This window comes from Triticum aestivum, chromosome 4B (genome assembly GCF_018294505.1).
Source record: "Triticum aestivum cultivar Chinese Spring chromosome 4B, IWGSC CS RefSeq v2.1, whole genome shotgun sequence".
Classification (NCBI taxonomy): domain Eukaryota; kingdom Viridiplantae; phylum Streptophyta; class Magnoliopsida; order Poales; family Poaceae; genus Triticum; species Triticum aestivum.
The window spans coordinates 60552952-60625040 of record NC_057804.1 but is presented as its reverse complement, the minus strand read 5'-3'; the positions used below and the strand labels follow the sequence as shown (position 1 = coordinate 60625040).

At 45.0% G+C, this 72089-nt stretch overlaps 1 protein-coding gene across 2 annotated transcripts; it reads right to left on the bottom strand.

Moving 5' to 3' along the window:
• Positions 1-56114: 56114 nt before the first annotated feature.
• Positions 56115-65342, bottom strand: LOC123091010 (uncharacterized). 2 transcript variants are annotated; one of them, XM_044512399.1, is made up of 12 exons: positions 64945-65342; positions 63888-64022; positions 62325-62574; positions 60843-61786; positions 60547-60747; positions 60190-60324; positions 60022-60100; positions 59145-59336; positions 57183-57238; positions 57023-57084; positions 56839-56926; positions 56115-56613 (listed from the first exon to the last, which is right to left on the bottom strand). In XM_044512399.1, exons 4-11 carry the CDS (start codon positions 61008-61010, stop codon positions 56899-56901), a joined length of 921 nt encoding a protein of 306 aa, XP_044368334.1. In that variant the 5' UTR covers positions 61011-61786; positions 62325-62574; positions 63888-64022; positions 64945-65342; the 3' UTR covers positions 56115-56613; positions 56839-56898. The 2 variants fall into 2 exon arrangements, with proteins under 2 accessions (XP_044368334.1, XP_044368335.1); XM_044512400.1 differs by having other exon boundaries at positions 60022-60091.
• Between the last annotated feature and the right edge of the window lie 6747 nt (positions 65343-72089).

The following is a 72089-nucleotide window of genomic DNA, read 5'->3' as shown; positions in this document are numbered from 1 at the left end:
CGTATTAAACAAGATCCAGATACAACGTTCATGCTCAAAGCTGGTACTAAATAACAATTATTGAGGTTTAAAACTAATCCCATAGGTAAATGTAGAGGTAGCGTGCCGACGACGATCACAGCGACCTTGAAACCATTCCCGACGCGCATCGTCACCTCGTCCTTCACTAGTCTCCGCTTATTCTGCAGCTCCTGTTTTGAGTTACAAATATGAGCAACCGCACAGGTATCAAATACCCAGAAGCTACTACGAGTATTGGTAAGGTACACATCAATAACATGTATATCACATATACCTTTGGTGTTGCCGGCCTTCTTGTCTGCTAAGTACTTGGGGCAGTTCCACTTCCAGTGACCGTTTCCCTTGCAATAAAAGCACTCAGTCTTAGGTTTGGGTCCATGCTTTGGCTTCTTCCCGGCAACTGGCTTACCGGGCGTAGCAACTCCCTTGCCGTCCTTCTTGAAGTTCTTCTTACCCTTTCCTTTCTTGAAACTAGTGGTTTTATTGACCATTAACACTTTATGTTCCTTTTTGATCTCCACCTCCGCTAATTTCAGCATTGAAAATACCGCAGGAATGGTTTTCACCATCCCTTGCATATTGTAATTCATCACAAAGATTTTGTAGCTAGGTGGGAGCGACTGAAGGATCCTGTCAATGACCGCGTCATCCGGGAGATTAACTCCCAGCTGCGACAAGTGGTTGCGCAACCCAGACATTTTGAGTATGTGCTCGCTGACAGGACCATTTTCCTCCATCTTACAACTGTAGAACTTGTCGGAGACTTCATATCTCTCGACCCGGGCATGAGCTTGGAAAACCATTTTCATCTCTTGGAACATCTCATATGCTCCGTGCTGCTCAAAACGCTTTTGGAGCCACGGTTCTAAGCAGTAAAGCATGCCGCACTGAACCAGGGAGTAATCATCACTACGCGACTGCCAGGCGTTCATAACGTCTTGAGTTGCTGGGAAAACGGGTGCTTCACCTAGTGGTGCATCTAGGACATATGCTTTCTTGGCAGCTATGAGGATGATCCTCAAGTTCCGGACCTAGTCTGTATAGTTGCTACCATCGTCTTTCAGCTTGGTTTTCTCTAGGAACGCGTTGAAGTTGAGGGCAACATTAGCATGGGCCATTTTATGTACAAGACATATTGCAAAGATTTTAGACTAAGTTCATGATAATTAAGTTCATCTAATCAAATTATTAATGAACTCCCACATATAGTCATCCCCCTAGTCATCTAAGTGATCCATGATCCGAGTCAACTAGGTCGTGTCCGATCATCACGTGAGACGGACTAGTCATCATCGGTGAACATCTTCATGTTGATCGTATCTTCTATACGACTCATGTTCGACCTTTCGGTCTCTTGTGTTCCGAGGCCATGTCTGTACATGCTAGGCTCGTCAAGTCAACCTAAGTGTTTTGCATGTGTAAATCTGGCTTACACCCGTTGTATGCGAATGCTAGAATCTATCACACCCGATCATCACGTGGTGCTTCGAAACAACAAATTTCGCAACGGCGCACAGTTAGGGGGAACACTTTCTTGAAATTTTATGAGGGATCATCTTATTTATGCTACCGTCGTTCTAAGCAAATAAGATGCAAAAACATGATAAACATCACATGCAATCAAATAGTGACATGACATGGCCAATATCATTTTGCTCCTTTTGATCTCCATCTTCGGGGCACCATGATCATCATCGTCACCGGCACGACACCATGATCTCCATCATCGTGTCTTCATGAAGTTGTTTTGCCAACTATTACTTCTACTACTATGGCTAACGGTTTAGCAATAAAGTAAAGTAATTACATGGCATTATTCAATGACACACAGGTCATACAATAAATAAAGACAACTCCTATGGCTCGTGCTGGTTGTCATACTCATCGACATGCAAGTCGTGATTCCTATTACAAGAACATGATCAATCTCATACATCACATATATTTCATTCATCACATCCTTTTTGGCCATATCACATCACACGACATATGCTGCAAAAACAAGTTAGACGTCCTCTAATTGTTGTTGGAAGTTTTTACGTGGCTGCTATAGGTTTGTAGCAAGAACGTTTCTTACCTACGCTAAAAACCAAAACGTGATATGCCAATTGCTATTTACCCTTCATAAGGACCCTTTTCATCGAATCCGATCCGACTAAAGTGGGAGAGACAGACACCCGCTAGCCACCTTATGCAACTAGTGCATGTCAGTCGGTGGAACCTGTCTCACGTAAGCGTACATGTAAGGTCGGTCCGGGCCACTTCATCCCACGATGCCGCCAAAACAAGATAAGACTAGTAGTGGCAAGTAAATTGACAAAATCGACACCCACAACAAACTTGTGTTCTACTCGTGCATAGAAACTACGCATAGACCTAGCTCATGATTCCACTGTTGGGGATCGTTGCAGAAATTAAAAAAATTCTACGCATCACCAAGATCAATCTATGGAGTAACTAGCAACGAGAGAGAGGGGAGTGCATCTCCATACCCTTGAAGATCGCAAGACGGAAGCGTTGCAAGAACGCGGATGAAGGAGTCGTGCTCGTAGCGATTCAGACCGCGGTGGATTCCGATCTTAGCGCCGAACAACGGCACCTCCGTGTTCAACACACGTGCAGCCCGGTGACATCTCCCGCACCTTGATCCAGCAAGGAGGAGGGAGAGGTTGAGGAAGATGGCTCCAGCAGCAGCACGACGGCGTGGTGGTGATGGAGTGGCAGTTCTCCGTCAGGGCTTCGCCAAGCTCATGCGGAGGAGGAGAGGTGTTGGGGAGGGGAGGGGCTGCGCCTTGGATGTGGTGCTGCAACCCTCCCTCCACCCCTCTATTTATAGGGAGATGGGGGAAGGGGGCCGGCCCCTCTAGATGAGATCTAGAGGGGGGCAAGGGGGAGGGGGCTTGCCCCCAAGCAAGGGGGGCGCCCCCTTTAGGGTTCCCCCCAACCCTAGGCGCATGGGCCCTAGGGGGGATGGCGCCCAACCCACTTAGGGGCTGGTTCCCTTCCACCTACAGCCCATAAGGCCCTTCGGGGCAGGTGGACCCTCCCGGTGGACCCTCGGAACCCCTCCGGTGGTCCCGCTACAATACCGGTATACCCACGAATATTTCCGGTGACCGTATGATGACTTCCCATATATAAATCTTCACCTCCGGACCATTCCGGAACTCCTCATGACATCCGGGATCTCATCTGGGACTCTGAACAACATTCAGTAATCACATACAAATCTTCCCTATAACTCTAGCGTCATTGAACCATAAGTGTGTAGACCCTACGGGAATCATGCAGACATGACCGAGACAGCTCTCTGGCCAATAACCAACAGCGGGATCTAGATACCCATGTTGGCTCCCACATGTTCCACGATGATCTCATCGGATGAACCACGATGTTGAGGATTCAAGCAATCCCGTATACAATTCCCTTTGTCAATCGGTATGTTACTTGCCCGAGATTCGATCGTCGGTATCCCAATACGTCGTTCAATCTCGTTACCGGCAAGTCACTTTACTCGTTCCATAATGCATGATCCCGTGACTAACTACTTAGTCACATTGAGCTCATTATGATGATGCATTACCGAGTGGGCCCAGATATACCTCTCTGTCATACGGAGTGACAAATCCCAATCTTGATTCGTGCCAACCCAATAGATACTTTCGGAGATACCTGTAGTGCACCTTTATAGCCACCCAGTTACGTTGTGACGTTTGGTACACCCAAAGCATACCTATGGTATCCGGGAGTTGCACAATCGCATGGTCTAAGGAAATGATACTTGAACTTGAAAAAGCTTTAGCAAACAAACTACACGATCTTGTGCTATGCTTAGGATTGGGTCTTGTCCATCACATCATTCTCCTAATGATGTGATCCCGTTATCAATGACATCCAATGTCCATAGTCAGGAAACCGTGACCATCTGTTGATCAACGAGCTAGTCAACTAGAGGCTCACTAGGGACATGTTGTGGTCTATGTATTCACACATGTATTACGGTTTCCGGTTAATACAATTATAGAATGAACAACAGACAATTATCAAGAACAAGGAAATATAATAATAACCATTTTATTATTTCCTCTAGAGCATATTTCCAACAGCTATCACCTTGTTTCCACCATAGCAACTGTCGGCGAGGCTCCAGAACAGAACCCTAATCCACGAACTCCCTACTCCCAACAACAGGTGCAAGGGAGAGTAGGAGGAGGCAGAGAGGGGTAAGTTTCTGAATTGCGGGATCAACCCGTTGATGATGGGAACTCACGGCAGCGGCACCGTTGGAGGACTGGAGAACCCTAGTCGTAGGACCTAGGGGAAAAACTGCTTTACGTGAGATGTAAGGCACATCTTTGTCTTGAGTATTTTCTTTTTGGTGCAAGATTGTCAGTTTTGCTTTTTGTCTTCTTTTTTCTTAGCTCTACACACACACACACACACACACATGCACACACACACACGCACACGCACATGCACAGGCACACGCACACGCACACACACACACACACACACACACACGCGCGCGCGCGCGCGCGGGGGGGGGGGGATTAGTTTTAGTTTTAAAAAATGTTCATGGCATATTATAAAAATGGTTGGGGAGTGTTAATATTTTTGTTCTCACGGTCATAGAAAAATATTCAACATTTCAAAAAATGTTCTGATATTTTATAAAATGATCCCTTTTTATAAAAAATATGGTATTTAAAAATGTTAATGCAATGTTTAAAAAATGTTGATATAATGTATAAAAAATACACATTTTTCAAAATAATATGTTTGTGATGGTTCAAAAATATGTATGTACAATATTATAAAAAATGCATACTTTAAAAAATCATGACATTAAAAAAATGTTGTGACACTTACAAAATTAGCACATTTGAAACAAATGGTCATGCTATTTATGAATAATGTTCAATGTGTGTCAAAAAAAGTTCACCGGCTTGGCATCCTCTGTGCTCTAGAGGCATACCAAGAAAGGTGTGGAGCTGGGAGTGAGCCTGTGGGCCATGGTGATGTGTAAAATCATCCTACAATCAAGATTCCAGATCAGTATGAAGATGCATTAAGAAGTTAATATCAGATCATTACCAAAGAAGAGTTGGTGTAGATTGTTGATGAAGTCCCTCGAACTATCCATGAACGATCCCTTGAACCGAAGAACGAAACACGACCTTTCTACGGACTGCACGCGTATGGGCTTCACGATCCGACGGTGCTTCACTGTCCAAAGCTAGACGCCGCTTGAGAACTAGAGTGAAGAGAAAATAACCTCACGGGGCTTCTCTATTATAAGGACTAGAGAAAACTTATATCAAGTCTAGAACGAGAACTAGAACTAGAAGAGAGAACTAGAGGAGTCTCCAAAACTTGTGTATTCAAAAGGTCCAAAACCTCTAGTATATATAGGTGGGGGAGAGCGGGAGGGATGGACGACTTGGCGAAGGGGCTCCCCTCCCCTTGCGTCGGCCAAAGAGGAGGTGGAGTTCCTCCACCTCTAGTTCACCCCCTAGGGTCCAACATCCACTAATGGGCCTTAGGGCCCATTATCTTTTTTGCTTATAGGTATTTTCTTATTTTCTTTAGCCCAATGGATTTAAATAAATTTCTGGGACCTCCCAATAATATTGGAGCCCTTTATAACTTATATTGAAGTCTTCAAAAGCAATTTTCATGCATATATTATTTGCTGATATTACCCAGCACTCGGTGAAACACTTCCGATAATATTTTCTTCCTAAAACTTTTCTGATAATATTTTCTCATATTCCAACCTCTTATAGAATTCAAGAGATCCTAATCTTTTAAGTGTGTGACCCTGCAGGTTCGGTAAAATATAGACATGAACGAATACACCTTTCGTTCAATGATCAATAGTGAAACCGTGGATATCCATATTGAACCCTATACTTACACCAATGATATTCGAATGAAACGTTGGTTATCATATGTTGTTCCTTTTGCTTCGCAATACATTACAAAACCCGAGGTGAGATATATTGGTATCCCCGTGAGATCAACACATGCTTATTATACCGGTCTTCCTCGTTATCGATTTTGTTCTCTTTTCTCGTTCCCGTGTTCCGGCATCCCCATAATCAATTCACACTTTGTTTGGCCAGAGGATGATGGAGGCCATCATTACTGAGAGGGTCCTAAGAATATCTCTCCATCATCGGAGGAGCAAATACGAGTCTCAAGCTAGCTAGTCCCTTGTCATACGTTTCTGATAAACCCGTAAGTTACCAGTATGATCACCTATTACGTATGACGTTGGAACAACCCCAAAGTGCAACGTCCGATATGGAGTAACTCGATACTCTCATGGTCTAAGGAATAATACATATGTTAACTCATGTGTTATGAACTAAAGACTTCAGACGATATAATCTCTTAAGTCTAACAAACAACTTTGGCCAATTCAACACGAGTGTTCTACCAACATCGCGCTCTCAAATGTTACTAGCATAAGCTCTTGATTAGGAAAATATAATCATCAAATTAACAATTGAGCTAGTCCTAGAGGCAAGACTAGGAATCTGGTTTTACCATTTATGCTTCTACACTTGCTAATGAGTTTTTCTCTGAATCGCATATTCAATAACCATAACAGTTATAACATAGAATATAAAAGTTAACTATAAACTTGAAAATAAATAATAAAAATATTTCCTCTAGTGCATATTTCCAATAACGTAAAGGTTAGGACAACAGAACCAGCCAAAGTTTCGGATGGAAGCGTGTTGGGGTGGTAGCCGTATAACATGTAGTGAGGGAGGAGGGTATTATAATCAATGTGTCGGGAGAAATGACACCTATGAGATCACGAGGATCCCTTCTACGGTTGGCGCAGAGAGGATTGCACAAAGAGTAGGTCTAGTGATCAGCACGCGGGATTTTAACCCAGGTTCGGGCCACTGAGGAGCGTAAAACCATAGTCTTGCTTTGAGTGTGTATTTGGTGTTCTTGAACCCTAGCTAGCTGCTATGCGTGCCTGGTCCAAAATTCGAATCCTCCTCCAGTACACCTTGGGCCCCCTTTTATACGTCCAAAGGGGTTGCCAGAGTGGCACACAGGAGGTGTAAAGTAGCTACATTGTACATGCTTATCACTGACGTTGTAGGACAAACGCATTAAATGCGCTTCTTACATGCCCTCCAACTTTATCGGGGACGATAAGAGAGCACGTCCTGTCCTCACTGCATCACCCTATCTTGACACGTATCCAGGCTGACGAGGCATGCAACGCCATGCTGACTAGCTAGCCGATGTGCTGGCACGGTGGCAGGATCTTGAAGAAGATCTGCATGCCGCAAGCAGGTGTTTGCTTAGTTGGCAGGCTGGCCGCCGCACTGGAACGACCGTGGGGTGGCGAAACATTGCCGTGTGTGGGCCCAGCTGTGGCCCCATAGTTGTCCCCAACAAGGGTCTTGTCGGGGCCTCGCAGTCGTCCCCGGCAAGGGCCTTGCCGGGGGTCTTCGTCTTTTGGTCTCCACGATGACCTGCATGCCACCAGTCCTCACAAAGATCTGCATGCTACTACGCATGTGCCCCCGAGTCTTGGTCCTGACGTTGTCGATGGTGTCAAAGCTCTCAGACTCAAGGGTTGTGGCCTTGCTGGTGCTTCACAAATTACCTCGACAAGGATCTTGTCGGGGCCTCGCGAGCCATCCCGGCAAGGGTCTTGCCGGGGGCTCAACTCGTCTTATGTTCTCTGTTTACTGGCTTGAGTGCTGCCTTGGTAGTCTTGCATCTTGCCTTCTACTGCCCCGTCAAGCCCTGCCACAGGTGCGGATACAACTGCCCATGCACAAGTAATGGGTACATAAGGGCCCAGACTTATGTACACTGACAGGAGCCCCCGGGCCTGGGCCATACACGAGTGCGAAGCATCATTGGGCCATGCCCAAAACAGTGCGCGGGCACACATGGCAAGGATTAACTGCTATAATTTTTCTCGTCAGTTACGCTTCCCCATGGTCGCGCATTGAGTGTGTGGCGTGGGGGTCGTGCGTGGAACGGTCACAGCACGCCTATGACGCCTCACTGATGTCTACTACACAACCTTCTTCTTGTAGACGTTGTTGGACCTCCAAGTGCAGAGGTTTGTAGGACAGTAGCAAATTTCCCTCAAGTGAATGACCTAAGGTTTATCAATCCATGGGAGGCGTAGGATGAAGATGGTCTCTCTCAAACAACTCTGCAACCAAATAACAAAGAGTCTCTTGTGTCCCCAACACACCCAATACAATGGTAAATTGCATAGGTGCACTAGTTTGGTGAAGAGATGGTGATACAAGTGCAATATGGATGGCAGATATAGGTTTTTTGTAATCTGAAAATATAAAAACAGCAAGGTAACTAATGATAAAAGTGAGCACAAACGGTATTGCAATGCTTAGAAACAAGGCCTAGGGTTCATACTTTCACTAGTGCAAGTTCTCTCAACAATAATAACATAATTGGATCATATAACAATCCCTCAACATGCAACAAAGAGTCACTGCAAAGTCACTAATAGCGGAGAGCAAGCGAAGAGATTATTGTAGGGTATGAAACCACCTCAAAGTTATTCTTTCCGATCAATCCATTGGGCTATTCCTATAAGTGTCACAAACAGCCCTAGAGTTTGTAGTAAAATAACACCTTAAGACACAAATCAACCAAAACCCTAATGTCACCTAGATACTCCAATGTCACCTCAAGTATCCGCGGGTATGATCATACGATATGCATCACACAATCTCAGATTCATCTATTCAACCAACACAAAGAACTTCAAAGAGTGCCCCAAAGTTTCTACCCGAGAGTCAAGACGAAAACGTGTGCCAACCCCTATGCATAGATTGCCAAGGTCACGAAACCCGCAAGTTGATCACCAAAACATACATCAAGTGGATCAATAGATACCCCATTGTCACAGGGTATCCCACGCAAGACATACATCAAGTGTTCTCAAATCCTTAAAGACTCAATCTGATAAGATAACTTCAAAGGGAAAACTCAATTCATTACAAGAGAGTAGAGGGGGATAAACATCATAAGATCCAACTATAATAGCAAAGCTCGCGGTACATCAAGATCGTACCATATCAAGAACACGAGAGAGAGAGAGAGAGAGAGAGAGAGAGAGAGAGAGAGAGAGATCAAACACATAGCTACTGGTACATACCCTCAGCCCCGAGGGTGAACTACTCCCTCCTCGTCATGGAGATCGTCGGGATGATGAATATGGCCACCGGTGATGGATTCCCCCTTCGGCAGGGTGCCGGAACAGGGTCCTGATTGGTTTTTGGTGGCTATAGAGGCTTGCGGTGGCAGAACTCCGATCTAGGTTTCTTTTCGGGGGTTTCTGTATTTATAGGAATTTTTGGCGTCGGTCTCACGTCAGGGGGGGGGGTCTCCGAGTCATCCACGAGGCAGGGGGGCGCGCCCTCCACCCTCGTGGATGGCTCGGGACTCTTCTGGCCCAACTCTTTTACTTCAGGGGCTTCTTTTGGTCCATAAAAAATCATCAAAAATTGGCACATCAATTGGACTTCGTTTGGTATTCCTTTTCTGTAAAACTCAAAATGAAGGAAAAACAGAAACTGGCACTGGGCTCTAAGTTAATAGGTTAGTCCCAAAAATCATATAAAATAGCATATAAAATGCATATAAAACATCCAAGATGGATAATATAATAACATGGAACAATCAAAAACTATAGATATGTTGGAGACATATCAAGCATCCCCAAGCTTAATTCCTGCTCGTCCTCGAGTAGGTAAATGATAAAAATAGAATTTTTGATGTGGAATGCTACTAACATATTTATCCATGTAATTCTCTTTATTGTGGCAAGAATATTTAGATCCATAAGATTCAAAACAAAAGTTAATATTGACATAAAAATAATAATACTTCAAGCATACTAACAAAGCAATCATGTCTTCTCAAAATAACATGGCCAAAGAAAGCTATCCCTATAAAATCATATAGTCTGGCTATGCTCTATCTTCATCACACAAAATATTCAAATAATGCACAACCCCAGTTTCAGCCAAGCAATTGTTTCATACTTTAGTATTCTCAAACTTTTTCAACTTTCACGCAATACATGAGCATGAGCCATGGACATAACACTATAGGTGGAATAGAATGGTGGTTGTGGGGAAGACAAAAAGAAGGAGGATAGTCTCACATCAACTAGGCGTATCAATGGGCTATGGAGATGCCCATCAATAGATATCATTGTGCGTGAGTAGGGATTGCCATGCAATGGATGCACTAGAGCTATAAGTGTATGAAAGCTCAAAAAGAAACTAAGTGGGTCTGCATCCAACTTGCTTGCTCATGAAGTCCTAGGGCATTTTGAGGAAGCCCATCATCTAAATATACAAGCCAAGTTCTATAATGAAAATTCCCACCAGTATATGAAAGTGACAACATAGGAGACTCTCTATCACAAAGATCATGGTGCTACTTTGAAGCACAAATGTGGTAAAAGGATAGTAGCATTGCCCCTTCTCTCTTTTTCTTTTTTTTGTTTTTTTGGGGCCTTTTTTTTACTTTATTTTTTTATTTTTCGTCGGGAGTCTCATCCCGACTTATGCGGGAGTCATAGTCTCCATCATCCTTTCCTCACTAGGACAATGCTCTAATAATGATGATCATCACACTTTTATTTACTTACAACTCAAGAATTACAACTTGATACTTAGAATAAAATATGACTCTACATGAATGCCTCCGGCGATGTACCAGGATGTGCAATGAATCAAGAGTGACATGTATGGAGGAATTATGAATGGTGGCTTTGCCACAAATACGAAGTCAACTAGATGATCATGCAAAGCAATATGACAATGATGGATCGTGTCATAATAAACGGAATGGTGGAAAGTTGCATGGCAATATATCTCGGAATGGCTATGTAAATGCCATAATAGGTAGGTATGGCGGTTGTTTTGAGGAAGGTATATGGTGGGTGTATGGTATTGATGTCTACTACGCAACCTTCTTCTTGTAGACGTTGTTGGGCCTGCAAGTGCATAGGTTTGTAGGACAGTAGAAAATTTCCCTCGAGTGGATGACCTAAGGTTTATCAATCCGTAGGAGGCGTAGGATGAAGATGGTCTCTCTCAAACAACCCTGCAACCAAATAACAAAGAGTCTCTTGTGTCCCCAACACACCCAATACAATGGTAAATTGTATAGGTGCACTAGTTCGGCGAAAGGATGGTGATACAAGTGCAATATGGATGGTAGATAAAGGTATTTGTAATCTGAAATTATAAAAACAGCAAGGTAGCAAGTGACAAAAGTGAGCGTAAACGGTATTGCAATGATAGGAAACAAGGCCTAAGGTTCATACTTTCACTAGTGCAAGTTCTCTTAACAATAATAACATAGATAGATCATATAACAATCCCTCAACATGCAACAAAGAGTCACCCCAAAGCCACTAATAGCGGAGAACAAACGAAGAGATTATGGCAGGGTACGAAACCACCTCAAAGTTATTCTTTCGGATCAATCTATTCAAGAGTTCGTACTAGAATAACACCTTAAGACACAAATCAACCAAAACCCTAATGTCACCTAGATACTCCATTGTCACCTCAAGTATCTGTGGGCACGATTATACGATAAGCATCACACAATCTCAGATTCATCTATTCAACCAACACAAAGTACTTCAAAGAGTGCCCCAAAGTTTCTACTAGAGAGTCAAGAACGTGTGCCAACCCCTATGCATAGGTTCATGGGCAGAACCCACAAGTTGGTCACCAAAACATACATCAAGTGGCACATGATATCCCATTGTCACCACAGATAATCATGGCAAGACATACATCAAGTGTTCTCAAATAAAGACTCAATTCGATAAGATAACTTCAAGAGGAAAACATAATTCATCACAAGAGAGTAGAGGGGGAGAAACATCATAAGATCCAACTACAATAGCAAAGCTCGGGATACATCAAGATCGTGCCATAGAGGGAACACAAGAGAGAACACGAGAGAGAGAGAGAGAGATCAAACACATAGCTACTGTACATACCCTCAGCCTCGAGGGTGAACTACTCCCTCCTCGTCATGGATAGCGCCGGGATGATGAAGATGGCCACCGGTGAAGGATCCCCCCTCCGGCAGGGTGCCGGGAAGGGCTCCCGAGAGGTTTATGGTGGCTACAGAGGCTTGCAGCGGTGGAACTCCCGATCTATCTTGATATTCGATGTTTTTAGGGTACGTAGGCTTATATAGGCGAAAGAAGTCGGTCGGGAGGTGCTCGAGGGGCCCACGAGACAGGGGGGCGCGCCCAGTAGGGGGGGCGCGCCCTCCTATCTCGTGGCCTCCTCGAGGATCTTTTGACGTGAACTCCAAGTCTCCTGGATGATATTCTTCCCAAAAATAACGCTGCCGAAGGTTTCATTCCGTTTGGACTCCGTTTGATATTCCTTTTCTTCGAAATACTGAAACAGGCAATAAAACAGCAATATGGGCTGGGCCTCCGGTTAATAGGTTAGTCCCAAAAGTAATATAAAAGTGTATAATAAAGGCCATAATCATTCAAAACAGATAATAAAATAGCATGAATGCTTCATAAATTATAGATACGTTGGAGACGTATCAGCATCCCCAAGCTTAATTCCTGCTCGTCCTCGAGTAGGTAAATGATAAAAGAAAGAATTTATGAAGTGTGAATGCTAGAGGTGCACAAGTTTGATTCAATGATAATTTCAATCACCTTTTCTAGCATGTTTATATGTCATAACAGTAGTTCATCTCATAAAACTTTTCATAATAAAGTAACAAGCAACTAACATGTTAAAGCATAGACCATAAACTTTCTTGAAAACTAGCAAACTTCATTCTTAGTCATCAAACAATTGCAATTCATCTTACTTTCAGGAAGAGTCTATGTCAGAGCTTTGAGTTAGCAAACTTCACATACTCAACTATCATATAGTCTTCTACACTTGCTAACACTCACGCAATACTTGTGGTTATGAAGTTTTAATCAGACACAGAGAAAGATTGGGGCTTAAAATGTTGCCTCCAAACGTATTCACCTTTGGGTGATGTCAACAATAATAGTTCATGCTAACGTACATCCAATTGGATATATATATCAGGATCACCCTAACACAAAGTGCTTGCCAAAGGATAAAATGAAAAAGGGAAAGGTGAAGAACACCTTGACTCTTGCATAAAGTAAAAGACATAAAGTAAAAGATAGGCCCTTCGCAGAGGGAAGCAGGGATTTGCAGAGGTGCCAGAGCTCGATTTTGAAATAGAGATAAATAATTTTGAGAGGTATGACCTCATTGTCATCATAACAACCAAGAGTTCCCAATATCTTCCATACTACATACATTATAGGCGGTTCCCAAACAGAATGGTTAAAGTTTTTACTCCCCCTCCACCAACAATCATCAATCCATGGCTTGCCCGAAACAACGGGTGCCTCCAACTAACATCAAACCTGGGGGAGTTTTGTTGGCAATTATTTTGATTTGATTTTGATCTTTTTGATCATGGTACTGGGCATCCCGGTTACCGCCACTTTCTCGTGAATGAGGAGCGGAGTCCACTCCTCTTGAGAATAACCCACCTAGCATGGAAGACACTGACAGCCCCTAGTTGCTACATGAGCAATTCGGGCATACAAAACAGATTATAATTTTAAGGTTTAGAGTTTGGCACATGCAAATTTACTTGGAACGGCAGGTAAATACCGCATATAGGTAGGTATGGTGGACACTCATGACAAAGCTGGGTTTAAGGATATTGGATGCACAAGCAGTATTCCCGCTTAGTACAGATATTTAGGCTAGCAAGGGGAGAAAGGCAAGCTCAACATGTTCGAATGATCCATGACAATATACTTTAACTGAGATGTGAGAAAACATAACCCATTACATTGTCTTCCTTGTCAAACATCAACTCTTTAGCATGTCATACTTAATGAGTGCTCACAATTATAAAAGATGTCTATGATAATATATTTATATGTGAAATCTCTCTTCCTTCAGTTTTCTTTCATGAATTGTTGAAATGACCAATACAATGCTTGCTAACCTTTGATAAATTTACTACCTCTACTTCTTAGATGTGAAGTCATTACTCCCCATGGGATAAGCAAATGAAACATATATAATTTCAGATTTATGACATTCAACTCATTCAACCATTTACTCATAGGATATAAGTGAAGCACACGAGTAAATGAAAAACTACTCCAAAAATATATAAGTGAAGATCAATGAGTACCAAAATAATTATGTAGCTATGTGAAGACTCTCTCTCATTAAAGAATTTAAGATCTTGGTATTTTATTCAAACAACAAGAAAAATAAAATAAAATGACATTGCAAGGATAGCACAACTCATGTGAAGAAGCAAAAACTTAGGCTCAACCGATACTAACCGATGATTGTTGAAGAAGAAAGGTGGGATGCCTACCGGGGCATCCCCAAGCTTAGATGCTTGAGACTTCTTGAAATATTATCTTGGAATGCCTTGGGCATCCCCAAGCTTGAGATTTTGTGTCTCCTTAGTTCCTTTCATATCATGGTTTCTCTTTTTATCAAAAGCTTCATTCACAACAAACTCAACAAGAACTTGTGAGATAGGTTAGTATAAACCAATGCAAAACCTTATCATTTTCTACTGTAACAAATTACTAACATTATTATTCAACATTGCATACTAAATGTCTCTGCATATTTAATACTCCTATCCTCAAATAGAATCATTAAACAAGCAAACATATGCAAACAATGCAAACATAACAGCAATCTGCCAAAACAGTACAGTCTGTAAAGAATGCAAGATTCATCATACTTCACTAACTCTAAAAATTATAAGAAAACTACTACGCTGTAAAATATTTATCAGGGCTCATTATGCAAAAAGATTCAACATTATATCACTCTCTAACTTTTCTAGGGAATTTTTGCAACAGCGGTAAACTTTCTGTTTTCAAACAACAACATGCATACTTGCAAAATAAGCATGGTAAAGGCTATCCTTGACATTTTTATTAAAATAAAGATGCAAAACATTATTATAAATAACAGCAAGAAAATATTAACAAAACAAAATGATGCTCCGAGCAAAACACATATCATGTGGCGAATAAAAATATAGCTCCAAGTAAAGTTACCGATGAACGAAGAAGAAAGAGGGGATGCCTTCCGGGGCATCCCCAAGCTTAGGCTCTTGGTTGTCCTTGAATATTACCTTGGTGTGCCTTGGGCATCCCCAAGCTTAGGCTCTTACCACTCCTTATTCCATAGTCCATCGAATCCTTACCCAAAACTTGAAAACTTCAACCACACGAAACTCAAAACAAAACTCGTAAGCTCCGTTAGTATAAGAAAATAAAACACCACTTAGGTACTGTAATGAACTCATTCTAAATTCATATTGGTGTTAAACCTAGTGTATTCCAACTTCTCTATGGTTCATACCCTTACATACTAGCCATAGATTCATCAAAATAAGCAAACAACACAGCGAAAACAGAATCTGTCAAAAACAGAACAGTCTGTAGTAATCTGTATCAAACGTATACTTCTGGAACCCAAATAATTATTAAATAAATTGGTGGACCTGAGGAATTTGTATATTAATCATCTGCAAAAATAATCAACCTAAAAGCACTCTCTTGTAAAACATTGCAGCTAATCTCGTGAGCGCTAAAGTTTCTGTTTTTTACAGCAAGATCATAAAGACTTCACCCAAGTCTTCCCAAAGGCTCTACTTGGCACTTTATTGAAACAAAAACTATAAAACATGATTACTACAGTAGCATAATCATGTGAACACACAAAAACAGTGAGGGTAAATATTGGGTTGTCTCCCAACAAGAGCTTTTCTTTAATGCCTTTCTAGCTAGGCATGATGATGGCAATGATGCTCATATAAAAGATAAGAATTGAAACATAAAGAGAGCATCATGAGGAACATGACTAGCACATTTAAGTATAACCCACTTCTATGCATAGGGAATTTGTGAGCAAACAACTTATGGGAACAATAATCAACTAGCATAGGAAGGTACAACAAGCATAACTTTAAAATTTTAAGCACATAGAGAGGAAACTTGACATTATTGCAATTCCTACAAGCATATGTTTCTCCCTCATAATAATTTTCAGTAGCATCATGAATGAATTCAACAATATAACCAGCACCTAAAGCATTATTTTCATGATCTACAAGCATAGAAAATTTACTATTCTCCATATAAGCAAAATTCTTCTCATGAATAGTAGTGGGAACAAACTCAACAAAATAATTATCATGTGAGGCATAATCCAATTGACAACTAAAATCATGATGAAAATTTTCATGGTTATCATTATTCTTAATAGAATACAAGTCATCACAATAATCATCGTAGATAGCAACTTTCTTCTCATAATCAATTAGAACCTCTTCCGAAATAGTGGAATCATCACTAAATAAAGTTGACACTCTTCCAAACCCACTTTCATCAATATAATCATCATAAATAGGAGGCATGCTTTCATCATAATAAATTTGCTCATCAAAACTTGGGGGACAAAAAAATATCATATTCATCAAATATAGCTTCCCCAAGCTTGTGGCTTTGCATATCATTAGCATCACGGATATTCAAGGAGTTCATACTAACAACATTGCAATCATGCTTATCATTCAAAGATTTATATCAAGCATTCTAATGCATTCTTATTCTAGCACTTGAGCACAATTTTCCTTTCCATCATACTCACGAAGATATTAAAAAGACTAAGCGTATGAGACAAACTCAATTCCATTTTTTTGTACTTTTCTTTTTTAGACTAAACTAGTGATAAAACAAGAAATAAAAAGATTCGATTGCAAGATCTAAAGATATACCTTCAAGCACTCAACTCCCCGGCAACGGTGCCAGAAAAGAGCTTAGTTGACGGGGTGTGAGTGCCATTTACCTAGTCTCCCCGGCAACGGCGCCAGAAAAGAGCTTGATGTCTACTACACGACCTTCTTCTTGTAGACGTTGTTGGGCCTACAAGTGCACAGGTTTGTAGGACAGTAGCAAATTTCCCTCAAGTGGATGACCTAAGGTTTATCAATCCGTAGGAGGCGTAGGATGAAGATGGTCTCTCTCAAACAACCCTGCAACCAAATAACAAAGAGTCTCTTGTGTCCCCAACACACCCAATACAATGGTAAATTGTATAGGTGCACTAGTTCGGCGAAGAGATGGTGATACAAGTGCAATATGGATGGTAGATAAAGGTATTTGTAATCTGAAATTATAAAAACAGCAAGGTAGCAAGTGATAAAAGTGAGCGTAAATGGTATTGCAATGATAGGAAACAAGGCCTAAGGTTCATACTTTCACTAGTGCAAGTTCTCTCAACAATAATAACATAGATAGATCATATAACAATTCCTCAACATGCAACAAAGAGTCACTCCAAAGACGCTAATAGCGGAGAACAAACGAAGAGATTATGGTAGGGTACGAAACCACCTCAAAGTTATTCTTTCGGATCAATCTATTCAAGAGTTCGTACTAGAATAACACCTTAAGACACAAATCAACCAAAATCCTAATGTCACCTAGATACTCCATTGTCACCTCAAGTATCCGTGGGCATGATTATACGATAAGCATCACATAATATCAGATTCATCTATTCAACCAACACAAAGTACTTGAAAGAGTGCCCCAAAGTTTCTACCAGAGAGTCAAGAACGTGTGCCAACCCCTATGCATAGGTTCATGGGCGGAACCCGCAAGTTGGTCACCAAAACATACATCAAGTGGCACATGATATCCCATTGTCACCACAGATAATCACGACAAGACATACATCAAGTGTTCTCAAATAAAGACTCAATCCGATAAGATAACTTCAAGAGGAAAACTCAATTCATCACAAGAGAGTAAAGGGGGAGAAACATCATAAGATCCAACTACAATAGCAAAGCTCGGGATACATCAAGATCGTGCCATAGAGGGAACACGAGAGAGAACACGAGAGAGAGAGATCAAACACATAGCTACTGGTACATACCCTCAGCCTCGAGGGTGAACTACTCCCTCCTCGTCATGGATAGCGTCGGGATAATGAAGATGGCCACCGGTGAAGGATCCCCCCTCCGGCAGGGTGCCGGGAAGGGCTCCCGAGAGGTTTCTAGTGGCTACAGAGGCTTGCAGCGGCGGAACTCCCGATCTATCTTGATATTCGATGTTTTTAGGGTACATAGGCTTATATTGGCGAAAGAAGTTGGTCGGGAGGTGCTCGAGGGGCCCACGAGACAGGGGGGCGCACCCAGTAGGGGGGGCGTGCCCTCCTATCTCGTGGCCTCCTCGAGGCTCTTCCGACATGAACTCCAAGTCTCTTGGATGATATTCTTCCCAAAAATAATGCTGCCGAAGGTTTCATTCCGTTTGGACTCCGTTTGATATTCCTTTTCTTCGAAATACTGAAACAGGCAATAAAACAGCAATATGGGCTGGGCCTCCGGTTAATAGGTTAGTCCCCAAAGTAATATAAAAGTGTATAATAAAGCCCATAATCATTCAAAATAGATAATAAAATAGCATGAATGCTTCATAAATTATAGATACGTTGGAGACGTATCAGGTACCGGCGAAAGTTGCGCGGTACAAGAGAGGCTAGCAACGGTGGAAGGGTGAGAGTGCGTATTTACCATGGACTCAACATTAGTCATAAAGAACTCAGATACTTATTGCAAAAATCTATTAGTTATCGAAACAAAGTACTATGCGCATGCTCCTAGGGGAAGGGTTGGTAGGAGTTAACCATCGCGTGATCCTGACCTCCACACAAAGGATGACAATCAATAAATAAACCATGCTCCGACTTCATCACATAACGGTTCACCATATGTGCATGCTACGGGAATCACAAACCTCAACACAAGTATTTCTCAAATTCACAACTACTCACTAGCATGACTCTAATATCACCATCTTTATATCTGAAAACAATCATAAAGAATCAAACTTCTCATAGTATTCAATGCACTTTATATGAAAGTTTTTATTATATCCCTCTTGGTTGCCCATCATATTAGGACTAAATTAATAACCAAAGTAATTTACCATGCTGTTTAAGAATCTCAAAATAATATAAGTGAAGCATGGTAGTTCATCTATTTCTTCACAATAAAACCACCACCGTGCTCTAAAAAGATATAAGTGAAGCACTAGAGCAAATGACAAACTACTCCAAAAGATATAAGTGAAGATCAATGAGTAGCCGGATAATTGTGCAACTATGTGAAGACTCTATAACATTTAAGAATTTCAGATCTTGGGATATTATTAAAACATCAAGCAAAACAAAATAAAATAAAATGACTCTCCAAGCAAAACACATATCATGTGGTGAATAAAAATATAGCTCCAAGTAAAGTTACCAATGAACGAAGACGAAAGAGGGGATGCCATCCGAGGCATCCCCAAGCTTAGGCTTTTGGTTGTCCTTGAATATTACCTTGGGGTTCCTTGGTCATCCCCAATATTAGGATCTTTCCACTCCTTATTCCATAGTCCATCGAATCTTTACCCAAAACTTGAAAACTTCACAACGCAAAACTCAACAGAAAACTCATAAGCTCCGTTAGTATAAGAAAATAAATCACCACTTTTGGTACTGTTGTGAACTCATTATAAATTCATATTGGTGTAATATCTACTGTATTCCAACTTCTCTATGGTTCATACCCTCCGATAGTACTCATAGATTCATCGAAATAAGAAAACAACACATATAAAAGAGAATTTGTCAAAAACAGAACAGTCTGTAGTAATCTGTAACTCTCGAATACTTCTGTAACTCTCGAATACTTCTGTAACTCCACAAATTCTGAAATAAATTGCGGATGTGAGGAATTTGTATGTTAATCTTCTGCAAAAAGAATCAACTTAAAATCTCTCTTCTGTAAAAAATGACAGCTAATCTCGTGAGTGCAAAGTTTCTGTTTTTTACAGCAAGATCACATTAACTTTCACCCAAGTCTTCCCAAAGGTTCTACTTGGCACTTTATTGAAACAAAAGCTATAAAAATGATTACTACAGTAGCTTAATCATGTGGACACACAAAAATAGTAGGGGTAAATATTGGGTTGTCTCCCAACAAGCACTTTTCTTTAATGCCTTTTTAGCTAGGCATGATGATTTCAATGATGCTCACATAAAAGATAAGAATTGAAACACAAAGAGAGCATCATGAAGAATATGAAAAGCACATTTAAGTCTAACCCACTTCCTGTGCCTAGGGATTTTGTGAGCAAACAACTTATGGGAACAAGAATCAACTAGCATAGGAAGGCAAAACAAGCATAACTTAAAGATTTTCAACACATAGAGAGGAAACTTGATATTATTGCAATTCCTACAAGCATATATTCCACCCTCATAATAATTTTCAGTAGCGTCATGAATGAATTCAACAATATAACTATCACATAAAGCATTATTTTCATGATATACAAGCATAGAAGTTTTATTACTCTCCACATAAGCAAAATTCTTCTCATCTGGAATAGTGGGAGTAATGTAAGAAACTCGAATACTATAAATTGTTTCCACATTAAAAGAGTAATGTTCAGAAAAAGGGTAATCATAATCATGAAAAGTTTTATAAATGTAATCATCACTACTTTTTATAGCATAAGTATCATCACAATAATCATCATACGTAGCAACTTTGTTCTCATCATAATCAATTGAAACCTCTTCCAAGATAGTCGAATCATTACTAAGTAAAGTCATGAACTCTCCAAATCCACTTTTGTAATTATCACAATAAGATTCAACACCCTCCAAAATAGTGGGATCATTACTTCCTAAAGTTGACACTCTTCCAAACCCACTTTCATCAGTATAATCATCATAGGTAGGAGGCATGCTATCATCATAATAAATTTGCATATCAAAACATGGGAGACTAAAAATATCATCTTCATTAAACATAGCATCCCCAAGCTTGGGACAAACATTAATTGCAGCAAATAAATTCTCAAACATGTCATCCTCATCAAACATAGCATCCCCAAGCTTGGGCCTTTGCATATCATAAGCATAATCACTATCATCATTAATAATATGGATAGTGCCAATCGTATAGCAATTATCATCATCACAATGAGTAATAGGAGCAACATCATTTGGAAGGGATACCTTTTTACCATTGCTTCTCCGTCTTTTCTTTTTCTTCTTCGCATCATGTGTGGGTTTAATCCTCTTTCTGGAGCTCCTTATTAATGAGATTGGTTGAATAGAAAGCTCCTCCTCATTACCTGATTCTTCGTAAGAAAGAATAGGAGGATATTGGGAAATCTCTTCCCTTTCATTAGTATTCTCTTCATCTTCTATTTGTTTTCTTGTCTTTATGTAATTGGCAATATAAGGATTTTCAATGCAATTAACCGCACAATACATAAAAATTTCTTCTAGATCAAAATCAAGAACTCTCTCAAGGGCAAATTCCGGAATGTTCTTAGTTATACGTTTCATTTCTTCATAACCCAGAAGCAAACTAAGTTCATTATGATGCACAAGGGAAATCAAGTCATCACAATTTTTGGACACGATTCGATCATGAAACAATTTGCATTGGATATTTAAATGGCCACGTTCATTGCAAAGTTCACAAGTACGGCTAATAAAATTTAAATTTTCAGAACAAACATCTAGCCTCTCTTGTAACGTTCATTCAAGTTTCTAAATACTTATGCCTCTTGCAAAAACTATCTTCCCTATTTGGTGTGTACTTGCAAACTCTATGCACTCCACAAAAGTTGGCATGCTTATAAGAGACATTTTCACCATGACTAGTGCAATCATCATTAGTACTATGGATATTCAAAGAGTTCATACTAACAACATTGCAACCATTCTCGTCATTCAAAGATTTAGTGCCAAACATTTTAATGCATTCTTCTTCTAGTACTTGGGCACAATTTTCCTTTCCATCATTTCACAAAAGATATTAAAAAGATGAAGCATATGAGGCACCTTCAATTCCATTTTTTGTTTTCTTTTATAGACTAAACTAGTGATCAAACAAGAAACAAAAAGATTCAATTGCAAGATCTAACGATATATCTTCAAGCACTAACCTCCCCGGCAACGGCGCCAAAAAAGAGCTTGATGTCTACTACACAACCTTCTTCTTGTAGACATTGTTGGGCCTCCAAGTGCAGAGTTTTGTAGGACAGTAGCAAATTTCCCTCAAGTGGATGACCTAAGGTTTATCAATCCGTGGGAGGCATAGGATGAAGATGGTCTCTCTCAAACAACCCTGCAACCAAATAACAAAGAGTCTCTTGTGTCCCCAACACATCCAATACAATGGTAAATTGTATAGGTGCACTAGTTCGGCGAAGAGATGGTGATACAAATGAAATATGGATGGTAGATATAGGTTTTTGTAATATTAAAATATAAAAACAGCAAGGTAACTAATGATAAAAGTGAGCAGAAATGGTATTGCAATGCTAGGAAACAAGGCCTAGGGTTCATACTTTCACTAGTGCAAGTTCTCTCAACAATAATAACATAATTGGATCACATAACAATCCCTCAACATGCAATAAAGAGTCACTCCAAAGACACTAATAGTGGAGAACAAATGAAGAGATTATTGTACGGTACGAAACCACCTCAAAGTTATTCTTTCCGATCAATCCATTTGGCTATTCCTATAAGTGTCACAAACAGCCCTAGAGTTCGTAGTAAAATAACACCTTAAGACACAAATCAACCAAAACCCTAATGTAACCTCAAGTATTCGCGGGTATGATCATACGATATGCATCACACAATCTCAGATTCATCTATTCAACCAACACAAAGAACTTCAAAGAGTGCCCCCAAAGTTTCTACCGGAGAGTCAAGACGAAAACGTTTGCCAACCCCTATGCACAGATTCCCAAGGTCACGGAACTCGCAAGTTGATCACCAAAACATACATCAAATGGATCAATAGAATACACCATTGTCACCATGGGTATCTCACGCAAGACATACATCAAGTGTCGGGGATATACCAAACGGTGTAACCCGGCCGGAAGTATAACCCGGCCGGACTGGACGACTTAGTGGTAACCCGCCCGGAGCTTGGCGGTTCATGGGTAACTCGCCCGATCTTGGCGGTTCATTAGTAACCCGGCGGGCAGGTCAAATGGATGATGAGGCCCAAGGCCCAGAAGGCCGATTCACGTTTAATGGTGGGCCGGTTTATGAGGAAAGCGTAAGGACTATTCTCCTACAAAAGAAGCAAGACTAGGACTCCACTTGTAATAGAGTAATCCTAATCCAACTAGGACTAGTCATGTAATATGCCCCTTCAACATATATAAGGAGGGGCAGGGCTCCCAAAGGAGGGACGAGCAAGAAACAATCTCTAGGGCTAGACACAACTAGAGGAGAGCCGGTTTACGGCGACTCCCTCGTGATGATAATGAGATCTAGCCTCAAACAACATGTAGGGTTATTACCGGATGGTGTTTCCCGGGGCCCGAAGCTATCTAAACCCTTGTCTTGTGTTGTGACTCTTGATTCCGCTCAACCCCTCTCAAGCTACCACATAGATGCGTTGGCCCGCGACTAAGTCCTCACACTAAGGACATCTGACGTGTTAATTCCACGACAGTTGGCACCCACCGTGGGGCCGCGCGCACGGTGGTGTTGAGTTCTTGGAGGGATCTTTTCCAAGGTTTCAAGAAGATCGCAATTTTTCTGGTGAAAAAATAACCAGTTTAGAAGGATCTACATGATCTCCGTGGCAACCAGCCAGAACAACGTACGAGATCGAGATTAAGAGGTTTTAGGGTTGTAAATTGTACAGCCGGCACAGGCACTGTGGCGATCCGCCGAGTCCAAGACCGTGACAGAGACTTTTTGTGGGGTTGGCCTTGAATGATTCGTCAAGTTGCAAGTTAATGGACACGAGATTTCTGCTGCGGTGCTAATCTCAAGGAAATTCCGTAGCGGCAGCGTCCGGCAAAACCGAAGGAGTTTCATGGCTGTTACTTTCTATGTGAAGGTAAAGTTGACCAGTCAAATCAAAGGAGGGGTAATCCTACATGGAACCATCCAACATCAAAAACTAAATGACCACGACCCGGAATAAGGCAGCAAACCGGACTCTTCCGCCGTACACGCAGCATCGCGACCGCGTTTTTGACTCGCTTTTTCTGCAGTGGCTCGTTTTGGATCCAATGACATGTCCACTTGCAGCAGGGTACAGCTGAATCCATAACTGAAGCTCTATTTCTGTCCGCCTCCGCCTGCCTCAAGTCGCCGTCCCTGTATCGCCTCAAGCTGCCGACCGCCTTCCATGCCAGCAGTCTGCGCCACAAGAACCTTCCGCCTGATGGATTACACCACCGCGGACCTGTGCTGCCCGTCCCTGTGCGATTCCGATCCGCCGCCGGTTGCTGCGGAATACTATTGAGCCACCCGCTCACTGGTACCACTCCGCTCGCCTTGCCGGTTCAAGTTTCCGCCGCGGGCGCCTGCCGGTTTGTGCTTCCACGCGCATCGTATTTTTACCTTTGCACTCACTGCTGGTTCTGCTCCACACTCTAATCCGCGCTCGTCATCGCGGGTTCTCGGCCGTCCGTGACGCCCGCCGTGCCGAGTCTGGCCCCATCCGCGTCGAGAACCCTGCGGCGCCTCTCCACCGTGCGGAGTTGCTATGTCGGTTTTCACACGCGGCCGCTCTCCTCTGCTTCGACCGACTTCGCACCAGGCCGGCTTGCCGCCACCGCATCGCGTGCGCCTCGGCGGTTTCCGAACCATCGCCGTCTTCACACCGCGACCGCCGGCCCTGTTCTCTGCCTTTATCATGTGTGGCTGCGGTCTTGAGCTGTCAGGTCCCCGTCCTCCACGGCACTCTTCCATTTAAACCACCACTACTGAACCGCCGATTCGCCCTGCTCGTCAAGCCGGCCACACCCCACCGTGAATCACCGTTGAGCGCCACAAACCGCCCGCCTCACCTGAGCCAGCCTCGACCTCACTCCATCGCAGACGAGTCGTCACCCCTCGCCCGGATCCGGGTCGCTCACCTCCGAGACGCCGTGGTTTAAGCCGCTCCTCCGGCCTATTTCCTGTATCTGTAGCGTTGAGCCGTTCCGGACATGACTCCGGGTTACCATCGCCTTCTCTGGGATCCGGCTCTATCGAGCTGCCTCCGCTCGACCTCGGGTTGAGCAGCCACCGCGACCCCCGAGTCGCCATCGCCGCCGCAAGCTGCTTCTAAGGCGCCTCGGCCTGGGTGTTTCCTTGATCTGCCGTTTCTGGCCGGAGCCGCTGTGGGCAGACCCGACTGCCTTCAATCTGACCGGCGTTGGATCCATGTACGCCGAACCGCCGAGGCCTCGCTGACAGTTGAGGTAGCACCTCTTCATCTGCCTTGAGCTACCGGTGCCTTTTCCTTGAAGACCGCTGAGGGCGTGACCCGCCGGTGCCTCTCCTTGAACCGCCGCGGTGTAGGTCCGCTTGAATCCTAAACCACCCCGCGCATCTCACTACTCCGGGTTGCCCTCTGCCTCGCTGGTTCACAATCGCAGGTGCAGCCCTGACATTAGCCCGCGACCCTGCTAGAGCAGGTTCCTGCAATTTTACCCGCGCCGCCTCAATCACGCCCGCCTTGTGCCGTCGTGTGCTTCTGCAGCACTAAACCGCCTTGCCTTTCTCAGCCATTGCTGGCCTCATCTCCTGCCTTGACCTGCCTCGGCCTCGCACTACTGGGCAGATGTTAAACCGCCGCCTCCATCGCGGCAGTGTTCCACCGCTTGACGCGCGCGCCGCTCCGACCAAAAGCCGGCCCCGAGTCACCGTCGCTGGCCTCTTGTTCCATCCATACTGGATGCCGCAACCAAGTTGCCTTGCTTTGCTCTCCGCCAGTGCGGTCCTTTGCGAGCTACCGCCCTCACCTGGCCTGACCCGCCACCGGGTCGTCACGCCCCAACACCCGCTTCAGCTGCCGTGGCCTGCCTATGCCTCACTCCTTTGTCGTGGCTGCATTGAATTGCCCCGAGCGAGCGGCCTCGCCTCTGCTTTGGACCGCCATGTCGTCGAGAGTTCTGGAAAACGGCTATGTTAATGACGAAGATAACATTAAAGGGGATTATCCAGTTGGCCTTGCCGAACATCTGCTGGATTTGACTGAGTTGACTCCGATTGCACCTGAGTTGAATAATGGGTGTACCGGGCAACTCCACGGTCATCCGATAAAAATACCAGGTGCTATCCACCCTATTTGTTTCATCATTATACTTTAATTCCTCTGAGAACAGTTATCTGCTTTTACTATTTTGTACACAGGACAAATTGTTCCATGTTCATAGCAGATATGATGAGATCTTCTGTCGTCTGAGTACATCAGGACAACTATTTACTCGAAGGTGGTGGTATGCCGTGGATATGGAGTTCACGACAACATTATTCTGCATGGACGCTTATCCGTGTTGTGCTGTTCAATGGACAAGCTTAAGTTGCTACCCTTATGGACCAAGCTGCATCAGCATATCAGGGTCACACCCGCTTAGGCAAGCTGCCCAATGGATATGTACAGGCCGCCGAACTACGGTCCAATCTATTCCAAACAATTCTGATGCAATGTTATCAGCCACCACCTGCACCAGATGGCTCAGTAGGGCAGGCGCACAAGTTGCCGCCACTGCATTTTGGTTAACTTCAGCAACCAGCTGGGATGAGCCGCTGGCCGGATTACAGACGCAAATCATACAGGGTCATTGGTAACCTGCCGAGCTTCAAAATATTCCAGCGTTCCATTGTTCAACTACATACCGGTTTATATCACGGTCAAATATGGAGAGTCTCAAGCCAACTCCTTGAGTCAACTTGAGACTCAAGGGCTACAATGATATGACTCAGCAAATGTCTGCGGTTTTCGGTGAAGTCAAGAACCCCAGGATGTTGGAGTGAAAGATAACCCGGTCCCGGAGGCTACTACCTTATTGGCGAACATTTAAAAGTCGTCAGAAGAATTTTCCGGTTCAAAAAGAATTAATTTCTCGGAAGTTTGAGTTTAAAGGCCGTCAGAAAATTTCCAGCTTAAAAAGAAGGATTCCGGTTTAAAATCCGGGTCAAGGGAAAGATATCTCCCATAAAGCTTTGAAGCTCTCAATATTCGGTTTAAGAATTTCCAGTTCAAGAAGAATTTATCTCTTGCAAAAAGTTAAAGGTTGCCAAAGAGGACCTGTTGCCATGATGCACGACTCAAACATGGGTATCCCACCTTATTGGCTTATCATATTATTGGTTACATGGGGGCTTCAGCTGACAAAGCGGAGTCCTGTCCATTAATCCGGCTATCACGCCACAACAAAGCTTGGGAGCTTCACACCCAAGGGGCCAAAGAGAGTCTTGTTGCTACGCACAACTCAAACATAGGCACCCATAGAGCACAACTCACAAAGTTACTTGGGGGCTCTTTGTGCAACGCAACAAAGAGTTTGAAAGGACCATCGTAATATGCTATCAAGCACGGCTTGGAAGCCTGGTGTATTCACCTAAAACCCTGGGTTAACCTGCCTTCATCAAGTAAGCCACTCCTATCCAGGTAATCCTGGCATGACCCGTCGAACGTTTGACAAGTCAATCTTATACATACCCTGAACTTGTCAAAGTTAAAACAACGATCGGTTAGTTGGAGGTCCATCTTAAAAGGCTTTGTCAAATGGTTTAACTCAGCGGCCTGGCAGCCCATGAAAAGCCTCGAATTTGGGCCTGGCAGCCCTTGAAAAGCCTCGACTACACGGTCTTATTTGCCTTTGTCAAGATTTTTCTCTTTTGATAAATTTATGTTGAACCGGTGTCTATTGACCCGACATGACTATCAGTCATCAAATTAACCTGGTGTTCATTAACCCGGCTCGAGTTTCAACTACAAAGTTGTCAGTACATAATCACTTATAATCCGGTGTTTATTGACCCGGCCTGGCTTTGGACTATAAGTCGCCAGTATTTATTCGGATTGCGCCATTGGAATTATGCGCTTATAAATCATTGCGTATATTATTCAAATAGCCAGCATGACTGGATTTATATTATGGTTATCAATAACCAATATTATGATTGAGGTTTTCAAAGTCGCTTTAGCGCAATAGATATTATTTTATCGATGGATATGATTTATTCTACAGTGGAAGGAATAGTCCCGAGTCAGTGCAGGCTTACGACCCAGCCCTTGGGGGCTACATTGTTCAAATATGCAAGTCTCATGTCGCTGCAAGCATGCACCATGACACTTGGGGGCTAATGCAAAGTCATTTTTTGGCCCATTTTATCGAAGATCTGACTCATCATATTATAATGAGCCGGCCCTTGGGGGCTACCAATTGCCTCTATCAACAATTTAAGGTACAAAGCTTTTTATCCATTACATTGAAGGGTCCATTGCTCAGTTGGTAAAGCACAAAGCTCTTAACCTTGTGGATGTGAATTCAAGCCCCATGATGGGGGTTACATCATATGATGTTATTTTCATTGAAGTATATATCAAAGTCCCAACTCAATATTATCTTACTGAGCCGGCCCTTGGGGGCTACATGTTGTTGTTCAAAGTTTACAAGATTATATTTACAAAGTCCCTGCTCATTATTGCATAATAACCCGGCCCTTGGGGGCTACACTGGTTGAAGTTTTTATGAGCATAAGACAATTTCAAGTCCCAAGTTGTTGCAAGCATGACAACCCGGCACTTGGGGGCTACATATATGGAGTATTCAATTTTTTGCTAGTGACTGAGATGAACAGCATGGATTTCTTCAAAGTGGCAGTAATTATATGGAAACGAGTCTCAAATCATCACTTTGTTCTATTCAAGACTTGGGGGCTACATGTATTATATTATTATCGAAGAACTATTTTCAAATTCTTTGTTTTGAAGCAAACCAGATTGACCTGGCATCACCAATCATTATGACCCTGTGTCTGCAACCCGGCATCATCAACAATCATGAACCGGCGTTAGGAACAATCATGAACCGGCGTTGGCAACAATCATGACCCGGAATTATCAGTTTTTATAACCCGACAATGGTAGTAATCATAAACCGGCAAGTTCTACATTTTCAAACCGGCTGAATATCAGTTGAATATTTGAAGACCAATATTTTTTCAGAGCATTGAAGGCCGATTCAAATGGATTCTTTATTTATAAAATATCTTCTGCAAGCAAATTGATTGTGAAGATGGTTATTGACTCAGATTTTTCAGAAGGAAGAAATGACAAGGACTTAAGGATGATCAAGTGCTGGTTTATAATAATATTTAAACCGGAGCACAACCCGCCAAATTTGTTCTTGTGTTTATGTTGCAGATCAGTTTAACATGGATAAATCCAAATTAAACTGGGGGCTAATGTCGGGGATATACCCAGCGGCGTAACCCGGTCGGAAGTATAACACGGCCGGACTGGACGACTCAGTGGTAACCCGCCCGGAGCTTGGCGGTTCATGGGTAACCCGCCCGATCTTGGCGGTTCATTAGTAACCCGGCGGGCGGGTCAAATGGATGATGAGGCCCAAGGCCCAGAAGGCTGGTTCACGTTTAATGGTGGGCCGGTTTATGAGGAAAGCATAAGGACTATTCTCCTACAAAGGAAGCAAGACTAGGACTCCACTTGTAATAGAGTAATCCTAATCCAACTAGGACTAGTCATGTAAACCGCCCCTTCAACATATATAAGGAGGGGCAGGGCTCCCAAAGGAGGGACGAGCAAGAAACAATCTCTAGTGCTAGACACAACTAGAGGAGAGTCGGTTTACGGTGACTCCCTCGTGATGATAATGAGATCTAGCCTCAAACAGCGTGTAGGGTTATTACCAGATGATGTTTCCCGGGGCCCAAAGCTGTCTAAACCCTTGTCTTGTGTTGCGTTTCTCGATTCCGCTCAACCCCTCTCAAGCTACCACATAGATGCGTTGGTCCGCGACTAAGTCCTCACACTAAGGACATCTGACGTGTTAATTCCACGACATCAAGTGTTCTCAAATCCTTAAAGACTCAATCCGATAAGATAACTTCAAAGGGAAAACTCAATTCATTACAAGAGAGTAGAGGGGGAGAAACATCATAAGATCCAACTATAATAGCAAAGCTCGCAGTACATCAAGATCGTGCCATATCAAGAAACGAGAGAGAGAGAGAGATCAAACACATAACTATTGGTACATACCCTCAGCCCCGAGGGTGAACTACTCCCTCCTCATCATGGAGAGCGTCGGGATGATGAAGATGGCCACGGGTGATGGATCCCCCTCCGGCAGGGTGTCGGAACAGGGCCCCGATTGGTTTTTGGTGGCTACAGAGGCTTGCGGCGGTGGAACTCCCGGTCTAGGTTTCTTTTCGGGGGTTTCTGTATTTATAGGAATTTTTGACGTGGGTCTTACGTTAGGGGGCGGGGGGTCTCCGGGTCATCCACGAGGCAGGAGGGCGCGCCCTCCACCCTCATGGATGGCTCAGGATTCTTCTGGCCCAACTCTTTTACTTTGGGGGCTTCTTTTGGTCCATAAAAATCATCAAAAATTGGCACATCAATTGGACTCTGTTTGGTATTCCTTTTCTGTAAAACTCAAAAACAAGGAAAAAACAGAAACTGGCACTGGGCTCTAGGTTAATAGGTTAGTCCCAAAAATCATATAAAATAGCATATAAAACATCCAAGATGGATAATATAATAGCATGGAACAATAAAAAATTATAGATACTTTGGAGACTTATCACTCACCTCGAACAGTAAAGAGGCAACCTGCGCCTCCCCCGTAAAAAGAGGAATCTGCAGTGGTGCTGCTCATTTATGAAGAAAACTCGGGTCATGGCTTGCACGGCGCTTGCACCCCACGATCACGGGGTGGAAAACGGCCGTCCCACTTGTCTTTATGCTTCTGGCTCGCCCACCACGTGTCCTTCATGCCTTAGGAAGGGTAGGTGGTGGATGCCGAGGGCACGTGCATTAAGGCTGAGGCGGAAAATCGAGCGTCGCTGGTTGGAGCAGCGGGTCGGTCCTGATTCCCTGTGCCTCTGGAGGCTGCATTGGTCGAGCGGGGCGGCTGCCCTTGGCGTGTGAGGCCAGGCCCCGGCCCTGCCCTTCTATAAAAAAGGGGAGGGACGGTGTCTTTCCACATGCACCTCCTTCTCCTTCTTCGTGCTTGGTAACCTTCCTCCGCTCGCCATGGTGAGAGGGTGTGTTGGCACTCCAATGGCGGGGACGAGGGCTTCTGCTCCACAGCGCATCCCTCCTCCTTTGGAGTTCATGATGGCAGAGCCTGCTGTGAGAGGGAGATGGAGGGGGCAAGGCCGAGGTCGCCGCGGCGCTCGAGGGAGAAGAGGACGGGGCGGCGCATCAGCTGTGTCTCCGCCGGCGGCCCCTCCCCCAATGGAAGGCCATGTCGGAGACTAGCCCCATGAGTTCTTCATCAGGTTGTCCATGCCCGTGTGCGGTCATATCCGCCTCCCTACTCCGTTTGCTTGGGTAATGGAGCTTGACCCACCGCATGCTTTGAGGCTACATATGAGGGGCTGTGGGAACGGCAGCATGTGGGTCGACGTCGACTTCCCCGCTCCTCACGTCATGTACTTCCACCATGGGTGGAAAACCTTTGCCCACGCCCATAGCTTGATAGAGGGGCACGTTCTCCAATTCAAATTAATGGAGAATGGCCTGCTTTCCATCGAGGTCTTTAGTCGCTCGGGAATCCGCTTAGGGTGCTGTGCGGAGAGCTCCACCAATAACAAAAGCTCCTCCTCGAGCGACAATGGCGAGGAGGGCCACGACAGCGATGATGACGATAGAGGGTGGGAGAACGACGACTCTGACTTCGGCTGACCATCAGTGGCAGCACCATCATCTGCACCCCCCGACAACATGCCTTACCGGGGGCCGTGCCTGCTGGCCCTGGTCTCGGTGGTTGACAGGTCGCCTCCGCCATGCTCTCCATTGACACGTCCCCCCGTGTCTCCCTTTTGTCCCTTTTGCCTTCACCTGCCGTGCCTGGGAGGAAAGGGGCAAGAATAGGATTACGGGGCACTTATATTTTTTCAATTTTAAACTTGTAGGCACTTTCCAAATCTTAATTTAAGTAATGTAATCTCTCAAGTCCATGTTTGTGTTCTGTAATGTTTGTACTTGCATCAGCATGTCAATGAAAAAGATGAGCCTTGCTGGGAACTCATGCATGTATATGTCCATGCAGAGGCGAAACGCCTCTTTAATGTAAATAAACTAGTTTTCCTGGCAAGCCATCTTGTTGGTATCCTTTTTGCCTGCTGGAGAATCACATCTGTAGGGTTAGAGACAAAAGGTCCAGCCCCCTGCCAATCTCTTTTTATCAAAGGCTACTATGACCATTCTGACCGAAGTAGCGTTCGAGTCAGGGATGGGAGCACCTCAGTTTAAAATGAGTGATGAGGTTTTATAATGCACAAGTTATAGGTTACAAACATGAATGGACAAGAGGTAAACTTTATCTGTTTGGTTTGCCGAGGACCGCAGTGCCGGGCAGTCTTCTCAACCTCTTGCCAAAGCCAAGTCCATGATAGGAACAGCGGAACCGAGCGTCTTCATTGTGGCTGGAAAGAAGAGAAGATAGGAGCATGGAACCTTGGCGGTTCATCAGTATCTGCTGGAAACAAAGGTAGTAAAATATCCCGGACAACCATGCATATACGTATATACATAAACATGGAAATCAACAGGAACTATACATACTGAAAGTTATTCAACTACGCACAGGGTCTGCGCCTAGCTCTGTACATAGGGTCACATGCCTTGTCGGCAAGGCTAGTATAGAAGGGGGTTGCCGGGGGTCCCGACAACCACGCCTCATGGGTAAAACTTGCGAAGATGTTCGATATTTCAGGAGTTGCTCACCGGAATACCATCTTCGGTCTCCAGGCGGACTGCGTCGGGCCTGGTGACTCATATTACCCGATAAGGGCCTTCCCACTTCGGCGTCAACTTGTTGGATTTCTTGGTAGATTGAACACGCCGAAGAACAAGGTCGCCTTCCTCAAGGCTTCGGGCATGAACCTTGCGGCTATGGTAGCGGCGCAAGGCTTGCTGGTAACACGCGGCTCGCACAGCAGCCTGAAGACGATCTTCCTAAAGGAGCGTAGCATCATCTTGGTGCAACTGCTCTTGCTCAAGCTCATCAAAAGCAAGCACTCGAGGTGACCTGTATGTGAGTTCTATGGGGAGAACTACTTATGCACCATATACCAGGGAGAAGGGCGTCTGGCCAGTGGCTCGATTTGGTGTCGTTCTGATTGACCAAAGAACTGTTGTCAACTCATCAATCCAGCGCCTTCCGCACTTGTGCAGCTTGTCGAAAGTTCTTGTCTTGAGGCCCCGCAACACTTCAGCATTTGCCCTTTCTTCCTGGTTGTTGCTTCTTGGATGAGCAACAGAAGCAAAACAAACTTTGCTGCCAAGGTCTTGGATATACTGCATGAAGGTGCGGCTCGTGAACTATGTGCCATTGTCAGTGATGGCTCTATTTGGCACACCAAAATGGCAAACTAGTCCCTTGAAGAACTTGATGGCTGATTGTGCTGTCACCTTTCTCACTGGCTCCACTTCTGGCCACTTTGTGAACTTGTCGATTGCGACGTACAAGTACTCAAAGCCCTTGCAACACGGGGGAAGGGGCCCAGTATGCCGAGCCCCCAGACCGAAAATGGCCAGGAAAGAGGGATCCTCTGAAGAGCTTGAGCTGGTTGATGAAGCTTCTTTGAATGGAACTGGCACGCTTCACACTTGGTTACTAGCGCAGTTGCATCCTGGAGAGCGGTGGGTCAAAAGAAACCCTGTCGGAATGCTTTGCCAGCAAGGGACATATGCCTCCATGTATCTCTGCCAACAGCTCCAGTCCGTCCTCCTGGAATGCACTTCAATTTCACACTGTTCGGTTTCCTCCTGTATAGGAAATCATCCACAATGCTGGACCGACTGGCTACTTTCTCTGCCTCTTCCTGTTCCATAGGGAGTTCCCCTGTTTGGAGGAAACGAATGGTGTGCGCTACGCCGATGCCGGAGCCTGATGCTCGATGGTAAGGACTAAAGGCACGTATTTTGCCGTGGGGGCAGCTGTCTCCACGAAAAGGGCTTGAGGCCCTGCCGGAGCCTGCTGCTCCCCGACAAGCTTGGGGTTCCTGGCAACTTCCTTGTTGGCGGCTCCTGGGAGCTCAGCGGGGAAGTACTTGCCGGGGCCTGCCTTCCTTCGCTTATTTTGTCCTGTCGGTGGTTCAACGGATGGCTGAGTCAATTGGAGCACAAAGGTTCCTGGTTCCACAGGCAACTTGAGGGAAGCATGTTTTGACAAGTCATCAGCAATGTTGTTCTCTGCTCGAGGGACATGCTCTGCTTGCAGACCATCAAAACGCTCCTCCAACTTCCTCACTTCATCTACATAGGCATCCATCAACAGGCTCTGATAATCTTTGTTAACTTGCTTGACGACAAGCTGTGAATCGCCTCTTATGATGAGCTTCATGATTCCGAGGTCCGCCGCGATCCTGAGACCAGCAAGCAGTCCCTCATACTCTGCAGTGTTGTTCGTTGATCTCTCCCGGGGAAAGTGCATCTGGATTACGTACTTGAGGCGCTCTCCGGTGGGTGTGACAAGTAGCACACCAGCACTGGTGCCTTGCAGTGAGAAATCCCCATCAAAGTACATAATCCAATCACGACTCGTTTCCTTGCCGGGAAGAGTGGTCTCTTGAATTTCTTCATCAGGCGTTGAGGTACATTCTACAATGAACTCTGCCAAGGCTCTGCTCTGAATTGTCGAAGTGCTTTCAAACCTGAGACCAAAGCTTGACAGTTCCAACGCCCACTCCACAATCCCCCCTGTCGCATCTAGATTGTGCAGGATCCATTGCAACGGGAAGCGAGTGACGACGGTGATTTCATGTGCCTGGAAATAGTGACGCAACTTTCTTGAGGCCATAAGAAGGCCGAAGAGCAGCTTCTGCACACCAGAATATCTTGACCTAGCCCCCTGCAAGAGGGAGCTGACAAAGTAGACTGGGTGTTGCATCATTTTCTTCTTCTGTTTCCCTTCGCTTTCTTGCACAGATCCTATCTCGCCAGGACCAAGCTCTGTCGGGGGTCTTGCCTTGTCGGTATCAGGCCCTGTCGAGGAGGGCTCTGACTCATCATCTGACGGCCTCGCCACTGCCGCTGCTTCTTTCTCAACTTCTCTCTGCGCCACTAGTGCAGCATGACCACTTGATTCGTCGCTGCTAGATATAGCAGCAACGACTCTTGATGTTTAGGCGCGGCTAGTATTGGCATAGAGGAGAGGTACCTCTTCAAATCTTGCAGCGCTGCCTCCGCTTCCGGAGTCCATTGCATTGGACCTGCCTTTTCAAAATTTTGAAAAAGGGCAGGGCGCGCTCAGCAGATTTGGAGATGAACCTACTCAGAGCAGCAACACAGCTAGAAAGCCTCCGTACATCCTTGACTCGTCTTGGCACCTCAATCTGCTCAAATCGCCTTGATCTTGTTGGGATTTCTTCGGTTCCGCGTTGAGATACAAAGAACCCTAGAAGTTTGCCGGATGGGACACCGAACACACACTTCCCAGGGTTGAGCTTGAGGTTGATCTTGCACAAATTTGCAAACATTTCTTCCAGATCTTGCACGAGTGTTGCTTTGTCCTTGGTTTTGACCACTATATCATCCATATACGCTTCCATATTCACATGTAGCTTGGGCTCAAAACCAATTTGGACCGCTTACGCAAACGTCGAACCAGCGCTTTTCAATCCGAAAGGCATTCGTACAAAACAGTACGTACCACATGGGGTGATAAACGCGGTCTTCTCTTCGTCTTCCTTTGTCATGAAGATTTCGTGGTATCCTGAGTAGGCGTCAAGGAACGACAGCAGGTCACACCCGGTAGTGGACTCCACTATCTGGTCAATGCGCGGCAAAGGGAAAGGATCTTTTGGATAGGCTTTATTGATATCTGCATAATCAATACACGACCTCCATTTCCCATTTGCCTTGCGCACCACCACTGGATTGGCAACCATGTTGGGTGGAGCACTCCTCTGACCAAGCCTGCCGCTTCCAACTTCCTGATCTCTTCAATGATGAACTCTTGCCGCTCCAAAGCTTACTTCTTGACCTTCTGCTTGACGGGCCACGCATGAGGACAGATAGCAAGGTGGTGCTCAATCACCTCCCTGGGAACACCGGGGATGTTAGATGCTTGCCACGCAAACACATTGACATTCGCCCGCAGGAAGGCGACTACCGCGCTTTCCTATTTGTTGTCAAGGGTGAAGCTTATGGTAAAAGCTCCGCCCATGCCATCCTCCTTCACAGGCACTGTCGTGGAAATATCACGTCAGATGTCCTCGTGAAAGGACTTAGTCGCGGAGCCATCGCGACGGGTTAGCTTAAAGGGGTTAAACCGGACAAAGGACTTGAGGATTTTATACTAGTTCGGCCCCTTCGATGAAGGTAAAGGCCTACGTCTAGTTATGATGGGATTATTGGAGTCTCGATAACCAGGGAGCAAAATACGCTATGCCTGGCTCTCGAGTTGTTGTTTCTTGTCCCTGAACCGCCGCCGGGTCGTCCCCTTATATACACGGGTTGACGCCCGGCCGGTTTACAGAGTCCCGAGGTCGGCTCATACAAGTGTCCGGCTCGGTCTCTCCTTTCCTAACTTACAATACAAGTTACATAACCATGGCGGTTTACCATTATGGGCCCTAATCCGCCTTTGGGCTCCGACCCTCTAAGCTTCATTAGTAAAGCGCCATCTTCTGGGTCTTCGTGGGCTTCAATATAGTTGAGGGTGAACCGGCCCCTCCTGGGCGGTTTACACTCAGTAGTTATATCCCCAACATTAGGTCCCAGATTGATTTGAACCTGTTCATGTTAATCTTCGGTACTTCAAGAAATTCTGTGAATATCTCCTTACATTTCTCGTAAACCACCATGATGTTTTCTCCTGTAAGCTTTGTTAAACCGCCGTGACGTCATCTTCTGGACACAGCAACGGATCATCATGACGTCATCTCTGTATAAAAAGATTAAAAAGATTTCCTTCATAAATGGTATCACAAAGATCGAGGCGACAGGCGCGCCCTCTTTTGCCGCTTCAGGCTCCTCGATTTTCGCGCCTGCCACTTATCCCTCTCTCCTTATAAATAAAGCCGGCGGGCCTTTCCATTCTCTCCCCTTGCCTCTTCGCCTCGTCTTCCTCCTCGTGACCCGACGAACTCAAGCGCCTCCGCCACCGTCGACCTTCATATCTGCACCGACCAGGCCGCTGCATCAACCTGAAAAGCTCCAGAGAACAGTGGCGCCCCTCCGCAACAGATCCACTTGCTGTAAGTTTTCCCTTTTCTGCATCTTTAGATCCATGCTAGGGTTAGCGAGTTCATCTGTACAGTTCCTCGTTCATCTCAGTTCTTCGCATTTGCTTCTGTCGTGGTTTCTTTGATCCAACAGTAGCATAGATCTCGTGCGGTAGTTGCTCCGCATCCATTTTCGGCACTAGTAGATCTTCCTTCTTTGTAAAGAATCCTTAGTAGAACGCACGAACTTTTCTGTTCTGCTTAACACCTTTATAGGTCGTAGAAATTTTTCTTTACTGAAGTATGGTAGATCCAAAATAATTTCATCATTGTGTGAAACCTATTTTCTGCAACACTTAGTGAATTTCATCTCTGTTGCTTTCCTCATAGGCAGTTTAACTTGTAGAAAATCATAAACCGCCTGGTACCATTACCCCGCACCTAAAACCCCATCTAACTTGAATAGCAATAGCCGGTTTAACATGCATAATTACCCGGTTTAACTCTGGTTGGTATACATCAACTTTGAATCGTAAACCGGCCTTCGTGCTTTTTTCAGTTTCCTTTCCAATATGACCAAGCAATTCACCGCATGCAACTGGGTTCCTTCCCGGATCACTAAAACACAGCTCAATGGATATGTATTGACTGGCGCTTTGGCCAAGAAAGATGTCCTCCATTGGCGAGTTCCTGGCCCTGAGTGCCCTCCAGTACCTCAAGCTGGTGAAGTAATTGTATTCATGCAGCATCTAGACCGGGGGTTTAGCCCGCCTGGTTCAAAGTTTTTTCGGGATGTGCTCGCTAGCTTTCAACTCCATCCTCAGGATATTGGACCAAACTCTGTGTCCAACATATGCAACTTTCAAGTGTTCTGCGAAGTTTATCTTCAAGAGGAGCCAACTGTGGAGCTTTTCAGAGACTTTTTCCATTTAAATCGCCGGACCGAATTCTCTGACGGCCCCAACACTGAACTTGGCAGCGTATCAATTCAGAAAAGGAAAGAAGTTGACTTCCCTCATGCAAAACACCACAGCCATCCAAAGAACTGGAATCAAACCTGGTTTTACTGTCTGAATATTGCACCTGTTGATGAAAACCCTCTGCCGGGTTACCGTGCTCAGCGGCTTAGCAATAATCATCCACTGCCTCCACGACTCACCGCTAAAGAGCGGCAAGTTTATGCACCGCAAATCATTAAGCTCCGGGCCCTCCTAGCGAATGGTTTAACCGGCATTGACCTTGTTTGATGCTGGGTTTCATGGGGTATCCTTCCCTTAAGCCTCCGCTCCGGTTTGATGTATGAATATACCGGAGACGTAAAATACCCTCTGCGGTCCAATGCTATAGAAAAGACTGATGAGGAAGTTACTGAAGCCGTGAAGAAAATGTTGGATGAACCGATCGCTCAATGCAGCAAGACCGGATTGGCTCCTTTTTGTACTTCCAACAAACCGCCAGCAGTAAGAATTTTACCCTTTTCCACCTTTATTGACCCGTTTCCGCTTAACTTTATTCTGATACTCCTTTGTTTGTTTTTACAGGCCAACAACTCTTTCTGGAAGAGAAAACCTTTAAACAAACCGGTGAGGACTCAACGCCCGAAAAGCAAAGTCGTAAAGAAGGCGGGCAAGAAGAAAACTGGCGAGTCTTCTGATCCGCCTGAGGATGTCAATGAATCGGAAAACAAGGTAGAACTTGACTCCCTTGGCTCATTCTTCGTACATCTTATTGACAATGATTATTACCAGGATGGTGCGGAAGCCAGTCATGCGGACCATGTTGAGGTAATCATCCTTTCTTCCGATTCAGAACTTGTGCTGGTTCAAAGATTTTGCCGTGCCTTCAGAAAGTAAAACGCTCTCATCCTCTTGCTCATTTGGATCCACAATTTTCTTTGAAGACACAGCAAACTGAAGGTCGTCGCACAACCCGGCACAGCAGCCAATAGGTCACTTCCTCCGGTTTACCAGATACACCAAACCGGAAGCGTCGTCCAGAGGTTTCTTGCTCCCCCGAAAGTCTTTATCCCTTGAAGGGTTGCTTCCATGACCCTCTTAATCCGTCTGACTCGAATTACTAGGTGTCTTCCAATTCTTCATCTGGCGGTTCATCCACCACTCAGATGCCTCCCCTCAAGACCGTCGCTAGGTAAGGATACTGTCTTTAACTTTGTCTTCTTGCACCGGTTTACCAACTGACCTCTTGTTTTAATATCACAGTGCCAAAGCTCGTCTAAGCAAGAAAGCAAAGACCACTGTCCCTACTGAAGAAGTTGAACCGGACGGAATTTCAGAAGGCACTGACAAAGAAGCTGATATTGCCATTGATGACCCTGTACCTCAAAGTCAGGATACATATGTTGAAGCGCCAGAAGTCAATCCGTCAAGTCCACATGCTGATCCTGCAAGCCCAGCCAAGGGTGACGACGTGTCAAGCCCTGCCAGGGATACTGTCACTCCGCCAACCCCCTCAAAAGGTGGCGATGATGATGTTGTTATCACTGGTCATGGTTTCACTGCCCCTGGCAACCTAGTTATTTTGTCAAAGCACACTGCCAAGGAGGAATTTGCAGCTATGGGCAAGGGGAAAGGGAAGACAGATTTGTCTAGCTTCGTTAACCTTAGCACCGAGGAGCTTCATTCCGGATTTTTAAACCGCCTCTTCACAAGCCGGGACTATGAGGCCGGTTTGGCGAACTTAATGAAGGAGCGCTATGAGGTAATCTTCAAAACACTTTAAATTTGCTTGCAACATATATCAACTCCATAGTAGCCCCCAAGGGCCGGTTTATCTCTTGTAGACAAACTGGGTCTTCTAATATTAAGAATACTTCAACTGAGTAGCCCCCAAGGGCCGGTTTACCTTATCAAGATGAATCGGGACTTTCTGTTAACCCTTTGTCTGTATCAACTGCCTTCAGTTTGTCATTTCACTGATCAATGAGGCATTAGCCCCCAAGTGCCAAGTTTAATACTTGTATTGAACCTTGGGACTTTAAAATATCCGGTTTAAGAAGCAATCCGCATTAGCCCCCAAGTGCCAAGTGTATAACTTGTTATGCACTTGGGATTTGAAGAGATACTAACTGCTTTATCATCTGACTTTGTAGGCTGACATAAATACCAAAGAGTCTTGAATCGCCGATCTTCAAGAAAACATCAAGTCCCAGCAGGAAGCAACCTCTAAAGCCAAAGAGGAGCTAAAGGGCGCTTTGACTGCCATGGAACAATTGAAGGATGGCTTCAAAACTGAACGCACCAACTGGGAAACCAAAAAGGCTGATTTGTTGAAGCGGGCTAAAGACGCCGAAGCAGCTCTTAAGCCGGTTGAGGAAGAGCTGACTGGGCTGAAACATCAAGTGAACGCCATGACAGCTGCAGTTTTTGGTAAGTACTTTATAACAGCCTATTCTGAAGTATTTTCAACTCTCCTGGTTTAACATTTAGTTCTGTAAACCGTCGCATGAAATCGTATTGCTCATTTAGGCGCAGATATGCGGATGAAGCTGAAGGCGGCTTACACATTGATTGAGGAACTGTATATCGGTGCACAACGAGTCATCTCTGCATCTTCGTACAACAAACCGGCACCCACCTTGATCAAGGATACCTTGGCTAGGCTTTCAATGACTCCTGCTCAGATAGAGGAGTTGAAGCGATCGGCTGCTAGAGCGGGCGCTTTGCTAGCGCTGACTCGTGCCAAATCATGGATAGCTGACCTGGATCCAGTTGATATCGCCAAGGGCTATCCGGATGAACAAGAAAACGGATCAGCATTCAACAATGAAGCCCTTAAGGCCCTGACTAAGGAGATGCGTCCGGTAGCAGGTCAGTTGGCTGACGAGGTGAATTTGACTTCGCATCGGTCCTTCTATGATGCCAACAACCATCGAGTTGACACTGCTGTGAAGGAAGTGCAGAATCTTATTCCGCCAATTCGTAAGCACACTTATGCTCTTGATATTGAACCGTCCAATCTGATAAGTGACGAGGCTGTCTTTGAAGCTTTAACCCAGATTAACTGGACCATCGTTGACTTACAGCCACTGGGTGGAGAGGAGGAGGTTGAACCGACGCATGAGGATCCGTCAACATCACGTCAACCTGGTGATGAGTCTTGATCTGGTGATATGGTTATTGTCACAGACTTTGATCTGTGTAAAAACAATCATTATCTTCATAAAAAGAATTGTCCTGGTGGTTTACCGCCGGACGGGTCATAATGCCCAAGATAAAGCCTGGCTAATAACCAAAGCTGAATAAATATGAAATAACCCATACCTGTGATATGAAATCACTTAGTTGGTTTACCAACTTTTATTGTAGTAAGGGTGAAGACCCAAATCTTGAGTTTTTATAACTCTCACCATGTAATGATGTTGTGTAATAAGTCATGTTGGGTTATAATGAACACCAGATGATCAAACTGGCGACATGTAGTCAAAGCTAGGCCGGGTTTTCAAACACCGGTTTGATAATATGGTCTGACAACTTGTAGTTGAAAGCCAATCCGGGTGAACAAACATCGGATTGATAATATGGTCTGATAACTTGTAGTTGAAAGCCAAGCCGGGTTAACAAACACCGGGTTAGTATGATGACTGAAAAGCCATACCGGGTCAATAGACACCGGTTCAACATAAAATTCATCCAAAAGAGAAAAATCTTGACAAAGGCAAATAAAATCGTGTAGTCGAGGCTTTTCGAGGGTTGCCAGGCCCAAATACGAGGCTTTTCATGGGCTGCCAGGCCATTGAGTTAAACCATTTTGCAAAGCCTTTTAAGATGGACCTCCAACTAACCAATCGTCGTTTTAACTTTGACAAGTTCAGGGTCTGTATAAGATTGACTTGTCAAATGTTCGGCGGGTCGTGCCAGGATTACCTAGATATGAGTGGCTTACTTGATGAAGGCAGGTTAACCCGGGGTTTTAGGTGAATACACTAGGCTTCCAAGCCATGGGTCCATACCCAATTACAAGGGTCCTTTCAAACTCTTTGTTACTTTACACAAAGAGCCCCAAGTAACTTTGTGAGCTGTGCTCACTGGGTGCCTATGTTTGAGCTGTGCATAGCATCCAGACTCTCTTTGGCCCCTTGGGTGTGAAGCTCCCAAGCTGTACTGTGGCATGATAGCCGGTTTAACAGGTAGTACTCTGCTTTACCACCTGAAGCCCCCATGTAACTCAAAAGATATTTGAGAAAAAACAGTAGAGGCCCTGCTTATAGCAAGGATGCCGGTTTATTATATTGATCATAATATATACATTGTCGAAATATGTACATAAGAGAAGCCTATGGCTCAAGTGTAGTAAGGCCGAAGGAGAGCTATGTTCCACGGCCGCCGGGTCTCCTCCTCCGAACTACGTGAGTTGTCTCGAACGTCAATGAGGTAGTATGATCCATTGTGCAAATTCTTGCTGACCACAAAGGTTCCCTCCCAAGGTGGGGATAACTTGTGCATATCGGTTTGATCCTGGATGAGCCGGAGCACCAAGTCGCCTTCTTGAAAGGTTCTTGTTTTAACCCGGCGGCTGTGATAACGCCGCATGTCTTGCTGATAAACTGCTGAACGAGCCAAAGCCATGTCCCGTTTTTAATCTAACAGGTCCAACGCCTCCTGGCGTGCTTGCTCATTGTCCGCTTTAACATAATTGGCAACCCGGGGCGAATCATGACGAATGTCACTTGGGAGGACCGGCTCTGCCCCGTAAACCATGAAGAAAGGTGTGTAACCCGTTGATCTGTTGGGGGTGGTATTGATGCTCCATAACACAGAAGGCAATTCTTCCACCCAACAACCCAGCGTCCGCTTTAAAGGAACCATGAGCCGGGGCTTGATACCCTTCAAGATTTCTTGATTGGCTCTTTCAGCTTGACCATTGGACTAGGGGTGTGCCACGGATGCTAAGTCAAGCCGGATGTGCTCTCTATGACAGAAGTCCTCCATCTCACCTTTCAAAAGGTTTGTGCCATTATCCGTGATGATGCTATGTGGAAAGCCAAAGCGGAAGATAATCTTTTTGAGAAATTGAACCGCCGTAGCTGCATCACACTTGCTGACGAGCTCCGCTTCAACCCATTTAGTGAACTTGTCAACCGCACCAACAGGTGGGTCTTCTTATCCTTGGAGCGCTTAAAGGGCCCCACCATATCAAGCCCCCAAGTAGCAAACGGCCAAGTGATGGGAATCATCCTTAGCTCTTGAGCCGGAACATGAGCTCGGCGTGAAAATTTCTGACAAGCATCACACCGCTTTACCAGATCCTCAGCATCAGCATGAGCTGTCAACCAATAGAACCCATGACGAAAAGCTTTAGCAACCAGGGACTTTGAACCGGCATGATGACCACAATCCCCTTCATGAATTTCTCGTAGAATCTCTTGGCCTTCTTCAGGAGAAACACAACGCTAAAATACGCCTGAAACGCTACAGCGGTGTAACTCGCCATTGTGAATAACCATGGACTTGGATCGCCGGACTATCTGCCGCGCCAGAACTTCATCGTCTGGTAACTCGCCGCGGTTCATATACGCCAAATATGGAACCGTCCAATCCAGAACAACATGTAAAGCGGCCACCAATTGGGCCTCCGGATCTGGAACAGCTAAATCCTCCTCTGTAGGCAACTTAACAGACGGGTTATGCAAGATATCTAAAAAGGTATTGGGAGGTACCAGTTTACGCTGAGATCCCAGTCGGCTTAAAGCGTATGCCACTTCGTTTTTGCGCCGATCAATATGCTCAACCCGATACCCTTTGAAGTGACCCGCCACAATATCCACCTCGCGTCTGTAAGCCGCCATGAGTGGATCCTTAGAATCCCAAGTGCTAGAAACTTGTTGGGCCACCAGATCAGAGTCTCCAAAGCATCGTACCCGGCTTAAATTCATCTCCTTGGCCACACGGAGCCCGTGGAGTAAAGCCTCGTACTCAGCTGCATTGTTAGTACAGGGGAACATTAAACGGAGAACATAATGAATTTTATCACCTCGAGGGGAAGTAAGGATAACTCCAGCCCCCGAGCCCCCCAATTGCCTGGGTCCATCAAAGTGAATAGTCCAGTATGTGTTATCCGGTTTGTCCTCTGGTGCCTGTAACTCAGTCCAATCAATGATGAAGTCAACAAGCACCTGAGATTTGATGGTTGTTCGAGGCAGATACTTCAACCCATGTGGACCAAGCTCAATTGCCCACTTTGCAACCCGGCCAGTTGCCTCCCTATTTTGAATTATATCGCCCAAAGGAGCTGAACTGACCATTGTAATGGGATGGCCTTGAAAGTATTGCTTGAGCTTCCGACTCGCCATAAAAACCCCATATACTAGCTTCTGCCAATGCGGATATCATTGCTTTGACTCGATGAGCACCTCACTGATATAGTAAACCGGCTGTTGAACCGGATATTCCTTCCCAGCCTCCTTGCTCCCAACCACAATTGCCACACTGACAGCACGGGCATTAGCAGCCACATACAATAACAAGGGCTCCTTGTCAACCAGAGCAGCAAGGACCGGCGGTTCAGCCAACTGCCGCTTCAAGTCTTCAAACGCTGCATCAGCCGCATCACTCCAGACAAAAGTGTCTGTTTTCTTCAACATCTGATATAGAGGGATCGCCTTCTCTCCCAAGCGGCTAATAAACCGGCTCAGGGCTGCAATTCGACCCGCCAGATGCTGAACATCATTAATGCATGCCGGCTTAGCCAAAGACGTAATAGCTTTGATCTTTTCCGGATTAGCTTCAATGCCTGTGTTGGACACCAAAAAACCTAGAAGCTTGCCGGCCAGAACACCAAAAACACACTTGTCCGGATTGAGCATCATCTTATAAACCCGAAGATTTTCAAAGGTCTCCTTGAGATCATCTATCAATGTCTCCTTCTTCCTGGATTTTACTACAATGTCATCCACATATGCATGACATTGCGCCCAATCTGAGTGTGAAGACAATTCTGAACACAACGCTGATAAGTTGCCTGGGCACTCTTGAGCCCAAAGGGCATAGAAACATAGCAGAAGGCTCCAAAGGGAGTGATGAAGGTTGTCTTCTCCTGGTCCTTAACTGCCATTTTGATCTGATGATAACCAGAATAAGCATCCAAGAAACTCAAACGCTCACAATAGCGTCAATGATCTGATCAATATGTGGGAGAGCAAAAGGATCGGACGGACAAGCTTTGTTCAAATCTGTGTAGTCCACACACATGCGCCAAGTGCCGTTTTTCTTAAGAACCAGCACCGGATTAGCCAACCACTCAGGGTGTCGGGGATATACCCTGCGGTATGACCCAGCCGGACTTGGCGCTTCACCCATGACCCGCCGGAGGACTGGCGACTCACGGGTCTGGCGGTTCACAGGTCAGACGACTCGAGGAGCCTGACGACTCACGGATGACCTCGATGGCGGGTCAGATAGAAGACTAGGCCCAAGGCCCAGAAGGCCGGTTCATGTGATGGTGGGCCGACTTAAGAAGAAAGGTGTGAGGAATATTTCCCTTACAAGGAATCAAGACCCGGACTTGTATCCGGCTTGTAGTAGAAGATAGGCTAGTCCTAGTCCTACTAGGACTCCACATGTAACCCGCCCCTCTAACTTATATAAGAGGGGCAGGGTTCCCCAAAGAGGGGGGAAAACAAGAAACAATATCTAGGGCTAGACACAAGGAGGAGAGCCGGCTTACGGCGACTCCCTCATGATCATAATGAGACCTAGCCACAAACAACATGTAGGGTTATTACCGGATGATGTTTCCCGGGGCCCGAAGCTGTCTAAATCCTCGTCTTGTGTGTTGCGTCTCTCGATTCTGCTCAACCCCTTCAAGCTACCACATAGATGCGTTGGCCTCGCGACTAAGTCCTTACATTAGGACATCTGCCATGACAAATCCACGACACAGGGTGAAATACTTCGATGATAAAACCAGCAGCCAACAGTCGGGCTACCTCCTCACCAATGGCCTTGTGTCTTTCCTTGTTAAAGCGGCGAAGAAACTGCTTGACTGGTTTAAACTTGGGATCAATATTGAGAGTGTGCTCAGCGAGTTCCCTCGGTACACTTGGCATGTCAGAAGGCTTCCATGCAAAAATGTCCTGGTTCTCACGGGTGAACCCGATGAGCGTGCTTTCCTATTTCGGATCCAGATTTGTGCTGATGCTAAACTGTTTGGATGAATCACCAGGAACAAAGTCAACAAGTTTAGTCTCATCAGCCGGTTTGAATTTCAGGTTCGGGTCATGCTCAGTGGTGGGCTTCTTCAGAGGGGTCATGTCTGCCGGATCAACATTGTCCCTGTAGTGCTTTAACTCCTCTGTGGCACAAACCGACTCAGCATAAGCCGCATCACCTTCCTCGCAATCCAAAGCGATCTTTCGACTTCCGTGCACCGTGATGGTCCCCTTATGACCCGGCATCTTGAGCTGCAAATAAATATAACAAGGCCTCGCCATGAACTTTGCATAAGCCGGCCATCCGAACAGTGCGTGGTACGGGCTCTGGATCTTCACCACTTCAAAGGTCAATGTTTCAGACAGGGAGTCATGATCATCTCCAAACACAACCTCCAAAATGATCTTGCCAACAGGATATGCTGATTTACCTGGTACTACACCATGAAAAACAGTGTTTGACGGTTTAAGACTCTTGTCTGTCAACCCCATGCGACAAAAGGTCTCGTAATACAGGATGTTGATACTGCTCCCTCCATCCATCAGCACCTTAGTAAACTTATAACCTCCCACCTGAGGCGCCACCACCAAAGCTAGATGATCCGGATTGTCAACCCGGGGCGGATGATCCTCTCTGCTCCACACAATGGGCTGCTTGGACCACCGCAAGTAATGTGACACTACCAGTTCAACAACATTAACTGCTCTTTTGTGAAGCTTCTGATCATGCTTGCACAAACTAGTGGTGAACACATGATACTGCCCACCATTCAACTACTTTGGGTGACTCTGATAACCTGACTACTGTTGATTCCCTTGATTATTCTGTTGGTTATTACCACCTTGGTTGTTCTAGTTGCCCTGATTATTCTGAAATCCAGAGTTTGAACCGCCGCCACCGTGAAAACCTGGACCTGAACCGCCTGATGGACCCTGATCATACTGAAAGAGATCAGAGTTTTTGAACTCCTTCATAATGTGACAATCTTTCCAAAGATGTGTTGCTGGAACCTCCTTTGTTCCGTGCTTTGGGCAGGGCTGGTTTAACAAACACTCCAGATTCATACCGCCGCCGCGCTGGGGTGGTTTACCTTTACGACGCTACACATTAGAGTTAGCCACAAAATCTGAATTATCCGCTTTGTGCTTACCATTATTCCCATGGCCCCCTTGGTTGTGCTATTGTCCCTTTGCACCGTCGTTCTTCTTTCCCTTCTCCGGTTTCTCCTCGTCGAAATCGGGATCCTTGGTATTATCAGAATCGGCATACTTTACCAAGGCTGCCATAAGGGTTCCCATGTCATTGCAGTGGCGCTTGAGTCTCCCAACTTCATCTTCAGTGAATTAAACCGGCAATTACGCTCCAGTGTTATGATTGCTTGGCCAGCGTTAATGCGGTCTGACGAGTGCAAAACTTCTGAAACCCGACGCACCCAATGAGTTGTTGACTCATTCTCTCCTTGAACACAGGCATCCAGATCCACAATGGACATAGGCTGTTTGCATGTATCCTTGAAATTTGCTATGAACCGGGCCTTCAATTGGTCCCATGACTCGATGGAGTTAGCTGGTAGGTTCTTCAACCATGTACGGGTTGTTCCCTCCAACATCATCGTGAAGTACTTTGCACAAGCCGCTTCATCCACATCCAGCATCTCCATTGCCATCTCATAACTTTCTACCCATGCCTCGGGCGGTTGATCAGCGGTGTAATTAGGCACCTTACGTGGACCCTTGAAATCTTTAGGCAGCCGCACATTACGGAGAGCCGGAATGAGACACGGTACTCCCCAGGAACTGAAGGCAAGCCCGGTGCCTCGGTCTACGGACGCTGCTGGCTGAACCAGGGCGGGTTGATAACGACCCACATATTGTGCTGCTAAAGCGGCCTCCCTTCGTGCTCTGCCATTATCCACCACATCCTGAGCATTTACCTCGCCATGCGCCGGATTGGGTCCTTGAGGGGCATCGCGGCGCCGCGCACTGCTGGACACCTTCGGTTCATCTATGTGCCTGTTATAGCTTCTGCTCGAACGGGGGTTCGTGTGAATCCTGTCTCGGCTATATGAATAAGCATGCTGCTGCGTCATAGCAGTTTGAAGAAGATCCCTGGCCCGCCGTGTCTCAACCGCCGCTGGCGATTCACCCTCCATCGGAATAGCTGCTAGCCGGGATGCTGCTGCTATCATGTTATCCAAAGGGGTGGAAAAGTGACTCGGCGGGGGCGTTGTGTACCGTGGCGGGTTGTCTGTCCGTCGAGGTGGACCCATCACCTGAGGCTGATCCGGCACTCCGGTCCTTGGCATGACAGTCCGGTTTACTGCTGCCGGATTGCTGGTCCCAGCCCCCGGCGTATCGAAGAGATTCATCGCATTGTAATCCGCCGGCAAGCGAGATCGATGTCTCCTCCTGAATACTTCATTCGAAGCGTTCTGATCCATCAAAAGTCGATAATTCTCGGCTTGAATCCTCTGCGCCTGGGCATCTAAAGCGGCCCGTTCCTCAGCCATCCTGGTATCTTCTGCCGCCAAGTCCTCCTTGGCTTGTGCTATCTGATCTCATAACTTGGCGACCTCTGCGTTATGTCGATCTTGAGTCTCAGGGGTAATTGCTGTGGCCAATAACGTTGTCCAGGCGTCCATCAATCCGGACAGAATTTGAGCCGGCCGGCGCGCGGAGCCTCCTGCCCCTGCTGCTGGTCCGGATGCCACCGTAGTAGAATTTTGCAAAGTTGGTTGTGTTCCGGCCATGAAGATTCCGACTCGGGTTGGCGGTTCAAGAAATTCCGGAATACTGGTGTCATCGGAATATCCTTCGGACACACCGTCATGAACTTGGTATAAGGACTCGGTTTCGCTGGCGGATGATTCGCTGTCGGAATAAGCGACAGTCTCACCTTCGGACACCGGTTCAGATCTGATCCCGTGGACACATCCTACGAACGCACGCTTCATGGCGGGCTGAATTCGAGCAGGGCTTCCATGTTGAGCCATCTCGACGAGGTTGGCGCAGATGTCCGGCTCAGGTCCCGGTTCACCGATCTTGTCGATGAATACATGAATTCCGCCAAAGGGGACCCGGTACCCGTACTCAATTGAGCCGGCCTCGGGGCCCCATCCTGCATCGTCGATGTAGAGCTTGCCGCGACGACTCTTAGTCATTCGGCCCACTGCGTATCCTTTGAGTCCTTCAAAGCTGCCCTTCAAGAACTCGAAACCATCGTGCGATAGCCCCACGGTGGGCGCCAACTGTCGTGGAAATATCACGTCAGATGTCCTCGTGAAAGGACTTAGTCGCGGAGCCATCACGATGGGTTAGCTTAAAGGGATTAAACCGGACAAAGGACACGAGGATTTTATACTAGTTCGGCCCCTTCGATGAAGGTAAAGGCCTACGTCTAGTTGTGATGGGATTATTGGGGTCTCGATAACCAGGGAGCAAAATACGCTATGCCTGGCTCTCGAGTTGTTGTTTCTTGTCCCTGAACCACCGCCGGGTCGTCCCCTTATATACATGGGTTGAAGCCCAACCGGTTTATAGAGTCCCAAGGCCGGCTCATACAAGTGTCCGGCTCAGTCTCTCCTTTCCTAACTAACAATACAAGTTACATAACCATGGCGGTTTACCACTATGGGCCCTAATCCGCCTTTGGGCTCCGGGCCTCTAAGCTTCATTAGTAAAGCGCCATCTTCTGGGTCTTCGTGGGCTTCAATATAGTTGAGGGTGAACCGGCCCCTCCTGGGTGGTTTACACTCAGTAGTTATATCCCCAATAGGCACCTTCTTGGTTTCTGGTGGCGCTGCCTTGGATTTTTTGCTCTTGCCGGTGGAGCTATCTGGCACGTCCTCATCAGGAACGCAACACTCCGAGGAGGCGCGTTTGCCGGAGTGGGTGCAAGAGGCCTTGCCGAGGGCAGAAGTCTTGCCGATGGTTGAGGTCTTGCCGGTCTTCTTCCCCTCAGGGGCTCCAGTGGCAGGAGCAAGTGTTTTGGCGGTAGGTGCCGCAACTACCTCTCGGTAGAGTTGGTCGGCACAGATGAGCGCATCTCTTTTGTCGCATCCGACCGTGATGATGCTCATCGGGCCAGCCATCTTCAGCTTGTTCTAGGCGTAGTGTGATGCCGCCATAAACTTGGCCAGTGCTGGACAGCCAAGGATCCTGTTATATGGCAACGAGATCTCAGCGACATGAACAACGATCTTCTCCAACCTGTAGTTCAGGTCACCACCAAATGTAACTGGTAGCGTGACGTTTCCTTTAGGCTGGATTCTCCCTGGGTTGATCCCTTGAAACGTACCCGTCTCTTCGAGATCTTCATCAAGAATCTGCAACCTCTTGATCAGTTGGGCGAGATCAAGTTCAAACCAGCCCCACCATCAACTGGCATTTTTGTCACCTTGAGGTTGCGGATTGTTGGTGAAACCAACGACAGCAAGCACCCGACCGCAGTTGTGCGATCAGGGTGATGCTCAGCGTAAAAAATGATAGGTGTGTTGGACCATTTCAGTGGCTTCTGGGCGTCGATCGTCGGCCCCGTCGCATTAATCTCACGTGCCCACTGTTTAAGTTGGCGGTGGGAAGAATGCAACAAAGCGCCTCCATCAATACACATGACCTCCGTAGCTTTCTGAAACTCGTGCTCGCTGGACTCGTCATCATTGTCATGATCGTCATCCCCTCTTTCTTGTCACGGCCTCGAGCAGGCCTCTCTTGTCGCGTATCCTTGCCGCGGCGACCCCCTCGACCGTTGCGCTTCTTTCTAGATCCCTCAGCACCATCCTGGCCCTTCTCTTTGTCTCATCTTTCATACTCAGCCCTCTACTTCTCCACAGCTGCTCAACTTGACGGCAGTTTTGGAGGTCATGGCCTTTGGTGCGATGAATCTTGCAATATTGCTTGTCAGAGCCCTCTGGCTTGTCGGCCAAGGCCCAGCAGGCATTGCACCCGGCAATTTCCTTGTCGGGGTCGTCGACCTTGGCCTTCTTGGTGGTGCCGGGATTGCCGGATTCCTCGATGGTAAGCACGATCTTGCCCCTACGTTTTTTGTTGCGTCATCGTCCCTTCTTTGCCGGGGAGACGACGTCTTCATCTCTAGAGTCTCTTTCCACGCCAGCATTTTCACCGGGGGTACTTTCTTCCTTCTTCAGCTCGAGCACACCTGTCGGCCAGAACATAAAGCTCGACAACATCCGTAATCTTGTTCATTGCTAGCTCTTCACGCATCTTACGATTGTGCACGTTCTGATGGAACACACTGATGACAGCGGCGGGATGAACATTTGGGATGTTGTACTACACACGACTGAACCTTTGTATGTATTTGCGCAAGCATTCACCGTCCTTTTGGGGGATCACATGCAAATCACTTGCCTGGCCAGGAGCTACGTGGCCGCCAGTAAAGGCGCCAACAAACTCGTGGCATAGATCTGACCATGAGGAGATGGAATCTATCGGCAAGTGCATCAACCACGACCTCACGTTGGGCTTGAGCACCAACAGGAAGTAGTTGGCGAGTACCTTGCTGTCCCAAGCTCCGGCAGCTTGCATCGCAATGGTGTAGACGCTCAGGAACTCGGGCGGATGGGTCTTGCCATCGTACTTCTCCGGGACCTCTAGTTTGAACGTGCGGGTAATGGGCACTGGAACTATCGTAGCTGACGGGTAAATGTTGGACAAGTTATTGCATAAGGCAAGTCACCAGAATCCCCTAGCGCAGGCTTGTACGCAGTGGGCCCCCCACGCCTATCAGATTGGTGCCGTGCTTCCCGTCGACGCTCGATGGTGGTTCGAGCGTCCTCCTTAAGCCATTCCCGAAGAACTTGATGTTGCTCGCGACGTGCTCGTGGATCGGACGATACCGTGGATACGTCATACGAGCATCGACCCGACGGACTGGCGACCACCGTTGTCGCGGTGGAGGGGAGTGCACCGTGGTTGCAACGCCTTCAACCCTTCCACTGTCGACATGCGCCGGCTCGGTGGTCCGGCGCCATGAAGGACTCGCCTCCTAGTGGCCATCCCTGTTGGCATGGCCAATAAGGCTTTGGATATCAGCTCTCCACTCTTCTTGCTTCTCTGCAGCAGGAGGAAAGTCGAGGAGTAGCTGCACTCGTGCCAATGCTTCTGCTCGTGTGGGTGGCAGCGATAAGCGTGAGGAGAAGGAGGCGCTCGGACTTCTAACTTCATTAGAAGGAGCCCCATCATGGTTCCCCGGACGAGATTTGCACAACCAGTCTTCCCCTACCTGGCGCGCCAAAGATGTCGGGAGAAATGACACCTATGGAATCACGAGGATCCCTTCTACGGTTGGCAGTGAGAGGATTGCACAAAGAGCAGGTCTGGTGATCATCACGCGGGATTTTTACCAGGTTTGGGCCGCTGAGGAGTGTAAAACCCTAGTCCTACTTTGAGTGTATATTTGGTGTTCTTGAACCCTAGCTACCTGCTATGCGTGCCTGGCCCAAAAGTTCGAATCCTCCTACAGTACGCCTCAGGCCCCCTTTTATACGTCCAAAGGGGTTGCCACAATGGCACACAAGAAGTATAAAGTAGCTACAATGTACATGCTTATCACTGACGTTGTAGAACAAACACATTAAATGCGCTGCTTACGTGCCCTCCAACTTTATCGGGGACGGTAATAGAGCTTGTCCCGTCCGTCGCCGCCTCACCTTATCTTGACACGTATCTAGGCTAACGAGGCATGCAACGCCAAGCTGACTAGCTAGCCGATGTGCTGGCGCGGTGGCAGGTGAAGGAAATATGACCTAGAGGCAATAATAAAGTTGTTATTTTACATTTACTTATTTCATGATAAATGTTTATTATTCATGCTAGAATTGTATTAACCGGAAACTTGATACGTGTGTGGATACATAGACAAAACACTGTGTCCCTAGTAAGCCTCTACTAGACTAGCTCATTAATCAAAGATGTTAAGTTTCCTAACCATAGACATGTGTTGTCATTTGATGAACGGGATCACATCATTAGGAGAATGATGTGATGGACAAGACCCATCCATTAGCATAGCATATTGATCGTTAAGTTCTATTGCTATTGCTTTATTCATGTAAAATACATATTCCTTTGACTATGAGATTACGCAGCTCCCGAATACCGGAGGAATGCCTTGTGGGCTATCAAACGTCACAACGTAATTGGGTGATTATAAAGATGCTCTACAAGTATCTCCGAAGGTGTTTGTTGGGTTGGCATAGATCGAGATTAGGATTTGTCACTCCGAGTATCGGAGAGGTATCTTTGGGCCCTCTCGATAATGCACATCATAAGAAGCCTTGCAAGCAAAGTGACTAATGAGTTAGTTGCAGGATGATGCATTACAAAATGAGTAAAGAGACTTGCCGGTAACAAGATTGAACTAGGTATGAAGATACGGACGATCGAATCTCGGGCAAGTAACATACCGATGGACAAAGGGAATAACGTATGTTGTCATAATGGTTCGACCGATAAAGATCTTCGTAGAATATGTGCGAGCCAATATGAGAATCCAGGTTCCGCTATTGGTTATTGACCGGAGAAGTGTCTCGGTCATGTCTACATAGTTCTCGAACCCATAGGGTCGCACGCTTAACATTCGTTGACGCTAGAGTAGTATTGGGATATTTGATGAGTGGTAACCAAATGTTGTTCGGAGTCCCGGATGAGATCCCGGACGTTATGAGGAGTCTCAGAATGGTCGAGAGGTAAAGATTTATATATGGGAAGTCATATTTTGGGTTTCGAAAAAAGGTGCAGTTTTTTCGATATTGTACCAGGAAGCTTCCAGAAGGTTTCGGAGGATTCCGGAGGGGTCCGGAAGTCCGCAAGTGGTTTCACCACGACCCAAGGGCTAGCACTTATTGGGCTAGGCACACCAAGTCCTCAAAATCCCATGTGTCCAAGGGAGGCAAAAAAGGAAGGAGTCCTAGTAGGAATAGGATTGGACTTGGAGTCCAAGTCCTCTCCCCCTTAGCTGCGCCCTAGGTCTTGGAGGGGTTGTTTGCCACGCCCCTCCACCTACATGTAGAGAGGAGGGGCGCCCCAAGAGGACACACCAAGCCCTTGGTGCCCCTCTCTCCCTCGTTACTCTGTAGTTCCACCGCCTCGTCCCGCCGACGCTTAGCGAAGCGCTGTCGGTGCTCCACCACCACCATCACCACCACGTCGTCTGTTGGTTGTGATACCATCTACTTGTCCTCTCCCGCTTGCTAGATCAAGAAGTAGGAGACTTCATCGAGCGGTACATGTGCTAAACTCGGAGGTGCCGTCCATTTGGCACTAGATCGGTTGGATTGTGATTGGATCGTGAAGAGTACGACTACATCAACCACGTGATAAACGCTTCCGCTTTCGATCTATGAGGGTATGTAGACACACTCTCCCCCTCTCGTTGCTATGAACAGTAGACAACAAAAGGATGTGGTTAGAGATATCCCTGACCAATTTCCTGCCAGTGGCCACAGGAAACATGTCTTCCCATTCATTGGACATAAGAATCCTATCAAGCTTTACAATGGGTAGAATGGTTTTGATTGTTGGTCCAAGTGCACTTACCACCACTAAAGAACAGTTCCCTTAAACCTTGGGTATTAATAACTAAGTTAAACATGTCAATGGCATGTGAATGATTCTCTTTTTTTTGTCCCACTATATCTAGAATGTTGAAGTCACCCCGCATAAAAAAGGAATAGTAATATTGCTACAAAAACTAGCTCAGTTAATTAAGAACTCTAGCTTAGCATAATCCTGATCAGCACCATATACAACCAGGTGGCCCCAACTCTTTTTAATAAACAAATCAATTAGAGTCATCAGCAAAACATGTTTGTCCTTAGAACAGGAAATGATTTCCATTTTCTCCTTTTTAACACCACAAAGGATGCCACCAGCTCTACCCCCCTAGAGGGGATCCATTCCCAAGCAAATAGACTATGAGAGTATACTTTTCTGAAATAACTAGAGGAGAAATTCTTTTTTATAGTTTCTTGTAAACAGATAAAATCAGGGAATGATCATGCATAATATCAGATATGCGAGTAGTCATCCCCTTCTTCCCTCCACCTCTGCAACTCCAAAATAGACCTTTCATTTATATTTACCAGTTTTCCTACACTGTCTGGTAATTCTGCCTCCTAGGAACAGGTTTAGATACAATAACATGAGCTTCCTTTTCCTTTTTCTTTCCCTACATCTAACAACAGTAAACTCCCTTATATCCAACTCTTTTTCAGGACAGCAGGTGTTAACAGGAATTTTGTCCCCTTTTCCATTATTAAGCAAAATGACGCCAAACTCTACAAAGCCATGCACCCCCCAAAAAAAAACTGTAAGCATCAAGGGCTCACAATCTAGTTAGGAGGGGTGGGCAATGGTCTGACAGCCGAGAGGCAGGCAGCACAAGGAGCAACAGTAATGTGCATCTCCTACAATTCGACTATATGTATGTATAGAACACACTCCCCGACTGAGCTTGTTAGACCACCTGTTGAAAAAAAATATGGTCTTGAAATGACAAGATCATCAACAACAAAAAATTGTAACAATGACATAAAATAGGTCTGAGCAACGCAAAACCAAGATTACACACATAGAAATCCGAGCCAGCACAAAGAGCAAAAATATTGCATCCTGATGCTACTAATCAGGTTGCCCTTCTGTTTTTCAACCACAACCACATTCAGAAAAAGGCATGCTTTCTATTGATTTTGTGGATCGCAGACACATGCCATGGAAAAATATAACCTCGGCCAATTTCAGAGGTTTCTTCATACCTGTCAACCAAATTTTCCTCATCTATCTGTATCTGTAACAAGGGTAAATCCCGAGAAAACAAAAACTGGGAAGACTCCTGCGGTCAGTCAGACAGACAGGCAAATGTTTGGGTAGCAGTAACTGTTGAGTTGTCGATTTTGTATCAAGTACATGCTCTGTCACAGTTTCGTTCCTGGCAGGGCAAGGTTTAGATCAGTAGGCCTATTTTCTTTGGTTAACATACACTCTCACAGCTCTTCAGTTACAGAGGCAGCTGGCAGGCAGTGGACTCTCCCCTTTCTTGGTTGCCTGCAAGTACAACTTGTTTCTTTCAGGGTTAAAAGCTTAATAACACTGACTGCTGCTAAAAAATAATGTTGCCGCAACTGTGGATCACCCTGTCTCATAGTTTTCCTTTCGTTTTTTCCCCTTCCAGAAATATGAGATTAATTTCATCAAGTACCAAGAGAAAGAATATGACACGAGCTATTGCATATGTCGGCATGGGCTTGACAATTAAAAAGGGGGTCTTACTGTGAAAAATCTAGAGGAGAATGACGTCCCAGGCAAAGAAGTAGCACCCTCAATAGTTTCCTAGTCAGCAAAAGTAACATATGCAGTCCTAGAAACACCAAAATGGATTATTGTTTTTCTTTCAGAATTAAAACAATATAAGGAGAGCTCAGGTAAACATTGTTCACAGTATGAAAATATATACCCTTCAGGGTCGCACTTCACAAAATGCATCGACATTGCTTTGTTCCTTGCCATGAAATGCACCTAAAACAATCATCCAGACGAAGACATGAATGAAAGGACAAATAAAACGGTGACACCAGGAGAGAAGGAAAATAATTGGATAGTCCCTCTTTACACACATTTGTCAGGATATCAGTGTTAGAGTCAGCCTCGTCCATTGTGCTAGCATGTGAACCTAAAGGAAGACAAAACTTGGTAAGATTTTAACTATATCAGTGATTGATATATAAAGAATATTAGAAGTACAAAGATTGAGCTTGTAAACCAAAATATGAATTTAGTGAACAGATGATAAAAGATCCCCATGTCAAAATAAACAAATAAGTGAAAAGTATATATTACCCCCGTGAACTGATACTCAATTTATTTAGCCCCAAGTACTCCCTCCGTTCCTAAATATAGGTCTTTATAGAGATTCCAATATGAACTACATACGGATGTATATAGACTATTTTAGAGGGTAGGTTCACTCATTTTCCTCTGTATGTAGTTCATATTGAAATCTCTAGAAAGACTTATATTTAGGAATAGAGGGAGTATAAAACAAGTATCCTGCCCCACTGATAAACATATAAAACCAAGCGATGTAGAGTTGACCAAACACTATTGATAACTACCTTAGTATTAACATTGACGCCAAAACTGACTCCTGAAAAGTAAGCATCTGCCAATGCTCTTAAAATGCACTAGGTGCTAGGCAAATGGCAAGTGAGCAGCAGAGCATCATCATAATAACACACATCAGTAAGCTTTAAGACATGCTGACGTAGCACAGCTTTGTGCATCTCAAATGCTGTTTTCAAAGAAACAAGTGCCAAAAAAAATCACTTTTCTATATCTTCAAAAGATGATAAACATTTGCAACGTGCATCATGGCAGATCAATTGTCGGCAGCATTGATGCCAAACAGTGCCATGCTATCAAATGCACCATGATGTTGTGGTAAATTGAGGTAGAAATATTCTTGAGCCAGTTCCCATAAGGCCACCAGCATTTATTCAGATAGGTTCCAAGTGAAAACCATCTGAAACAAGCCCTAGCACTACTGGTCAGAAACAGAGGGGAATTAGCCCGAAACGGACCGGTTTCATAGAACAGTGGAGAGTATTCCAATATAAAAAAGGAACTGGGATTTGACATGATACGGGACGATTCAGTAGGTAAATCCTGGTAAATTAACCAAGTGATGTCTAAACTTCCTAATGGGATGAAGTTAAATTAAAAATCATATATGTCTTTTTCTTTACGTTGTCATCTCAAACCTTTGTTAAAGGCATAGAGGTTTTTGTATTGTGGATCTCATAGAGGTTCAAAAGTAAATGACAAGAGTGTCATCACATCACAAATACAGCTGACCCAATTTCTCAAGGAATAGCGCACCTATGCACCATTATGTAACACTTCGCTTATAACCCCCCCCCCCCCCCCCCCAACCTCCGCTGCAAACTTATAAGGCACGCAAAGAAGCTGTTTTGAGAAATACGAGAATAACCAACCACCAGGCTCTCTCATTGTTTGCAACTACAGAACTGCCGACTTATTAATCAAGATTGAAGGTCTAGTTTCAGAAAAGATTAAGGTTGACTGCAGTACAGAGAGCCAACTTTCCACCCCTGTAACTATGTACAGATACAGGATTTAAGGATAGCTATTTAATGGACACATAACATATGCTTCTCTTAGCTGATATCATTGAACTGAGTAAAGCACAACGGACTTCCTCTATATTTCAACTACGTAGCTATTGCTGCACAGGAAGATCAAGACCATACAAAACCATCAACATAGTAATCACCTTTTCATGACAGGTGGCCAACGAAATTTGACCAAGGGTCATTTCACTATGAGTGGCGTCATTTTCCAGTAAAATAATTTGTCAACATCAACTGATATAGATATTAAGAATTACATGCATATCACAAACACAGCAATGTCATGTTGCACAAACAGTTAGACCAATTTAATCAATAAAGCTAAGGTCTGACATATGTTTCATGAAAAGGAATTTGTTCCTGGTAAGGTAGGGAAGATGCAACAAGACAAGAACCATAGACAAACCTGACGTTTCACCAAATAATTACCTTGTGTACTTGAGTCAACACGGTGTCTTTGTTCATGCTCAGCAACCATTAACTTGGCCTTCTTATTGCGAGCATCCATTCTGTCAGTCTCTCTAGAGATGCCACGCCTTTTCATGATTTCGGGCACTTTGCCATTATCAGTTCCCAAGGCCACAGGCACCCTGCTTCTGGGCTCACCATAACAGAGTTCATCTGTGTTGGGAGTAATAGATTAATTTCAAACAGTTAATTGTGCTTTTGTGCTCTGAGCTTTTGGCTATCCAGAGAACCCAAAAGGTATGATTAGTGGGACCATGTATTGCAAGTAAATCCATTCAAATAGGTGGTACAAGTACTTTTGAGATTTCAGTACAGAAATTGCAGAATCAGGCAAGCTGCAGGAATATGACATGCAGTCCCTGACTCCATGCCATAACATTATGGGGGTATGCTACCATTCACATCTATCAGGCATGCACGCAACCAGGGTTGAAATGACATAGCAAATGATTTTATCATCGTTTCTTATTTGGATCATCATGCAACTTGAAAACGCAACAAGCGAAATAAGAAAACCTTACAATTGGTTCTCTTTTTTGGAAGTTACATCAACCTTGAATTAGAAGCAGGTAAGGAAATTGGTCAAAAAAACGTAGCATGCAATAAAAATATTCAGAAGACAAATATTAGCACACATGTAACATGTAGAAACAACCCACTACTCTGCACCATGTAATCTATGAAGGCATAGAACATAAGATTTGCTTCTTTTATAGGGTGTGATTTAAAATAGTTTAAAGTAGATACAACATAAAAAATATTCTGAGAAGAATACACTGTCAGAGTATTGAGCTGAGATGCTGGTACAATTGCATAAGAGAACTAGAGAAGTGCTTGCCTTCAGTCCTTGAAGCTACACCAGACTTCCTCATGGAGAAACCACTGCCACCTATTGGGCTCTCGTCTTTCTGTTCTAACTTAAAATCATTAAGTTAACTACCTCAGTCTCACAATATACAAACGGAGGTGAAATTAAGATTAAAAGCATACTACAGTGAGTATTGACCTTCTGATGCAACACCTCCCAATACCACAGGTCAGCAGTCGACCTTTCTGGACAAAAGATAAAGGTTGAAGCGGTGTGTTGCTGGGCCACATTTTGTCCTTTAGCTAATTCAAGCCTCTCAAGACCATGATGCTCCTGTGGCATTAAGGTCTTTCAATTAACCTGATCAACATGAGTCTGATCTAGCATTCAAATTACACTAGGCTAAAACTGTTGTTTTTGACATTTTCTTTTATAGGGTATGATATAAAGTAGTTGAGTATTTGGTTGCTAATGTAAGTTTACTTTAGACAGCATAATTAACATATGTCATATGTTGACTAATGAATGCAAGAGAAAATAGAGTGAGATGCTTACACTAGGAGCATTTCTAGGTTGGATTCCAGCAACCAGAAGATTTTTCTTAACATTCAGGTTCAGACTCTCATTAGATAACCCGCGTTGCACACCGGAAGTATCAGATAGTGCTACAGCATTTTTGCTGAGGTGACCCCAGAGCCGGCTTAGCCATATTAAGACCATCATGAGCTCAGGCCTTTCTGGAAAGGATCTCTTATCCTGCAGATAAGAAATATTAGGTGAATAAGCAAAACACATCAACTTCTAAAGGTAAAGTTACCTGTTTGAAACATATCAACTATGTTATATGTTACCTCTTTCAATGGGTCAATAAGCCATTTCTCGGTGTGGTAAATAGAAGATCCATCATGTTTGCCAACTTGATATGTAGTTCCTTTGGCATTAGCAGCTTCCAATTTTTGCTCATCCGTGAGTGCCTTACTCCTCTTCCCCTGATCAGGCTCCTCTCGCTTATATTTCATGGGGGGGGAGCATCCGAAAGCATGAAGTGAGTAGGATACACCACTTTTCTTCTTAGTATCAGAACCGCCAATAAAACTTGATATAAACTCCTTGGCGTCGTTCCCTTAACATGAAGAAATCCCTTGCCATCAAGCACAGCAATAGCACATTTGGAAAGTTTCAAGTAATTCAGCACAAACGGCTCAAGATCAGCAGGAATCTTAACTCCCACATGCACTCCGTTGTCAACAGATAAAGACATATTTGTCCGACCAAATATATAGTTGATCCTCCCAGCTTCTGGACCATAAAGAATCAAGATTTGCCACATCATAGGATCAGGTTCAGACTTACTCTTTCCAGGAACAAAATCTCCTATTCCCTCTATTGCATTACACAGCTGCCATATTCCCATTTTGATTTTCGAAATATTTTCACCCTTTGTATAATTTCCATCATAGGCAAGAGTATATGTTCTTGCACTTCTGATATAATCTGGGGCAGATCCTTTTCTAGCAAATTGCAACACGGACTCAAGGCCATCACGAACATTACGGGTTATGGCACCTTCCACCCAACCACATTGTCCGTCGACGATCAAGCCAACAAGAAAATGCTTGTATCTATAATAGAATACAAATGTTCCCGTTGATCTGGTCACAAACGTGCGTTGTTTTGAACCAAACTCAAAACGTCGGTCGGAACCAACATATTGCCAGGATCTATAATGACCAATTGAAGCAACATAATTTTTCTGAATTTTCTCTGGATCTGTGACATCAAAAATTACACTATCCTACATGACATAAAAAAATTAATTAAGATGCAAAATTCATAATATATCTGACTTTAGTTAGGCAAAACATGCAGCAGATTCAGTTAGCATGGTTCTTAAACACTCAGAAATATTTCTCACTGCTAGCATATCGCCCTCAGAAATGAACATGGTTGCATAACCTTGAACAATCTAGAGTAATAGTTGATGCCAAGTTCATACCATATTTGTCTAACCAACCGAGTATATTATGTGTGCTGAACACTATTGTGTCTTGCTATAGTGCCAGACATAAACACCCAACCAGAAAATACATAAGTGACAAGCATTTGGATAGGTAAAGAATATATACCACATACTATGATGAAGTGAGCAGCACATACTTCACGAAGGAAAAATACTAGATGCCTTTGAGGTAATGCAAAAGATCTCCATTTGTACAAAAATAGTAGACGATCAACATATGATAACGCTAGATCAATTTATTTAACTAAAAAAATCAATAAACTAGCATGCAAGCATTCAAAATGTGCAACAACAAAAAAATCCAGATTCTTACCTGGACTTCCTTGTCTTCAAGATTAGGTGCTTCACTGTATTGTGGAAGATTGAATTCCAACTGCCTCATATAGCTTACCTTTTCCTCATCACTCCAACCTTCAAAAAGATTAGTTGGCTCCTTTTTTTCACGCTCCTCACCGACCATAGTGTCAAACTTGAGGATCAGCTCCTGTTCATGGGCCATCTTCTAATTTTGAGGAATATGAATGAGCGAGGAAGTTGTATTACAATCCTTTTCCGGGCTGTAGCTGTTAGCACACCTGTAGCTATTAGCGCACCCAGTGGATTTAATAGAAGAAAGACATGGTTTAAGAAAACAAAATACAAAGAGTGAAAAGTATGGAAGATTTCATTGCTTCTGATTCAGTTTACATCCAAAAGGTGAAAAATAAGGAAGATTTCATTACTTCTGATTCAGTTTACATCCATAATACACTTACATAGCTCACAACGCAATACATACACAAACATTCGGCCTACTTAAAGCAAATTACATAAACATGAACACCTCAAAACTTGTGGCCTTGTTCGTAACCCTTCCTTGATGATGCTCTATTCTGATATGTCACACCTGATAATTGAGATTATTAGTGCTACTTATAAAATATACCTTTTTATAAATGCCTACTTATAAATTCTGTTATATCAAATTGATCAGAAAGAAAAACAATTTTAACTCGTCTACTCCGTCCGTCCCATAATATAAGAGCATTTTTTACACTACACTAGTGTCAAAAACACTCTTAATATTAATGGACGGAGGGAGTAAGATATATATCTCTTGCATATGTTGTTCATTGACTTGGAGAAGGCCTACGATAAGATACCGCGGAATGTCATGTGGTTAGCCTTGGAGAAACACAAGTCCCAACAAAGTACATTACCCTCATTAAGGACATATATGCCAATGTTGTGACAAGTGTTCGAACAAGCTATGGCGGCACTGATGACTTTCCAATTAAAATAGGACTGCAACAAGGGTCAGATTTGAGCCCTTATCTTTTTTCTTTGGTGATGGATGAGGTCACAAGGGATATACAAGGAGATATCCCATGGTGTATGCTCTTTGTGGATAATGTGGTGCTAGTCGACGATAGTTGGGCAGGGGTTAATAGGAAGTTAGATCTGTGGAGACAGACTTTAGAATCAAAAGGTTTTATGCTCAGTAGAACTCAAACTGACATGAGATGCGGTTTCAGTCCTACTAACCACGAAGAGGAGGAGGTGGGCAGGTGGTACCTTAGGGGGGTGTTAGGTTGGAGTGATGGGCTAGAATGTGATATGTCTGTTCCGCACCTAGGCTCTATTCTTGTGTTTGGTTGTCCAAAGAAATGGAACGCACTGATTTCCAAGAAGAGAATATGCCCTCTATACGCCGAACACAGTGGTTCCTCACAGTGGTTCCAAGAAGAGAAACGGAATGACATGAAACCTCACCGCAAAAAAAGGAGGTTTACTGTTTTGTAGGTTAAGCTTAATTAAGAAGAACAGCATTAAATGATAGCTTGCAAATGAATAATAGTGCAATAAGTCTAAAGAACAATAAATACTAGAAAGTTACCAAGTTCTCGGTCTGGTGTCCAAAGTGCTTGGTAGATAGAAGTTAGAAGTAGCAGTCAGGTTGTTGGAGTCAAGAGAAGAATTCCAGCTCAATCACTTTCAGTTTTCGTAGCAAAACAAATATATTTGGCAAGTTCTGGAAATGAACAATGGCAAGTCAGGGAATAATACTAAAATCACATTCCATGGAAATATATTTGTCTGAACAGATAATTGGATAACAAGTGATCTACTGCTAAACAGTGGGTCAACAAATGTACAGGAAGTCAACAATTACAGCTGCTACAGTACCATTACTACAGTAGGTTCGTTTGGTCTTGCCCTGATCGGGGCATCATCTCGCATCCATTTGGTGTTGGTTCCCCTAGTGTACAGTGCATATATAAAGGGGAAAAGGAAAAGCTAAGACAGACGCACACACTCAGTGATCCTAACTCTGTCCCTAGTCATCGGTCAAGCAAGCAATGAAGCACCAGGAAGGAACAGTACACACATACACATTACAAGCTCCACAAGAAGAGAGGAGACGGCTGAACCTCAGGACCAAGGTAATCAACCTCATCTTCTCCTCTAAGTGGCTGGAACTAGAAAATCCTGCTATCCTGGCAATGGCATCGGAGCCATCTGGCTCTTAAGCTTGAGAGCCCTCTTGTGCTCTAAATCATCTCTGGATAAGCATGTTTGTGCTTAATTGTTCTTCCTGTTAAGCTAAGTTTGCTTATAATTTAGCCCTATTCTTCTGAGTTATAGCCCTAACAGTGCTAAGAGGACCCAGGGCTTGAGATTTGTTGAGAAATGAAAGGGGATTTAGGTAAATTATGCAATTCCTAAGTTAAATCCCCAAAATCTCGAAACCCTAGATGTCAAATTCCTTAAGTTTTCCCCAAATTTGAAGCTATGGCTATCGTATCATGCGCTCAATCAGAGGGGAATAAGATGATTTGAAGTAACCGCAATTTTGCCCTTAAACCCGAAACTCTAATGTGGAGAAATCCCCAAAAAATTCCCCATCTCTTAAGAACCCTAACCATGACTGAGTTATCGGTGGCGGAAGCTACCTTAGGTTGAGGGTCTCGTCGTCGTCGTCGTCGCTAGCCACGACGGCGCCGGAGCAAGCCCCTCAGCTGCGCGGGTGTGCTCGGGTTCGCTGCGCCTCCTCGCTCGCTTGTCGGCGTTGGAGGCCCGTCGCCGTGCCGGTTTTGGACGCTCGTGCGCGTCCGCGTCCGCGCCCGCCTCGCGGACACCGACGAGCACCAGTCGACGGAGCCGCGCGCAACCTTGATTTGCACGCGAATCCGACGAAAGGCGCCCACCGGCGTCGTTCTCTTCCGCCGCTGCTGCTGGCTTCACCGCCGCCTCTCTCTCTCTCTCTCTCTCTCTCTCTCTCTCCCGTTCGTCGCCGTCGCGGATGTGACCGTGCGAGGAAGAGAGAGGAATGAAAGAAAGGGGATGTGGAACGGGCCACACCGCGCCCAACGGGCCACCGGGAACCGCAGTTTCGGCTCAGCTTGAGAAGAATTTCGGGCCGCCGGAAAAAAACAAATTGTGGTAGCGGATAGTAATGGGCCGAAGTCTAATTCTGAAAAACAAACAATTGATTTTTCCATCCCTAAAAAAATTGATTTTTTCCTTTTTTATTTAGATCTATACAAATCTTAGGGCTAATTTTTGCATTTTTTATTTAGATCTATACAAATCAAAAGGGCAGAGGCAATGATCAGTAAACATGTTGGGTACGATGCGCTGACCAAAGCTCACCAGATATTATCCGTGGTCGCTAGGCGCTGCTCCGATTTCATGCCAATATAACGTAGCCTTTTTGCCAACTTTCCCGTGCTTGCGAGTGTCGTTTTCATAGCCCTTTTGTGATGACCTGCCCTCTTAGGCGCCAAGCAGCTGTCGTATTCTTTATCTGATTAGAATACGAGCTCATGTATCTGACAGCATAGTACCATCCTCTGCGTGCCTTCTTTATTGTCTTGTTTGCTGCAACCAGCAACCTTACCCGGTGCGTCACCTCATTTTCCAGCCTTTTAACATGGATGTAGTGATAATCCCTGATTTCCTTGCCACATACATCCTTCATAAACCTAATGGCTGCCATAGCAGCACTGCCTTCTGCTTCATCACAGTTCTTTGAGATCACACCAGATATCGAGATTGGAACAAGTAAACCATCGATCAACTGCATAGATGAATTGAAGGTAACCATCACATGAGACTCGTTGCCCGGATATGTCTTGTGATGGTAAGTCGTAGGAGGCAACTTGAGAGCTTGCAGGATGAGGGCAAAGATGTGGGAATGAGGAATCAGTATTACATAGTCATCTTCCTGCAGAGGAAAGAAAAGGTTCAAATAATTGGGGGACAAAGGCTAATCTCACAAGTTATTGCATTGATTTGTAAATCAGGGAACAATAAGTTTATGTTAAGTTTATCAAACTAAACCAAGCTACTGTAAGCTGAAAAACAAATTGGACCCAGGAAAGAAGGATGTTTAAAAACATGTTGCTCTACTGAGTAAAGTGGCCTTGTGCTGAAACAAAAAGACTCACGAACTAACAATTAGGTGCTGGTGCATTATTTGAGCTGGTCAGGCACAGCCTATCACCAGGATGAAATTATTCATTTAGTGTAGTTCCCTTTTCCTCTTTTATTCCAACCTCAGGTCCTGACTACCAAAAGGAAGGGAGAAGCAAACCTGACTTGGTGCTTTTTGATTATGTACAGGGCATATCACAGTCAGATGCCGTTTATTTATGAACACACCACCACAGCGGAGAGTTAGTGATTGCCGCATCGACGATCTGAGGTCTAGTGCCTCCCTCAACAACCGGCAAGATCTGTCTAAGGTCACCACCCAAGACCATCACTATTCCACCAAACGGTATATCCGCAAGATCTGGATTACTCACGGAAAGAACATCACGGAGAGACCTGTCTACAGCCTCGAAGCACTTCCTGTGTGCCATAAGTGCTTCGTCCCAAATAATAAGCGAAGTGACCATCAACAACTTACAGAGCTGGGAGCCTCTCTTAATATCACACAGTGTATTATCATCAAGAATAATAGGTATCTTAAAGCGAGAATGAGCAGTCCTACCACCATGCAATAGCAACGACGCAATGCCCGAAGATGCAACAGTAAGCATGATTTTTCTCTCACCCCTAAGCTTAGCACATATTGCATTCCACAAGTAAGTTTTCCCAGTACCACCGTACCCAGAGACAAAGAAAAAACCAGGTTCCCCCGCATGCACACAATCCACAATTGCCTTGTAAGCAACCAACTAGTCTTTATTTAGACTATCAAACATGACCAAGGCCTGTTTGGACAAAACAGATGCATCATAACACAACTCCTCACAAATTAAACGATTATCTTCAGATTGTTGATTCTCGCCAGAGCAAGACGGCAGATTAAAGTTTCTAATATCAGAGCCATGCTTCAAGAAAACATCGGCCAGCTCGTCAAGAAGCATGCATCTCAATCTTTCAGGAGGAACGACATAATTCTTATTACCTAGGGCGTACCGCAGCCTATGCTGGATGTCATCGGACATGCTATCAAAGTAACGCTAAAAAAACAAGCTCATCCTTGATAGAACAATGCATGAGCATGGTCACAAACAGTTGCCTAAGCCGATGGCCAAACCCCCAGACAACTGCCTCATAAAATGCTACATACCACTCGTTGTCGTCCCCTAACAAACCACGGGCAGCACATGCCTCTTTAAAAGTATTGTAAAGATGACCATTGTATGACCGGAGACCCTCCCCCTCTAACAATCATCAAGAGCATGCGGAAGTAATACAACTCACCACTCAAAGGATGTACATAATATACGCGGCCTATCGTTTGACCCCCACCCCTTGGATGCCATGATCTACTTTTAGCCTCCCATGTCCAAGCGGTTGGAAAATCACAGTACGTCAATGAGCGACTATCTTCATACATCTCATTTGCAACGAACCATTCAGTAAGCATAGTCTTTTGCAAGAAGTCAGAATCAACAATTTTGGTGAGATCAGCACCAGAACGATAGTAAACAGTATTCATACCAGGCATATGAACAGTCATCCTTTGTATGGATGGCATTTTATAATGTATCTCAAACCCAAATATACGCCATAGCGCATCATACTCACATATATAGCGACATATCAGGTACTCTTGAATCTCATCTACCGTGCGACGACCATCTTTATTTAACTTTTTAAACCTTTCTAACATGAGCTTAGATTAGTCAGCGCCTTTAGTCACGTACTTAAAGAGGTATTTCATAACCTGCGTCTTATTACACCACTCTACATTTATATGGCCCTGGAATTTCTTAAGCATTGCCATGTTATAAGGAACGACGTGCCTATTATCAAGATAATGACCATTTTTATAGACCCTTCGACGCCGATACAAGACAAACCCATTATCATCAACAATAGTGGTATCTCTGAAATCCTTAGGAAAATATTTAGAACAAGCACCATTTTTCATGCAGATGCACTTATCATTCATTTCACCACACGGACCGTGCATCATGAATTCAGAAACTAATGCATATCCTAGAGGATCAAGTTATGGATCAGGTATCTCAGCAGATATGAACGAATTAATACTTTCAACACCGATCTCACCGTTGCCTCCTTTCCTCCACACGAGTATGTGCGCGTGAGGCAGCCCCCGCTTCTGGAACTCAATGATATACAAAACTGAAAACAAAATAGGAAAGCCACATCAGCCAGACTATTCAACAAAAAGACAAGAACATTGTCAACAAACCACAATAAAAGATATAGCACAGCAGCACACAGTACCAGCAGTAACAGCACCAAAAGCCCGTCCGGATTTGATCTCGTCTAAGTACTCGATGAGCTTCATGTGATAGACCCTAACAACAACATCTGCCCTGTCAGAAGGCATTTGACCGGGCTCCAATGCATTGGTGATTGCAGGCCATTTGGGATTACAAGTAAAAGTGGTAAACACATCTGGCGCACCGTGCACTTGACAAACTGCGAGACCATCATGGAAATTTTCATTGTAATAGCGACGACCACCAGTATGACTGGAAGGTACAATAGTTCTCTTCCCAGGAGCATCACCATCAACACACCTATCACCTACCACATCAGCAATGCCCTGCATGTGCTTCGATCTAAGCATATCCTGGTTTCTTAAGATGTACCACGGCCTATTTTCATCAATGCATGCAGGCGCATCGACTACCACTTGGGAGGAGAGAAGGCCATAACATATATAGGGATTAGGCTGATCACTTCTATAGTGACACATAAAATGATAGTAATCCTGCATGGTCATCCTATTTCGACTATTTGTGGAATCATCACCACCACCAGCAGGATACGAAGAGGATGCCTCATCAGGTGGACTTCCAAGGGTGTGATTAGGATCAACAGGCCCGTCATTACCATCTTCTTTAGGAACAATCAGGTGAGGAACATCGATCTGAAACCCCCTCTCTCCATAAGGGAAAAGCAGCGGGTACTGCAGTGGCATGAACGCAGTATTCAGAGAGGATATCTATTGTAAACCATCGGAACGTACAAACAACAATGTCCCGACAGGACGCTTCTAACGTTAAATCACCACCGACTATTAGAGCAGCAAGTCCAGTGGTTGTAGGCAAGCTAAATTGTGGACTATCACCCTTTGAAGACCCAATAATACGAATTGAGATATCCTCGATGGGCTCATCCCCACGTCCCTCTATCATCCTACTCGCCTTCCTAAAGGTTTGCACCAATGGGTTAGATACATTAAGCATGTCTCTCAGACCAACCACAATATTCTCATCCACACCCCCAGTAGGCTTATCTTCTGGATTCAAGGCATTCATCCTATGCTTGATCTCATTAGCTGGGTCATGTATGTACAACTCAGCAAACTTCAGGGTATCATCACCTTTAGCCACCAACGAACCAATACGATGCGACACCTGACCACTAATCTTAAAAATCTTAGGCCCCCGGCTACCACCAAACGAACGCTCGATAGTAGCACACATCAAAGTGAAGGCGAACATACAATTGTACTCACGTATAGACCGGAGGAATTTTTTAGCACGAGAAGTACCATTGAACCAAAGGAGCTCCTGGAGATAGGCCGGGGGATCCTTAAAGGGGGGGGACACATACCTTTGCGCCTTTACAACAGCGATAGTAAACCATCTTACGCAGTGTCCATGATGACTTGGCCTTAGAACACTCGGCATACCAGAAGGAAGCACCACAGTATTGGCAAAAAAATCAGGAGGCCCATAGTACGACCTATCTGCATATGAAGCTAACAAACAAAAAACAAACAGTTATCAGGCAGAAAGAAAAAAGAGACAACCATCACACAACCAAAACATCAAAGATCATGTTCATAGGTACCTTTTAAGGACTCGGCAAACTTGATCGAATAACCCTGCTAATCCTTTGGCAAAGGGCTCTAGACAACAACATCTAACAAGACATGCAAAACCAAATAAGAAACCCTAAGGGAACAACGTCGACTAACAAAGAACTAGGAAGAATTTAATGCACCTTCATATCCAGGGCAACGCAACTTAATCGTCACCCTCCTATTTTTCCGTTTGTTGCGATCTACCCCAATCACCTCCGAACCCAAGTAAACCGAATAACCATGCCAATCCCTCGGCAAGAAACCATCAACAACATGCTCTGAAAATACATGTATGACTTAATCAGAACAACTAAAGGAGAAAAACAAAACCCAACAACAGAGCAGGAATTTCTATGCACCTTCATATCGGGTGCGGCGAAATTCAACAACCATTTTCCGTTGCTTGCGATTTACCGTAGTAACAGTCGAACTCAGAAAAGGAAACCAACCATTGTCTAACAACAAGAAAATAACACAACAATCAACACCTTCAGCAAAACAGCCCACCAAGCGAAATAACGAAGGAAGAAAAGTGAATAGGTACGCACATGTACGACTCTGGGAAGGCATATCAACAGCCTGTCGTGGCACGTACGCCTAGCAATCCCAGGCACCGACGCATGCCTAACACATGTGGCATGCCCAGGACCAGCACCACGACCACGCACGGGCCTATAGACACCCATATTGCTTGGGCCAGCCACGTTGCCTTGGCCCGCTACAGCAAAAGGCACCCTCCGCGGAGCACCCATGCGCGCAACAACAGTCTGAGATCCAGCAACAGGATAAGAGGCAGAGGCACCCACTGCATCAGGAGCCCCACGACCAGCGGCCCATCGACGACCACCGGCACCCCGCCCACGACCAGCACCCACTGCATCAGAAACCCCACGGCCAGCGGCCCGACTACACCCGCCCGCAGCCCGCCCACGACCAGTGCCCCCTGCATCAGACCCCCGGCCAGCGGCCCGACCACGCCCACCAGCAGCCCACACACGACCATCGCCCCCTTCATCAGACCCCCGGCCAGCGGCCCGACCACGTCCACCAGCAGCCCGCCCACGCCCACGCCCACGAGCATTTATCAAACCAACACCAACCCCAACAACATCCTCACCATGGAACACAACCGGACGACGTGGCATGTCAGTAACAGAAGTACACCATACCCAAGACACTGAAAACCAACAAGCAAGAACGATGTAACTTTAAAAAGCAGAACACCAGGTATCCAAATATAGCATAACAAAGTAAAATGACAAGACACGATTTATATTACCATGTACCAGCAACAAGGCCAGGAGAAAGACAAGGCTCACATTGAATAAACGAACAATTAACATCCATATCTTATTACAACCAGCCACCCATCTCATACACAGTGATCTAAGCATAGACCAACCAGCATCACGAAGATAAAACTATCAACTAACCAACAGGAAAAAACAGACCCTAGATACAAGGCACACCTAGAAGGTACATGCCGTAGAAACCAACCAAGCGTGTAACATCCGCCGCCGCGAAGCAGCATTGACGTCACCCACGGCAGCAGACGCATTACTGGCAACAACAGGTACCGAAGACCTAACCAGCGAGGCCACCAAAACAACTGTTGAACAAGCAAGTTCTTGATAAGTCATCATGCTCTTGTAATTGTAGTCTACAACAACAAACTCATATAGTCCCTGTAGAAAACAAATAGCCTGGAGAGCGGCATCATCATGAAGAGACGGGCAACCAATACTGTCCCGGGACCAAAAAAACTTCGTCATGGTCAAGGCATCACCTCCAGGA

Coding starts and splice junctions, on each gene's coding strand:
- LOC123091010 (XM_044512399.1), bottom strand. CDS start 61,010: ATGAAATATAAGCGAGAGGAGCCTGATCAGGGGAAGAGGAGTAAGGCA. Junction 60,101..60,189: donor GGGAGGTGTTGCATCAGAAG/GTCAATACTCAC, acceptor AATGATTTTAAG/TTAGAACAGAAAGACGAGAG. Junction 57,085..57,182: donor ACACTGATATCCTGACAAAT/GTGTGTAAAGAG, acceptor TGATTGTTTTAG/GTGCATTTCATGGCAAGGAA.